This window comes from Diceros bicornis, chromosome 4, assembly GCF_020826845.1.
Source record: "Diceros bicornis minor isolate mBicDic1 chromosome 4, mDicBic1.mat.cur, whole genome shotgun sequence".
Lineage (NCBI taxonomy): Eukaryota > Metazoa > Chordata > Mammalia > Perissodactyla > Rhinocerotidae > Diceros > Diceros bicornis.
The window spans coordinates 67,563,709-67,629,109 of record NC_080743.1 but is presented as its reverse complement, the minus strand read 5'-3'; the positions used below and the strand labels follow the sequence as shown (position 1 = coordinate 67,629,109).

The window sequence follows — 65,401 nt, the reverse complement described above, 5'->3', positions numbered from 1 at the left end:
TGTGCCCTTCTGCCTTCCTTTCTATGCTACATTAGACTCTTCCTTCTCACCATACTTTACGTACCCTAAGTTTCTGTTGACCTCACATCTACTACACTGCATTTGTGTTGTTTATCTCTCCCAATTGATTGTGAGCTCCTCAAAGGCAGGAAATGGCTTTCATTTCCTTACCTCCAGTGCCTGGAATGAACATGAGTTCTCAGAAGGTGTTTGTTGAGCCTCACTAGCCTAGTGATTTTCAGAATCTTCTAATATCAGCCTTTCTGAAACATTGCTGCCTGAACAATCTTAAAATAACCTTTTTATCTTATCAGTCAGAGTAGATAATTTACAATAGGTCCTTGTTGCCCTAGTGGCTCAAGCACACGTGTTGGCCTGGCCTTTCAAGCAGTCTGTAGTCTGGATCTGGCGTCACCCTGCCTTTCCAAACATCTTTCAGTGCCTGCTCCCATCAGGCTGGTTTCTTTAGTGGCCTAAGTAGACCCTACTCCTTCCTGACCCTGGCCCTTACTCATCATTTCCCCTGTTTGGGAAACTTCCAGTCTCTTTTGTACCACTCTGAATTTCACAAGAATCACAAGAATGTATTTGGCAGTACACTTGCTGTTCTCATCCAGAGGGCTTTTAAACTGAAGGAGATGGGAGAAAAATAACCAGATAAAATTATATAACTGAATTCCGTGAAGGACACAAGAAACAGAGGATAGTGGATAAGGAATACACCTCTATTGTAGCACTTCTCACTGTATTATAACTTGCATGGCTCTTGGCCTTTTGACTAAGCTCTTAAGGGGAAGGACTGTTTATTTCATTTTTGTATGGCCAACAATTAAACCACAACCTGGCATATAGGAGTTACTCAATAAATGTTGAATGTTTAGTAATTCCCAGGGGGAAAAATGCAAGAGGAGAAAGTTGGGAATAATACTCACGAATGGTAGCATGTTATTATATAAAGAGCAAAGGCTGTGAATCAGAGTTCTGAGTTCCAGTTCTGACTTAGTGTGACTTAGTGGTCACTGCAAGTTACTTTTTAACTATTCCAACTCTCATTTTCCTTATCTATAAATAGGGGTTAAAAGGCTTATCTCTTTAGATAGTTGTGAAAGTTTACTAGGACAATAAATATAAAGTGCTGGCCACATAGAACGAATGTGTGGATTGGTGGCGTAGGGTTTAAGTTCGCGTGCTCAGCGGCCTGGGGATTGCAGGTTCGGATTCTGGGCACGGACCTATGCACCACTCATCAAGCCATGCTATGGCAGCATCCCATGTACAAAATAGAGGAAGATGGGCACAGGTGTTAGCCCAGGGCTAATCTTCCTCAGCAAAAAGAGGAAGATTGGCAGCGGATGTTAGCTCAGAGCTGATCTCCCTCACCAAAAAAAAAAAAAAAAGAACATGTGGATTTAGAGATGTATATGCGAGTATGAATAATAAACACAAGGTAAATAAAATAGCATAGATATTATAGAAACTTGATGGAGGGAACTTATGACTGGCAGTGGAAGGTTATGTCATATTAAAAAGAAAATATATTTAATAGAAGACTCAGACATCATAAGTGTACAGCTTGATGAATTTTTACAAAGTGGACACACTTATTTAACCACCACTGTGGTCGGAAAATGTACGCTGTATGATTTGAATTATTTAAACTGTGTTGAGACTTGGTTTATGGCCAAGTGTATGGTCAATTTCTATAAATGTTCCATGAACACTTGAAAAGAGGATATATTCTACAGTTTTTGGGTACAGTGTTCTATATATGTCAATTAGGTCCAGTTTATTAATTAGGTTCAAATCTATATCTCTACTAATTTTCTTGTCTGTTTTTCTATCAGCTACTTAGAGAGGTAGTTTTAAATCTCTCACTATGATTTGGATTTGTCTTTTCTCCTTTTAGTTCTGGCATTTTTACTTTATATATTTGGAGACTAAGTTATTAGAGTGTACAAATTTAGACTTGTTATGCTTCCTCGTGAATGGATCCTTTTCTCATTATGTTCCTCTCTACCTCTGATGATGCTTCCTACCTTAAAGTCAATTTTGTCTGCTATTAGTACAACTATACCAGCTTCATTTTGGTTAGTATTTACATGAGAATAATAGAGCAGGTCTCCTGGAATTAATATTAACCAAAGAAGAAAACACTAAGCAAGGTAGATATAAGAAGTGGACTACAGGAAAGCAGATTTTTAAAATTAAAAGAAAATATAGGTTAAGCTCATAGCAGAGACTCAAGAGTCTCAAAGAAAGTTGAAAGTACTCAGAAACTAGACTTGATAGTATTTCTCAATGTGAAATCCTTCTAGCTCATTCATTCTACTAGTATTCCCATTCCTAATCATATTCATCAGCCTATCAAGTCCTCCAATTAATTGAGCTTTCCAAAATTTAGCTATTTATTATTTTCCTCCTAATCCAGTAGATGCCAAGCATGGTTCATCATTATCATCATTCCTTTGCATAACTAGGAATAAACTTATCAAGAAAGTTTAAGACCTATATGAAGAAAATATTAAAACACAATGAAAAGACCTTAAAAAAAGACTTGTACAAAAGAAAAGAAAAGACTTAGGAGATTCTTGGAGAGGAAGACTCAACTTCATAAATATATCAGTTTAGTTGAAATTAAGAATAGCCAGAAAAGCTAGAAAAGAACATCAATGAGGGGGAGGAAGTCCTGTATAATAAATTGTTAGTAATTAAAACAATGTGCATGGATAGATAGATGGGTTCCATATCCCACACCATAAACCAAAATCAGTTTCAAATGGATCAAAGATTTAAAGTAAAAATGGAAACTATCAAGAAGAATTCTTTCATTATCTTAAAGTGGGGAAGATATTTCTAACTTTGAGTCAAAATTTAGAGCCATAAAAGAAAAGATTGATAAATTAAAGTACAAAAAAGCAATCGAAAGCCTTCTGCATGGCAAAAACAAAGAAACAAACACCACACAAGTCAAGTCAAAAGACAAACAGCAAACTGGGGGACAAATTCAACTCATAGCATACATAAAGGGCTAATTCCTGGAATATATAAAGAGCCCTTACAATAGATAAGAAAAAGACAACTATCTCAATTAAAAAATGAGCAATACATATGAAGAGACAGTTCACAGAATACACCTAACTTTTAAATCGACGGAGATGCTCAGTTTACTCATAATAAGAGATATGCAAATTAAAACTAAACTGAGGTTTCAATTTACATTTATCAGATAAGCAAAAATTCAAATGTTTCAGAAAACACTCTTTTGGCAAGACAGGGAAAAATAGATATGCTAATAGATTATGTAAATATAAATTGGTACAAACTCAAGGAGGACAATTTGCCAATATCAATCAAAATAATAACTGCATATATCCTTTGACCCAGCATTCACATTTCTCGAGATTTATCCTACAAATAAGCTTGCATCCACATGAAATGATATATGTATGAGTTTATTCATTACCTTATTTATATTAGCAAAAGACTGGAACTAATCCAGGTATAAGTATCCAGGAAGTAATCCATCTATAAATTAAAACTGGCTAAATAAACATCATAAACATACAATAGAATATTATGTAGCTGTAAAAAATAATGAGGAAACTCTCAGTGTACTCACAAAGGGTCTCCAAGATACGTTGTTAGGTGAAAAAAATAGTACGCTGTCTTTTGCGTGAAAAAAAAAAAAGTGAGGTAATATGGATATATATTTATAGTTGCTCCTATTAGCAAAAAGAAACTCTGGAAGGACACAGAGAGAATTAGTAAAAAGTAACTCCCTTGCAGACCTCTTTAACATTCTTGCTGCTCTCTCTATCCACTTGCTTAGGAAAAGCCCAGCTATGGTCAAATCCACTAACCACTTACTCTTTCCCTGCATTCAAACAGCTGGAGTAAAATTCACACCAGTTTGACTGGTCTCTCTTTAAATTATGTCCAAAATATCTAGTAGGCACTTAACATGCTCACCAGTCCTAAAACACTTCCCTAGTGTGTTCAGTTTCTATCTCCACTTCTCCCCACTCTTTAGATCTCTTAAACTTTCTTTTTCCTCTGCTAATGACTTTACCTCATACTACATTGAGAACAGAAGAAATCAGACTGAATTTCCATCATCTTCCCACCAACAAATGTACCAACTATACCATATGCTTCCCTCTTGTTATGGTGGATGGTTGTCTCTGCTCCCTTTTAACCCTCACCTTGAGCTCTGGATCCCATCTCCTCTCCTCAAGAACTTGGTACTGCAACTGTCCCCTCTTTTTCATACATCATTCATTTTTTTTCTTTCTACTGGATCATTGCCATTAGCATACAAGCATTTCCATGTAAACACAATACGTACTCTGCCTTCATCCAACACCCCTCTAGCTGCTGCTCCTTTTCTCTGCTGCCCGCCTCAGCAAAATCTCTATTGAACTGTCTATAGCCACAGTCGTTATTTCTGCAATTTACATTCTCTCCTCAGCCTACTCCATACAGTTTTTTTTTTTTTTTTTTTGTGAGGAGATCAGCCCTGAGCTAACATCCGCCAATTCTCCTCTTTTTTTGCTGAGGAAGACGGCCCTGGGCTAACATCTGTGCCTATCTTCCTCCACTTTATATGGGACGCCGCCACAGCATGGCTTACCAAGCAGTGCGTCGGTGCGCGCCCGGGATCCGAACCAGCGAACCCCGGGCCGCCGCAGCGGAGCGCGCGCACTTAACCGCTTGCGCCACCGGGCCGGCCCCTCCATACAGTTTTTTTTTAATTGAGGTATAATTGACATACCACACAGGTTTTATTGCCCATCCCACTAGTCCAATGAAACTTCTGTCAGAGTGACCCTTGAACAACACACACTGATTAGTCATTAGATATAGGTGACCCTTGGAAGGGATTGTGCCCTTGACCTAGGTACCTGTCTTCAGTGGAGGCCATTTCCAAAGAGGCCAACAGCTGGTGGAACAAGTCCTTCATTCCTGAAGGGGACTCTGGGTAGCACATCATGGTACTCACTCAGTATGTTTGTATGTGCACAAAACCCTACATTCCAAAAAGGATAAAAAGAATTAAAAAAAATATGTCAGGGCTAAGGGAAAATTGAATAGCACAGTCAGATGAAGTCAGGATAAAGAGAGATGAAGTTAGGAATGCACGTCAATTTTTGGACTTGGATTGCAGATTTGGATTTGGTCTTCTTAGAGACCAAAGCAAAATGACTAACAGGGCGATTATAAAATTCAGGGTATCCATAAGACAAATATATGACAGAAGCACAGCATCTCTCAACAGGAACATCTGAAACTATCAACACCTAGAGTGGTATTAGTGTACCATGCCAGCTTGGACAGAGGTCACGTCAGGATTCTGTTTTCAATTCCATGCTTGTTCAATATTTTTATTAACCTATTGGATTAGGTCATAGAAAGCATGTTTATGAAACTTGCATATAATACAAATTCAGGTGTGACTGCTAATATATTGGATGACAGAATCAAGATTTATGTTTAATAATCCCTTCCAGAATTTTCTACCTTGCAGACAAACTCACCCAGCCTGAAGTTTACAAAATCTGCTTTTTTTTGAAAGGCTACAGAAAACAAATGACATTGCAATTTAAAAATTTATCATTCATTTAAGCAACTTTATGGGAAAAGGAACTTGGTGAATACAAAATTATTTGCATACTCTAAAATTACTTTCATGCTTTGTAAATGTATACATAAATGTTTTACATAAAAATAACTGGGATACATACTATTTGTAATTACTTTTTCATTTAATATTAATTAACATTATTTCATGTACATTTCTACACATTAATATTTCATTTTCAAAACAAAAAGATATAAAATGAGATAGGGATAAATGCAAAATGTACTTTGGTTAAGAAACAACTGGACAAGTATAGGATGTGAGAGGCCTGATTTAATAGTAGTCCAAGTGAAAATAAAAGGCTTATGGGTTTTAGTTTGCTACAAATTGACTATAACTCAATAGTATAATATGGCTATTATAGTTGCAAATGCATTCTTAGACTGTAAATAAGGGTGATGGAAGTAGATACCATTTCAGTACGTAAAATGTACCATGCCCTGTGCTAAGCATATAATGTCTATTATATTATTTAATCCTTATTTGCCATAAGGTAAATGATATTACCATTATCATAACTACCTTCTGGATGCAGAAAGTTTCAGAGATGTGAACTGGCCAAAGACAGATAGCTAGACATTGGGGAACTGGGTCTGAACTGAGATCTGCCCATCCCATAGAGGGATGGTTTCTCCAGTGCCTGGTTCATGAACAAACAAGGGACTATCCAAAGGAGGGAGATTAATTATGCGGTGGGAGGCTTGTGAAACCGTGCCATATGAAGACTATTTGAATGATATAAAGATGTTTAGCTTGGAGAAGGAAAGACTCAGAAGGCTCATAATAAGTATCTTAAAATACTTGAAGGAAGGGCTGTCATTGGCAAAGAATAATGAGATACTTTGTGTAACTCCAGAGAACAGTGGCTGGAAGTTACCAGGAGGCAGATTTCAATTTGTTGAAAAGATATTTTAACGATTAAGAGTTGTACAAAAAGCAGCATGGTCTGCCTTGAGAATTTTTAGAAGAGTTTAAGTAGAGGATGTCTAAACTCTGGGTGGTTGTATGGGCCTTCCTGTGAAGGGTGAAACGATCAGTCTTAGAGTTCCTTTAAACCCCTGCTCAAGTTCCTCCATCTTCAAGTTTTCTCTGACAATCACAGTCCACAGTGATTGGTCCCTTCTCCAAGCTCCTCCCTCCACCCCCTTTACTCTCATACTTAACTTCCTGTATATGGCTCTTTCTCCAAGACTTTAAATTCCTTTGAAGGTAAAGAACGGATCATTGCACATGGCACACACCCAAATATTTGTTTCGATTTAGTAATATGAAGTTTCTCTTTTGGTTACACATTGTCTTGTTTCCTGCATTAGTCTGGGAAGTAGATTGTAAGTCATCTGAAGTCAGGGATTGTGGTTTATATTTGTTTGTATTGCCCTTCAGCACCCAGTAGGTGCTTGATAAATGTTGCTTGATAAACTGTGTTTCTGGTGGAACGGGAAGTAGACCTTTGGCCCAAGAGATGTGGACAAAAGTAATGAGACCAAAGGTGAAAGAAGCAAAAAGTCAAAGAACACCGTTTTGGATAAAAGTGTGGATTTTTTTACTTACAGTGAGATAATGTTCTGAAAGTTTTCCCATAGGCAACCTGGATATACTAAGATCAGTTAAAATTAATCATCGTAAAATGGAAGCTAGACATAGTAAAGGTGTTAGGCATGAGTTTCAACTAAAAATGATGTAACAATATAAATATTAACAGAAAGCTTGAGTATCAACATAGTCTATAGAAAGAGAGTCTTAGTCATCACCCCACTATTAGTCACAGTGAGAAGAAAAAAATAATTCTGGAATGTAGGGCCCTGCTGACAGATCAAACGTGTTAAGGACATATCCGCAGTCACTCACAATGATGTTTATAAAGCATCTGTAGGTCAGTTTGTATTATCTGGGCGTGTTTGGTGCACATGTGTTTAAAGTTCTTCCTGAGATAATGTAATTCTGCTTTTCCCATTTTTGAGTTGACCGCTCCCTTCCCCTCTCTTTTCCCTCTCCTTTTCTTTTCCTCCTTTCTGCGCTGCCCAATTCTCAAAGCCTGTGTATGCTGCTAATGGGGTCGACAGAGGAACACAGTTTGGGGGTTGTGTTAAGGTATCATTCCACTTCTCTCCTGGTCCTTTCCCCCAACCCTCGCATATTAATATGTGATTTTCACTTGCCAAAGGGACCAAGTTTTCTGCAGCACCCAGCAATTTACATACAAACAAACAAACAAACAAAAAAACAAAATCAGGCCCGTCTCCGCGAGCCCCGCAGTACGACTCTCTTCCATACCTCCTCCTTTTAGGTATTCCTCTAGTCCTCCAGCCCCAACTCAGAACCCAGCCAGTCAGAAAATCCCTACTTCAGGAACGCCGCCCAATCCGGATGTCCTCACCTGCAGAAGGTGAGGAATTGGCTCCTTACGCGACAGTGTTCTGGGCCAATCAGAGGCGGCTCTGGCTTGGAAAGGCGCCAATCCGCCCCAGTGGGGAGTAGTGGGCGGAGTCCCACCTGGCGACGGTGAATCACTCAACCGAGCGGCGGCTGCCTCCACCAATCGGAATGTGCAGGGGCGGGGCGCCGACCAATCGGGCGTGGAGGGAAGGGCCGGGCGAGGCTCAACCTGGCGGCTGGAGTTTAGTCCTCGCGCTGCAGTGGGTGAAGCTGTGTCTGTCCCAGGGCTCTGGCGGCCGCTGTCGTTTCGGGATCCTGATCGTGATGGGGACAAAGGCGAAAGCCGGGAAGAAACAGTTGCTTCTCTTCACATCAGTGATTCTGTGTAAGTTCCCGGAGTTTCGGGAGGAATCGGTGGGTCGGGTCAGAGGTTGGAGGGAGGCACTCCCCACGCTCTTTGCCCACGGGAGGGGAGGAGTTCAGAAACTTGCCAGCCTCCTAGTCCTGTTTTCCACCTCTGGCTCCTTTCTCTTCTTTCCCCTCCCCCTCCCCCTAGTGAGTGGCTGGCTCCCCTCCCCCATATCAGTGAGTTGTGACCTCTCCCCTTACATCCACCCGGAGAGAGCTGCCCCTTCCGCACTTACACCAAAAATAACGGGGAGGGGTTGGTTCCACTTTCCCCCATCCTCACATACTGGTGAGGGCCGATGGGCGCGAGGGCCCTGCCCACGTACGTCTCCCCAGCCATCCCCCTCCACACGCACCTGGGAAGGGCATTCTGCCTCTCCAATACGCCTCCAACGTCTGCGAGCAACCCAAGAGAAGTCATGGGCCTCTCACCCCCTGACTTCCTTGGCCCTGGATGCTCTGCTCCTGGAGGGTCCTCAGAGAAAATCTAGTGGAGGTGGGGTGAGGTGGAAGTCTCTTTCCCTGGCTGCTCCTGAAGGGGTCTCTTTAGCTCCCCCTGATCTTTGGTTTGCCGTGGTTGCTCTGGAAAAGTGTCTGGGTGCAAACTCTGAAGAGGAAATAAGACTGAAATCTGAAATTTCTCAGAGCACAGCATTCAAAGTTTCTTTCTGGAATAACTGCCTTAAGAGTCCTTAATAAATATTGTTGACTGAGTGACTATTCCCAGGAGGAGGAGGACCTGTCTGTTGGTTGGCTGGATCCTTCTCACAGTGAGAACTCTGCCCTACCCCTGGCCGTGTATGAGAGTGTTTGTTTCTTTTGTAAACTCCCTTTTCTGTGGAACAATGAGGCTGGCTTGCTGGGTCATGCCTCTGACTATAGATGTGTTTGTACCGGGCTGAGTGAAAGGTTTATGCCTTGGTCAGTCAACCTGTGTCAGCACCTGTACAGGTGTCCGTCTGCTTCTTGAGTGTCTGTGCGTGTGCTTATGTGGATAGTTGTGTCAGTATGTCTTCTGTAGGAATCGCTGTTTTTTCCTCAGGGTCCATATTTTAGGAAGTGTAAAAGAAATGAACATTTACAATCAATATCGGTGATTATAAGGCATTTCATTTTGCTCAGTTTTGAAGGGTGGAAATAGATTCCCTGCCCTGAAACAGATGGATTGACTAGTCCTTTGTCCCTTATCACAAAGACGTAAACCCTTTGGGTGGAGTGGACCAGAGGCAAGTCTAATCCTCTCTATTGTACAGATAAGGAAACAGGTCCTAAGAGAGGAGATGACTTTTCCAGATTGACAAAAGGTCCCGGGAATGGAACCAAAGTCTCCTGACTCCATTATCCTTTTTCCACTCCTGGATCCAGCATCTTAGGGACCCTATGGCACAGGAACCATGATATCAAACATCAGTTTGGAATACTGTCCACTATCTTACTTACTTTTTTCCATTTTTCTTTCCCACTAGATTCTTTATTCTCCCACTTCTCCCTTTCATTCTACTCCTTCATCCCCCGCCCCCTTGTTTTTGATTTCCTTTCTTTTCCTACCCCCACCCTTACTTCTGCCTGTATCTTAGAACTGCAAGTGACACCCATGGTCATTTTTTGGTTCTGTGTGGCTCAGCACTAAAGACTTTGCCAACCCTTGTACTGTGCTAGTACTTTTCCCCCACAAACCTAGAAGTTTCTGAGTCAGAGACTCTATTTGTGACAGTACTTGTCAGGCTTGTAAGCTTCCTGGAGCTGCATCTTGCTCCCCTTCCCTCTTCTTTTCTTTCCCTCTAATTTTCTATATTGTGATAATCACACAATAATCACATACTGGCACTGATGGCACCATTCTGAGCTTGGGGATGTCCTCTAGTCTGTTCAGGGAATCAAGAAACAGTGGTTCAGAGGGAGCCTAAGATGATGTTTTGTAAGCATGGCAAGACAGTGGGTCCTGGGAAGGGGTGGAGGAACTGATCTTGTCACATTTAAATCAGGATAGAGCTGGGGGGAAGTGATTTGATTAGTATAATGAAGATGGGACTAGGAGCAAGGTCACCCCACTAGGGTTCTAGCTTGGCTTTCTGCTTTCTTTGTGATCTTCGGCAAAGTAGCTCAGTCTTTTCATCTGTAAAAAAGAGTAATAATACTTGTTCTAAACCTGTCCTGAGGACGAACCGGGCTAATAGCCACATTACGTATACATGAAGGGATTATTTATTATTAGGCAGCTGTTATCCCCTTTGAATTTTGTGAGGATGAAAGAATACTGTGTCTGGTAGAGTAGGTCAGAGAAAGAAGAGAGAGACCCTGATAGATCCCAAATGGCAAGAGTCAAAAAGCAGAGGCTTGCTCTTGAGCATCTAGTCTGTCCTCTGCCTTTGGGATATTGAAAGTATATACAGAATGCCCATGTGCTCTCCCTCCTCCCTCCAGGGCTCCTCCTCATTGTGGGCTCTGCCATCAAGGAGGAAGAAGAAAGAGTAAGATATGATCAACAAGTCAAGCAGAGGCCCAGCCGCAGCCTGGGGATGCTAGTGGAAAGGAAGGCCTGAGCCTGCTGAGGCAGGGATCCGAGGTGCAACACTGGGAGAACTGGGCTTGGGAAAAGCAAAACTGGTGACAGAGAGTACCAGTCTCCCTCTCCCTAGAGAGCCTGTACTTAGAAAAGTTTCCAGCTACCTCCCAGGTAGGGAGAGGCATTTCCGCTTAGCAGGGTGCCGTGTGAACAGGATGACTTTTGTGTAAGCCACGGGGGAGAGAGGGGAACCTAGGTTGGAACCCTGGTTTTTGCCCCCCACCCCTTACTCGAGTGTGGTGTCTCAACTGAGGCATTCCAGGAGGGAGGAACTGCTGCCCTGTGCCTGGGTCAGTCTGTGAGGCCTGGTGTTTCCTACTGATGTTTCAGACTCCAGCCCTTCTAGCTTTGCTGTTCAGGGTTAGACACACCGCAGAACTGTAGATGGGTGAGTCACTCCTCCCCTCCTCTCCCAACTGAATTTACTCCCAGGAAAGAATTGTTCCCTCGAAGCCAGACTAGAAACTAGTGACTGGCAACAGCCGGAACTAGGAAATGCATGGTGGTGGAATTCCAGAACCTTAGTCTTTTCCTAGCTCCGGAACACTTTCACTTCGGGCTGTTTCTCTTCAGTTTCTTTGTGATCTGCGCTTGTCTGGGGTCTCCAGCCTCATTTTGATTTGGAGTACAGCTGCTGTAGTTAAAAAAAAAGGTTTATTTATTTAGAATAGGTTAACACATTGATGTGGTTCAAGAATCAAGATGATATTAAAGGAGTGGGGGGATCTCACTCCCACCTTGTTCCTGTTCCCACCATACCTCCCCATCCCTTTTCTTATACAAAAAGAGACACACTATATACATTCTGCTGCATCCTGCATCTTGTTTATTTCACTTCCTATACCCTGGAGATCTTTCCATATTGGTGTTACAGGTGTCGTGGCTTTGGCCGTTAGGATCCGCCTCCCCTCAACACCTCCTCACAAGTCATTTGGCTCACGCCTGTTCTATGGACACAGAAATGGCTGACACCTCTGCTTAAAGATAGATTTAAAAGCTACACACATTTTATGTGATAGATCAGGAAATAATGGAGCTTGTTTTTCACATCTGTTAGCGTTGAGGACCTTGGGGATCTCTACACTCAGACCTGTTTCCTTTTCAGAGGTTCAGGAAAGACCTGGATAACCACTTGCCAAATGTAATTGTGGAAGAGGATTCAGTGTTGTGAGGGGGTTGTGGAAAGCGGTGTGAGTGGACGCATACTGGGGGTTTCCAGGCACTGAAAACTCAGAGTTCATCTGCCTGGGACTCCCTGATAAGCAGGGTTTCTGTCTAAAGTCCAGCTTGTGTCATTTATTTCACAATGTAGAGGCAGGACAGGAGGAAGCGGCTGGTTGGCAGGAAGTTTGATGCCAGGCCCCTGGAGTGAGCCCTGGGCAGGCAGGCGCAACCCTCCCTTGTAATGGGGAGATGGTGGGGGGAGGGGTGGAGCTGAGCAGGTAGAACTGGAAATTCTGCTGTGAGAAGGCAGGAGGGAGTGATGGAGCGAAAACTCCTGTCCTACATTGCCGGGACCACTTTCTCCCATCCGCAGAGGGCCATGCCACCTGACCGACGTCACAGAAAGTGCAGCCAAGGGTGGTGTTTAGGTTTAGCCCAGCCTGTTGTTGGGCTCGCAAAGCCTTCCTCTTGCCCACACATTCCTTCTCTGTCCCACCCCAACCTCCAGGAGTGAGTTCAGTCTCTACAGGGTGAGTGGTGGGGAGGAAAGGGCAAACCAGGGATGGAAGCCCTAGGTCCAGGGTCTAATTGTATTGCAATGTCAAATTCATTTGTTAATCCAATAAACATTGGTGTTTACCATGTCCTGAGCACTGTGCTAGAGATAAGGGATAAAAAAATGAGTAACACCGCTATCAGGAAGCTCCGAGGGAACCGGAGGTGTTGGTAACAATTAGCCTACATTCAGTGAGCTGTGAGTGCACTGTAGGTGGTGGCTTTTGGAGGCTCTGGCTCATCCTGCCTGTCCAGCAGCTCTAGCTCCCGTAGAGCTGGAGGGTCCTATGAAGCTCATGTGCCTAAAGGGGAAGTTTGGTTGAATTCTTAGAGAAAACCAGAGATGCTGGCCGGCTGGCTGGCTGGCTTCCCTCTTCTTCTTTCCTTTTTTAGAAAAACGAATTCAGGGCCGGCCCCGTGGCTTAGCGGTTAAGTGCGTGCGTTCCGATGCAGGCTGCCCGGGTTCGGATCCCGGGCGCGCACAGACGCACTGCTTCTCTGGCCATGCTGAGGCCGCGTCCCACATACAGCAACTAGAAGGATGTGCAGCTATGACATACAACTATCGCCTGGGGCTTTAGGGGAAAAATAAATAAATAAATAAAATTTAAAAAAAAAAAGAAAAGAAAAATGAATTCAAACAAACTCATGGCACGAAAGGAAGTTAAGGAAAATTCTAACTGATGCACCGCTTGTCAAGCCATGCTGTGGCGGCATCCCACATAAAGTAGAGGAAGAGGGGCACAGATGTTAGCTCAGGGCTGATCTTCTTCACAAAAAAAAAAAAAGGAAAATTCTAATAATTAACAGAACATATAGAGAAAACAAAGTTTTCTTAATAAAGCAGTCGAAGGAAGTAGCTTTTCTGTTGTGGGTTTGACTTGCATGTATAAGGAGTGATTGGTGGCGGTTCTGTTAAGTGTCTGGATGCCTCCACCCTCTGTGACCCCTTCCCATTGTAGCATTGCTTCCATGTGGCTCATGGAGCACCTTCTCTAGGCAAAGCCCAGCGCTAGGAGCTGGGAGGATACGAACATAACTTGGTCTCTCTTCCCAAGGAGCTACAGATATATTGACTGAGTAGAATACAGAGCAGAGTGTGCCAGGGCCTGTCATCGAAGTACAAAATGTTTTGGGGGCATAGAAGGGAAGACAGTTGCTATTTAAAAAGATACATTTTTTATTAAGAAATGATACATGCTCGATGTAGAAAAATGGGAAAACAGGAATATAGAGAAGATAAAATCACACATAATCCTGTTATATAGAGATAAACACATTGCTGGTGTTTCATTCTAGTCTTTCCTCTATGAATAAATGTGTGAGATGTATGTGTGTGTGTGTATTTTTTTTTTTTTAAGCAAAATATGCTCTAAACAAAATCCATTCTATAATATTCTACTGTATGGCTATACCATAATTTACCTAACTGTTCACTTTTTTTTGGGCATTTAGGTTGTTTTCTTTTTCTTTGCTGTACTAAATAATATTAAATTGTCCTTGTACATCAATCTTTAAGCTTACCTTTGATTGTTTTCCTAGGCTACATTTCTAGAAGTTGGGGAGAGATTAGTTTTGATTAGAGAAGGCATAATGGATCAAGGGACATTTGATCAGGGCCTTGAAGGATGGGTGGGAATTACTTGCTTGTCCAATGAAGATGCTGTGTAGCATAATAGTTTTGGAGCCTCAGAATTGGGCAGACTTGGGTTAAGATTCCCACCTTGCTGCATGTAGCTGTGTGATTTGGGGCAACTGTTTTAAGCCTCAGTGTTCTCATCTGTAAAATGGGATAATAACAATAGTACTTGTTTCATAGGGTTTTGGGGAGAATTTAATGAGAATATGTGTATAAGATGCTAACCTTAATGTGAGGGCTTAATATGTCCCTTCTGCCGTGACTCCGTTGGTCAAGGCAGTCACAAGACCTTACCTTGCCCTCATTCAAAAAGAGGGAACTTAGACTCTACTTCAGTCACAATGTAAGAAAAGCATGTGGATGAGAGAAGTATATAGATAAGTGTGTCCATTTGGGAAACTACAATTTGCCACAGTTGTTTTATTATTCAGATACATAGTAGATTTTCAGGAATTATATCCTCGGTCTTATAGATTTATACACCACTAACTCTCTTCTGAAGTGTATGAAAATGTGTGGGGATTGATTTAGGTATTAATGCCTGAATCAGCACCTCCTCTTCTCTACCTCACTCACCTCCTCATCCGATTCCTACCCCCTGTGCCGTTCCACCTGCCTCCTTTCCTCTTCCCCATCCACTACAGTGTCCCCACGTTACCCCTGCTCTCGTTTCCTCCTGCCCCTTTCCTCTCCTCGAAATTTATCAGACTCACATATGCTCTCCAGGGTCTTGATGGTGTAGTAATCTCATATTTCGTATTTTTTACTCATCTGTTACCTCATTTCACCTTTAAAGTTTTTCTTTTTTTTTTTGGTGAGGAAGATCAGCCCTGAGCTAACATGCATGCCAATCCTCCTCTTTTTTTTTTTGCTGAGGAAGACTTGCTCTGAGCTAACAACCGTGCCAATCTTCCTCCACTTTATGTGGGACACCGCCACGGCATGGCCTGACAAGTGGTGCGTTGGTGCATCTGTGCGCACCCGGGATCCGAACCCGGGCCGCCAGCAGTGGAGTGCGAGCACTTAACCGCTATGCCACTGGGCCGGCCCCTCACCTTTAAAGTTTTGTTTAATCATCTGTGCTTCCTGGTGTGTCACTATTTGGGTATTTCCTGTTATTCTTTATCATCTTGCGTTTTTGTGTGTGTGTGTGTGACTTTGTTTTGCCTCTCCTTTCTGGCTTAGTTTTATTTTTCTTTCCTTGTGATCTGTCTGGATTTTTTTTGCCTTTTTTATTCCCCTTTCGCACTCCCTTTTCTCTATTTTTTAAAAAAATTTTTTGTTTATTGCAGTAACATTGGTTTATAACATTGTATAAATTTCAGGTGTACATCATTATACTTCTATTTCTGCATAGATTACATCATGTTCACCACCCAAATACTAATTACAACCCATCACCACACACATGTGCCGAATTATCCCTTTCGCCTTCCTCCCTCCCCCCTTCCCCTCTGGTAACCACCAATCCAATCTCTGTCTCTATGTGTTTGTTTATTGTTGTTATTATCTACTACTTAATGAAGGAAATCATACAGTATTTGACCTTCTCCCTCTGACTTATTTCACTTTGCATAATGCCCTCAATGTCCATCCATGTTGTCACAAATGGCTGAATTTCATCGTTTCTTATGGCTGAGTAGTATTCCATTGTGTATATACACCACATCTTCTTTATCCATTCGTCCCTTGATGGGCACTTAGGTTGCTTCCAAGTCTTGGCTATTGTGAATAACGCTGCAATGAACACAGGGGTGCGTGTATCTTTATGCATTGATGTTTTCAAGTTCTTTGGATAAATACCCAGCAGTGGAATAGCTGGATCATATGGTAGTTCTATCCTTGATTTTTTGAGGAATCTCCATACTGTTTTCCATAGTGGCTGCACCAGTTTGCACTCCCACCAGCAGTGTATGAGAGTTCCCTTCTCTCCACATCCTCTCCAACACATGTTGTTTCCTGTCTTGTTAATTATAGCCATTCTGACGGGCGTGAGGTGATATCTCGTAGTTTTAATTTGCATTTCCCTGATAGTTAATGATTTTGAACATCTTTTCATGTGTCTGTTGGCCATTTGTATATCTTCTTTGGAGAAATGTATGTTCAGGTCTTTTGCCCATTTTTTAATTGGGTTGTTAGTTGTTTTGTTGTTGAGATCCTTTTCTCTAAATTAAAACACTTAACACATACTTGCATATTACAGAAATGCAGAACAGAGAGAAGAAAAACTCCCTGTGGTCTCATCTCTCAGATACTATGTACTATCAAGTGTTTGGAGTCTATTCTTAGAGATCTTTTTATACATATACTCAGGTTATTTTATTTGTTTTCATTACTTATTTTATTTTTGGTGAGAAAAATTAGCCCTGAGCTAACATTCATTGCCAATCCTCCTCTTTTTCTTGAGGAAGATTGGCCCTGGGCTAACATCCGTGCCCATCTTCCTCTACTGTATATGTGGGACGCCGCCACAGCATGGCTTGATAAGTGGTGTGTAGGTCTGCGCCCGGGATCTGAACCTGTGAACCCCAGGCCGCCGAAGCGGAAAGTGTGAACTTAACCACTGAGCCACTGGGCCAACCCTCAGGTTATTTTTATAGTTTATAAAACTAGAATCACATTCTCCATATTGTTTATGCATTTTGGGCATTTTTTTATGCCTGTACAAGCTGATCTACCTTGACCTTTGAGGTGGCAATATGCATTTTTTACATAGCTGTGTGATGTGCTAGAGCCAGATTACCTGGGTTAGAATCCTAGCTCTGCCATCTACTAGCTTTGTGACCTTGAGCAAATTACTTAATTTATGTGCCCCAATTAACTCATGTGTAAGATGGGAGCAACAATAATATTTATCTCATAGCATTATTGCAAGGATTAAATGAATTAAACCTGTCAAGGGCTCAGAACAACTACTATGCACATAGTAGGTATTCAGGAAATGTTAACTGCTATTATTATTTTATTCATGCTATTATGTTTTTCATTTGATCATGCTCAGTAATATGTGTCTAGAATTCAGATATGATTAATTAAAAGTATAGGACACACCTTGTAAAGGTCTTCAAGAGTTCTGTTGATTCCTTCATTGTACCTAAATGTCATCATGCTCACTTAAGTCAAGGCTGCAGTCGCTGGGGATTCGACCAGGATGCCCACTGCTGATGCCCAGCTTAGACCTTTGTGTTAGTCTGTGTGGGCTGCCATAACAAAATCCCACAGACTGGGGGTCTTAAATAACAATAATTTATTTTCTCACAGTTCTGGAGGCTGGAAGTCCAAAATCACGGTGTTGGTTTGGTTAGTTTCCTCTGCAGCCTCTCTTCTTGGCTTGCAGATGCCCACCTGCCCTCTTGCTGCCTTTTCACATGGTTGTCCCCTCTGGGGTGAGCAGCCCTGCTGTCTCTTTGTATGAGGACACCAGTCAGGATTGGATTAAGGCACGTCCTAAGGGCCTCATTTTAACTTAATCGTCTCTTTAAAGACCCTGTCTCCAAATAGAGTCACATTTTGATGTACTGGGGATTAGGGCTTCAACATATGAATTTTGAAGGAACACAATTCAGTCTATAACAACCATAAACCATTTTGAGGATTTTGTTCTCCAAAAAGAGCAATGCTGTGGCCAGGGGTCTCCTCCTCAGCTGACTTGGGCCTCCTTGCAGTTTCTTGGTTGCTTTTGTGGTCATGAAGACAATGGTGATCTTTTAAATGGATTCATGTCTTTCTCCCACTTTCTGCTGCTATTTTAGACCTTGCATTAGAAGACTTCCTGGCAGTTCTTCCACTCTTGGCTCCACACGCTTCCCCTGGATGCAGGAAACCAGCCTCTGTCATTGTGCGTGCAGATACATACAGACATACTGCAGCCCAGATGCAGAGCAGTCCCTTTGCAAAACAGCAGGTAGAAATTGCCCATGTGCAGAGAACTTTAATTCTATTTCAATACTATGAAGCAAATTCAAAAAACACTTAATTTTTAAGTTATGAAGCTAAGTTTTAAAGCTAAGATTAGGGGCCGGCCTGGTGGTGTAGTGTTAAGTAAACGCGCTCCACTTCAGCAGCCCAGGGTTTGCAGGTTCGGATCCTGGGTGCGCACCGACGCACCACTTGTCAAGCCATGCTGTGGCAGCGTCCCGTAGAAAGTAGAGGAAGATGGGCACGGATGTTAGCCCCAGGGCCAATCTTCCTCAGCAAAAAAAAATGAGGAGGATTGGCATCAGATGTTAGCTCAGGGCTGATCTTCCTCACAAAAATAAATAAATAATAAAGCTAAGATGAATAGAGCACTGGTTTTTTCCTAAGAAATGAACAGTTAAAAAAAAATACCTTTGCTAGTATTAAAATTTTTAAAAGGTTGGGCTTTAAATCAAGTTTGTTTTTCCTTCATTTAGGCATGCCCCCATCTACCAGTTTGAAAAGTATGTCTTATTTTGTAGATAAAACTTAACACGTAGTTGTTTTGGTGTATGGTCTGCTATGACCTAATTTGTGAAGGCTCTATGTTATTCACTGTCAACTGGTACCAGGCATTATGCTAAGTGCTGAGTACTTAGAATAATAAATAACACATGGTCCCTGCTCCCTGAGGGTTTACTGTCTGGTAGGGGAGACATACACGTGCACAGATGATGTCATTATAACAGATGATGTCATTGTAACGTGGGAAGTGCTTTGATGGTGTTTTGCTGTAGGGGTAGTGGAAGCCTAGGAAAGATGCCTTAACCTGGCTCTGGTGAGGCCTGGGGGTGGGGTAGGTCATTTCCCAGAAAATAGTGTGGATGAATAGCTGCAGGCCAGATGAAGAAAGAAGGGAAAGGGTGTTTCCTGGAGCAGGAATAGCCTGCCCAGAGGCAGACGTTGTGAAACCGCCTGTCTTTGCAGGGAATTGTGAGTAGTTTCATACTGTTAGAGGGTGATTGCAAGAGTAGAGAGGGTAATGAAGATGGTAAGCTTATCACGAAGGCAGGTAGTGCTGGAGCTTTTTTGCCTTGCTGAAGAATTTAGATTTTACCTTTTTTTTTCGGTGAGCAAGATTGTCCCTGAGCTAACAGCTGCGCCAATCTTCCTCTGTTTTGTATGTGGGATGCCGCCACAGTACGGCTTGATGAGCGGTGTGTAGGTCCGTGCCCGGGATCTGAACCCGCGAACCCTGGGCTGCTAAAACAGAGCACGTGAACTTAACCACTATGCCACCTAGCCGACCCCTGGATTTTATCTTATAGGCAATGAGGAATCATTGAAAGCTTGAAGCAAGTGTCAGATTTGCGTTTTTAGGAAGGCCGTATAGTACAGTGCAGCACAGCCTCTGGAACTGCCTTGATTTGAATCTGCACCACCCCTTAACTGCTCTGGGCCTCAGTTTCCCCATCTAGGAAATAGAGGTGATAATGACAGTATGACCCACCTCCTAAGGTTGTTGTAGGGATTGAATGATGGTCCATGTAATGTGCTTATAGCAGTGCCTGGCATATAGTAAGTGCTCAATAAATGTTGGCTCTTCCTCCAGCAGGAGGATAGAGGATGGATTTGGGTGGGTAAAGATTAAACAAGGCAGGGAGACTAACTGCAATTCTTCAGATGATGATAGTACTAAATAGTGGCAGTGGGTATGGAGAGGAGGGGCCAAAGCTGAGGGAGATTTGGGAGATGACATGGTATTTGATTAGAGTGAAGGAGAGGCGGTGATGGCTTGAAGGCTTCTGGTTTGAGTGACCGAGTAAATGGTGATACCAGCTAGCTGGAGAGAGAAGCAGCGAGAGAGAGGCTGTGGGAGATCACGAGCAGGGTGAGATGGCAGGAGGCAGGTGTGTGACGTCCACGTGGAGATGGCAGGAAGCACAGCGATAGGCAACAGGCTTCTGCAGCTCAGGTGAGAAGCAGTGGCTGGAGCTGGCTGTACATGGGGGTAGATGAATTTTGGGCTGTGTTTAAGATTTCCTAGAGAGAATATGGGGAGAAGAAAAGGCCCAGGATGGAATGCTGGGGATCACTAATATTAAGGGATGGACAGAGGAAGCAAAGTTCGAAAAGGAGAATAAGATAAAACTCTGAGGTAGGAGGAGGACCAGAAGGACTGTACAGGGAAACCAAGGGAGCAGAGTGACTTCTGAGGAGGGGAGGGATCAGCAGGGTCAAACGTCTTACAGAGGCCACAGAAGGTAACTGGAAAGGCACATGCTGGCTATCCTTAATCCTAAGACTACTGGAATGTTTTGGAAATTGGAATATGACTTATAGCCTATGTATCCATATAATATAATTTTCCCCCAAGAAGCTATTATTAAATCGATGTTATGTCTTATAATCAGGGCATCTTAGAATTGAGGGATACGATGATTGGTGACTTAGTAAAAGCAATTTTAATTCCAAGGTGAGAGCCACAGCCATCCTGCAGTAGGTTGAGGGGTGAATGGGTGTGTTGGGCTGGAAACAGTGTGTGTAGACTACTTCTTGGAGAAGTTTGGAGAGGAAGGGAGGAGAGGATTCCAGCTAGAGAGGTGAGCAAGACTAAGGAAAGGTTTTCTGTTCAGAAAAGGACCAAAAATCTATTGATGCCTTTGACTGTGTGGGTTTTTTTTTTTTTGTTGTTATGAACTTAGAATAAATTAAAATTTGCAACGGAAAGGATGAAATTTCCTTCTGTTTTGGTTTGCCAATGTGCGTTAGTAGGACGTTTGTATGTGGGTACAGTATGCCAAGTTTAGGTCCAAGGTTAAGTGCAAAGGGGGGCGATGATGAGGCAAGGAAAATAGGAAATTGATGAGGAGAAGGGGAGGGAAAACTGGGGGTGTCCTGGTGTAGATGGTAGATGGGGTGTGGTGAGGGTAAACCCTCAGCTCTGCTGGTCTCTCCGTGAAGGTTCTAGAAATGAGTTAGCCTTTCTAAGGCAGTTATGATGATAGAGAGAGATGGTTTGGTGGGCTGGAGTGTAAGCATTTTTCAGGCAATATTTATACTCATTTACATGTCTTACTGAAGAAAATTTTGAAGTCGGAAAAAGAAGTGTGTGTAGAAGGGCCTAGGGGCAGATGAGGAAGATAATAAGATATAATACTTATTTGGTACTTTCTGATCAGACACGATTGTAAGCACGTTATTTGTATTAGCTTGTCTAACTCGCAACAACAGCCCTTTGATGTAGAAACTATTATCCTGGTTTTACAAATGGGCAAACTGAGGTTCAAAGGGACTAAGTGGCTTGCCTGGGTTGCACAGCCTAGTAAGTAACAGAGCTGGGGTCTGAATGCAGGCTGTCTGGTTCCAGAGGCTTGTTCAGGAATGAGAAGGGGAATGTGGACCAGGGTGGCTGAAGTGTCCTGTGGTGACTAGGGAGGGCTTGGTGGTCAGGCTGGCCTTGGCTCATGGTGTGATATGTGGCCCCAGTAGAGTTTTGAGTATTGGCAGTCAGACCACAGGCAGACATCAGCAGTCCTGCATTAGAGGGAGGTGAGAAGGTATTGAGGTGAAGGGCTCTGTATTTGAAACAGAAGAGAAGCCTGGACTAGATAATGGCAGTCAGGATTAATGAGGAGAAGGGGAAGATGCCTGTAGCCCAATATGTTTGTGTATATATGGGGGTGGAATTCCTGAATGTGTTGTAGATCTGGTGATCTGAGAGGGCTCAAGAAAGAACTTGAGCTAAAGTCAGAAGTAATGCAGAAATAATCACCAAATTCATATACTGTGATTTTTTTTTTTTTGGTTGCCCTTTATTTCAAAGACTAGTTTTTAGTTTAATTAGAAGCTGTTCTTTATTTGGGTGGTGTCGTAGGTTGGGTTCTTGGGAAGCTGACTCTGAGGTGTCAATTATTGTACCAAGACATTTATTAGGGAGTGCTCTTGGGATCCACACCTAATGGAAAGGAGGGGAAGGATGCAGCATCGGGCAGAGGGAGAAGCTGAGTTGCACTGTAGTCCCAACAAGGCCTCAGCCTGCTCCAGAAGGAGCTTTGGAGCAGGAATAGCCCTTCAGTGTTGTCCGGAGTTGGGGTGATGGAGCTGGGGCTTTGTACTCCCTCCTCCTCTTGTTGATCAGGCATACAATGCTGGTTGCCCCTGCCCCTGGGCTAGGCGGTTGGTTTTCTGGCTCTCCTCAAAGAGGGCTGATAGCTGAAGGCCTTCCTCTGGCAGCACTCCCAGCAGCTGGGACAACGCGTCCTTCATTCCTGAAGAGAGATCTGTTTCGAGCATCACAGTTCGCATCATAGGTAGCAAACTATAAAATTTGAGAATCTTAAAAGAACAAAATTCCCATCATCAAAGCAGAGCAAGCTGACTTGGGCAAAAAGCAAAGCATTTCATTAGCAGGATTCCTGATGAGAGCTGAGTAAGGGACTTCCGTGTCCTCAGTTTTTAATTTACTAAAGGCTATTTAATTTAATTTCTGCATCTGTTATTATTTTTGATTACACATTTGATGTTAAAGTATAATGCCAAATATACCGATACAGGTAATATTATTAGAAATAATTTATAGATAAAATGGACCTGACTTCTAAAAGAATGACATTTTATTACATACTTTGCCTCCATTAAAATGACGGCTTTTCTGAGAAACTGTGTGGTTTATAAAAGTATGGTGTAATAAGGAAAAAAAGGGGAGTCTAGGAGTAACCTGTGTGCTCATCGCAGCTCTGCCATGTTCTACCTATGAAAACGTAGGCCAGCCACTTAACCTTTTCGACACTTAATTTTCTCATGTGTCAAATGGGGGAGAGAATACTTATCTGGATTAATTCACAGTGGTGTTGTGTCAAGTCAAAATAAATGTATATAAAAGTACTCTCTAGGGCTGGCTCCGTGGCTTAGCGGTTGAGTGCGCGCGCTCTGATGCTGGCGGCCCGGGTTCGGATCCCGGGCGCACCCCAAGGCACCACTTCTCCGTCCAACGCGAGGCCGAGTCCCACGTACAGCAACTAGAAGGATGTGAACCTATGACATACAACTATCTACTGGGGCTTTGGGGGGAAAAAAATGAATAAATAAAATCTTTAAATAAAAAAAAAAAAAAAAGTACTCTCTAGACATTAATGCCAAAACAAAAAAACAAAGTACCTAAAGGACTTTAGAGAACATCTAGTTCAAACCTTTCCTGTTTCAGATGAGGAAAGGGAGCCTTTGAGGTCAAGAGACCATATTCAGTTAAGTGAGTAATTAAATAAAGGAAAAATGTACTTGCATGTATCTAAGGAAGACTGGACTCTGACTTAAAGCTATAAATAAAGCATACTTCATGAGTTTGAGCTTTGAAAACATGCATGAAAGTAATTGTGTGAGTGCGAGATTGTAAGAGTATCATGCTATTCCAGAATCCTCTGTCACTGGTGCTTACTTTGGAATGTTTGAGCCCCTCTTGTGAACCTTGCTGCCTCCCTCCCACCATGTTATTTAATTAGCCTTGTCTCTGCTCTCCTCCTCTCTCCACCCCGACCACACACCACCTTTTCTTTTCCTTCTCCATTGGGCAGGAGGAGATTCTAATGAGATGATCTGAGCCCATTTCTGATCCTGACTCCATCTCAGAACCAGCTCTGTGATCTTAGGCACGTTTCTTTACTTCTCGTCATCTCATGTAAAATTGGGATAATAATACTTGCCCTGCTGACCTGTCATGCTTGTTTCAAGGATCAAATGATATAATGTGTGTGAAAACACTTTAAAAAGCACAAAATGCCCTACAAATGTCGAGTGTTATTATTGTCCTCATTATTGCTCCTCCTTTCCCTTCCCTCCTTTGCCTCCAGCTTTGCTAGCTTCCTGCCGGGATTGTCTGACAAGTGGCTGCAATTATTTGTTGAGAAGCTTTCTCTGAACCATGAAAGGTCATTTGGGAAGCTGCTGTTGGACCAGCAGGAATCTAATTAGATTATTGGGAGTTATAGAGGGAAAAAACATGGAAGAAATTGTACTTGAAGGACGTATTTTATTTCCATTGATAAAAGAAGCATTGGCTTGTAATTGTAGCAAAAAGCATTTAAAGAAAGTATTTAGGGGGCCGGCCTGGTGGCCCAAGCGGTTAAGTGCGCACTCCGCTGCGGTGGCCCGGGGTTCGCTGGTTCGGATCCTGGGCGCACACTGACACACCGCTTGTCGAGCCATGCTGTGGCTGCGTCCCATATAAAGTGGAGGAAGATGGGCATGGATGTGAGCCCAAGGCCAGTCTTCCTCAGCAAAAAGAGGAGGATTGGCAGATGTTAGCACAGGGCTGATCTTCCTCAGGAAAAAAAAAAAAACAGAAAGTATTTAGGATATTGGTGAGAGGGTGTGAGACCCGGGAGGGGCTTGAATCTCTTGAATCCCCTCACCTTGGGATCTCAGCATGGAGAAGCCGCTGGAGAGTCCCAGCCTTAGATGCCCCTTAGATGTCAGCTGGGAGCGCCCTTCCCTCTCCAGGGCGTTTCTCTGTCTGCTCCTGATGGGCCCACCTCTCTCCTTCTCCTCAGGCTCCCTGGCATTGGGCAGGGGCGCAGTGTACACTTCTGAACCTGAAGTCAAAATTGCTGAGAATAAGTGTGAGTTGGGAGGGGCTGTGGAGGGTGGCAGGGGTGGGTGAACAGGTGCAGACCCCTGGGTACCTGGAGAACATCCAGCCCTGACTGTGGTTCGGGGCCATTTCCCCATCTTCTCCATTTGCCGCTGCTCCTTCCTCCTGCTCATGTGGATCCTGTCTGCAGCCGCCAAGTTGCCCTGCTCCTACTCGGGCTTCTCTTCTCCCCGTGTGGAGTGGAAGTTTGCCCAAGGTGACACCACCAGCCTTGTTTGCTATAACAACAAGATCACAGGTGAGTGGCTCCGCCTCCTTCCTGATTGCCTGGGTTGTGGAGGGATTGCCTGGATTCCAGGGCAGAGGCACACCCTGGGGCTCAAGTCCCCGTGGGCTTCCTATTGCCCTTCCTGGGGGAAGAAGAGGGCCCCTCGTGCCTTGAGTGCCACCGTCACCAGCTTCTCTTAGCTTTCCAGCTCACTCTGCCCCCGTCTCCTCTCTCCTGGTAGGTTCCTATGAGGACCGAGTTACTTTCTCACCTAGCGGCATCAGCTTCCAATCTGTGACCCGGAAAGACACGGGGACATATACTTGTATGGTCTCTGATGAGGGCGGCAACACCTACGGGGAGGTCAGCATCCAGCTCACTGTGCTTGGTACGTGCCACGTGTCTTCTGTGTGGGCTTAGAATCCATTGCTTCCCTAAACCCTTAGCAGGCTCTGCTAAGCTTTGCAGCTCATTAATGGTAAGAATGCTCGCAGGTGGGGGGATTCAGAGTCACGGTGTTGCCAGAGAGGGGATGAGCCCCTGGTTAGGGGGAAACTAAGGGCTTGGTAAGGGAGGGAGGCTGGAGCTGATGGATGGGGGTGTCATCCTAGTTGGCTGCTTAGCCTCCAGGCAGCCCTCCCTGCCCTTGTGATCAGCCCTTTCTCTCCCTTCCCAGTGCCTCCATCCAAGCCTACAGTCAGCATCCCCTCCTCTGCCACCATCGGGAACCGGGCAGTGCTGACCTGCTCAGAGACTGATGGTTCTCCACCCTCTGAATACACCTGGTACAGGGATGGGGTACAGATGCCTACGGAGCCCAAGAACAACCGTGCCTTCATCAACTCTTCCTATACCCTGAATCAGAAGACAGGGGAGCTGGTATGGATGGAGTGGGAGTGAAAGGTGGTGGGGCATGGTTATAGAACCCCTGAAGGTGGGGAGGAAGAACAAGCAACAAGGTGAACTTGGCATTAGAGTCAGGAGATGTAAAAGATACGTAGTTGGCTTCTTTAAGCAGGAAGCCAGTTTGTCTTCTGCCCTCCAGGTCTTTGACCCCGTGTCGGCCTCTGATACTGGAGAATATTCTTGTCAGGCGCAGAATGGGTATGGGACACCCATGAGGTCAGATGCTGTGCGCATGGACGCTGGTGAGCCAGGGTGTGGCGGGGGCTTGAGCTTGGACGTAGGGTGGGGGTAGGATCTGCTTTTCATCCTGGCTTTGGCGGTGTTGTCAGTACCGTGAGTGAGCATCCAGGTGCCTGCCCTCTCATTTGTGTCTCGTAGTGGAGTTGAATGTGGGGGGCATCGTGGCAGCTGTCCTCGTAACACTCATTCTCCTCGGATTCTTGATTTTCGGCATCTGGTTCGCCTATAGCCGAGGCTACTTTAACAGTAAGTATTTGCCCTTAAAGACTCTCCTTTGTATCGTCCCCATTTCAGGGCACATTTCTTGGGTGCTGAGTACTGACCCTGATGCTGAGCCCACGTGTGTGGGGTTTATTTGCCAGGGAGCACCAGCTACCCACATCTCAGTGCTGCATGTAGTGCCCCCATCTCCCTGCACCATGCTGTCTTCTATCTGTTGACACTCATGGTCCCATTTCTTCTCTTTCAGGAGCAAAGAAAGGGTGAGTGAGGTGTTGTCCTGGGGCTCTCTGAAGTTGAGAACATGGATGCATGTGGTTTGAAGCTGAGATGGGCCCAGGGGTAGGGGTTGGAGGTGAAGGCAACCAGCATGGTAGGGAAGACATCTGGATTTCTACCCCTATTCACTGTGACTCTGTGCCTGTCCTGTGTCCCTCCACCCATGCCTCCCTACTGAGAACTCTGTGCTTCTATAAAGTTCTCAATTCTGGCCTCTAAAGTTGGCAAGCAGAGGTTAAGGAGAGGTTAGGAGACTGAGCGTCTCCGTCTTCTGGCTTGTCTACAGGACCTCGAGTTCAAGTAAGAAGGTGATTTACAGCCAGCCCACTGCTCGAAGTGAAGTGAGTCTGCCTATCCTGGGATGGGGAGGGCCTTCCTCATGGAGGGAGGGGTTTCTAGCCTGTGTTTGTGTTTGGGGGATTATCAGCTAAAGAAGACTCTGGAGAGCTGACTTGGACATTTTATTTCCCAGGGGGAATTCAGACAGACTTCGTCATTCCTGGTGTGACCTGGTCCACCTCATCTCCTGTCCTCTGTGCTTGCCTTGCTCAGGTGCTACCAGACTCTGGCCCCTGATGTCTGTAGTTTCACAGGATGCCTTATTTGTCTTCTAGCCCCACAGGGGCCCCCACTTTTATCTTAGTTAGGATGTGTTTTTTAATAATGTCAGCTACGTGCCCCTTCCTTCTTCATCTCTCCCTTCCTTTCCCACCACTGCGGAGTGTCCTGGGACTTGTTTAAAGCTTTCATTCCCCATCCCTACGTGGGATCAGGCAGGACTCCTGAGTGATGTCTGTGGACTTCCAGCTAGACAGCAAGAATGACAAGCAGTCCCTCCCCTCCTACGTGTAGTGGCCCTCCAGTAGGGATCTTGAGCCCTGTTCCTTGGCTCTTTCCTCCCATACTGTGGACTGGTACCAGCTGTTCTGGAGACCACAGCAGCTGAAATGGTTGTTTGGTGACAACGTCAAGTCTCTTCCGCCTCTGCAGCCCACTTTCTTCTGTCTTCCCATGGGAAGTGCCACTGGGATCCTCCTGCACCGTTTTCCCATCCTTCTCCTGAACAGAAGCAGACTGACACCTACTGTGTCTGTAGGAAAATGGGGGCTTTTGTTGTGGAGAGCACAGTGAGCCTTCAGGGGACATGGAGCAGAATAGTTTTAAAACCGCTGATCTAAAGAAAAGAAAGCTGGAGCTGGTAGCTCAAGCCATCACCCTTCCCTTGGCTGGAACAACCAGATGGAGCCTTAGAAGATGTGTCTGCAAGGCTGTGGGGATGTGTGTGGCAGTCTTAGCTCTTTGCTGAGTGTGTGTGTGTGTGTGTGTGTGTGTGTGTGTGTGTGTGTGGTCTTAGCTCTATGCTGAAACCTAATGTGTGCTGGAGGGCTTCTTAGCTCTTTGGTGAGATTGTGTGTGTGTGTGTGTTTCTATGTAGCTGGATGTTGCTGGAAATAAAAACATGATTTGTCAAAGCTTCTTGTTGTGGGGGGTGGAGGGAATAGGTTCCTTGGCTCCTTCTTTGTGCGAACATAAAAATGCCTAAAGCCTGCTTCCCCGCAACCTGGGCTGCCCCCCGGCTCCCTGTCTCACCCCTTCCTGGTTCCTGTCTCATGGTGGAGCTTCTGAACATTGGACTCTCATTCCAGAGCCCTCTTGTGGCAGGCCTTCCTCTGCAGGAGGAGGGCACCCTGGGCAAAGCTGTGCTCTGGAATTCTACTTGGTCTGTTCCACCATGTCAGAGAGAAATTGCCCACCCTCCCACCTCTGCCAACCAGATGCATTAAAAGACTTCTCTAAAGCTAAGGGAAATCTGCTCCCGAGCCTGAAGGAAGGAGGAGTTCTTGAATGTTTTGGAGAACTCCTTTATAGTGGTGTAAAGTAGTAGCTACTACTTTATTTAGTGGGGTGGGTGTTTAAGGAGAATATAATTTGAGACCAGGTCATGAAGTGATCTGCATTTGAGACCAGGAGTCAGCAGGGTAGGCCTGCCTGTCATAGCTCTCCTCTTCCCATTTGGACCCTTCTTTGCCCTTAAATTCCTGTTTCCTCATCTACCACAGTCCCCCAGTCTATTTATTAACTAGCAAGAGGGCAAATAAGGAGTCTTCTAGGGTTGATTTTGCTTATTTCTTTCTGTGGAGGATACTAAATGCCATGTTGCTATATTGTGTTCCCTTATCTGGAAATTCCTCACAGAACTGAGTTTTCTTTTCTATCAAGGATCCAAAAAGAAAAACAAAAAACAAATCAAACCATCAGTTAAGGGTCATGCACCAATAAAAAATAAATTTTCCAGATGGAAATAAAATCTAATTAGACAATAAAAGTAGAGATGAAATGGTTCAGTAAGAATGAGATTTTGAAAGTATGTTTCAGTTCTGTATCATGGTTGGGAGACAGGGTAGGAGGGATATGGAGAAAAGGCCACAGAGGAGCAGAGGTGATTCATTGCTCCTGTAGGTCTGAGGTGAATGGTTCCTCCCTCCTGAGGTCACTCAAGATAACTATGAGTCAGTCCTTACCAGCCTTGGAATTTACCTCTCCAGTTTATACAGCCCCTGTGAGTTGGAAAACACCTTGTCTGCTTTCATTTTAGAATGTCAAAACTAATTTTTGTAATAAATGTTTATTTTTCACATTGAGTTTGTTTACATCCTGAAGTTCTACATTAAAAGAATTGGGACTCCCAGAGTGACTTGGATGTTCAAAATCTTGCTGATAGTCTTATTGATTAAGAGATTAGGGATATCCTTCCACAAAGTCTGATAGTTACATTTTAATTTAACTTGGCCTGTGCTTGAATGAGAATGCCTCCGATGAACATTTCCCACGTTAAACGGAGACTGGGGGGTAGGGAATGGGGCAAGTCCATGGAGGTTGGTGATCAGGGATGAAATGAGTGTTAAGGGTGTGTTAGTGCCTGTCTTTAGGGATCAAGGCCAGGGCAAGGGAAGTGGAGGGAAATGGGGTTGGTCCATTTCTCAACGAGGGGACAGTATGTTCTATGGGACACAGAGATAGCTTAGTAAGGGGGATAAATGGAGGAAAAGTACAACTTACATTAAAAAACTATCTCTCTTTAATTCTGTAGATCCTTCAATTTATTATCCCTTTTCTGGTACTAGCTATAAAAATCTAATATGAAACGGAACTTTTTCCTTTTCTTGGATAACTTGTTGAATGATTGCTGTCATCCATTAACTTATTTACTAGATATTATTACTATTCTATTTCACAGATGGAGAAAAGAGGCACATAAATGCTAAGGGACTTGCCCAAGTTCACACAACCCACAGAAGTGGTAAATTGGATTCAAGACAGCTGGGGATGGGAGGTTGGGTAGCCTGTCATGCTCATGGTGACCCTGGAAGGGAAAGAATCAGGAGCAGGAGCTGAAAACAGAAGTTAACTCTCTGTAGAGGTGGATATGTGGGTGTTAGGAGAGAGGATATTGAAAGTAATAATGTCCACCTGGAGTTTCCTCTGCACTGTGACTATCACTTGAGTCTGCCAACCCAACAGGATCTACAGGACAGAGTGAGACAACTTATGAAGTTCTTGATAAATGGAGGGCCTGTGAGTGCCACCTGCTGGAATGAAAGACATACCTCACTGCATTTTTTTGCCAGTGACCCAAATGAAAAACAAGGCATGCATACCATATTTGTGGATGGAAAGGAGTTAGATGGAACAGCAACTTCATCAGCTTGCAGAATGAGAATTCAAAAAGGCAGGGATGATAAACTCCATCTTACAAAGTGAAATTCAATAGTAATAAGTGTAAGATTTTGCCTTTGGGTCCCAAAACTCAACTCTTCATGTATAATTTGGAAAGGGGCAGTCCCCGTGCCATAGCAGTTAAGTGCAGGCGCTCCGCTGCTGGCGGCCTGGGTTCGGATCCCGCGCGCGCACCGATGCACCGCTTGTCAGACCGTGCTGTGGCGGCATCCCATATAAAGTGGAGGAAGATGGGCACAGATGTTAGCCCAGGGCCAGTCTTCCTCAGCAAAAGAAGAGGAGGATTGGCAGGGATGTTAGCTCAGGGCTGATCTCCCTCATACACACACAAAAATAAATAAAAAATAAAGTTGGAAAGATGTAGACTATCTAGAACTAGAGAGGCACTCTTTGCTGATTGCTCTATACCCCTCTATCCAGTTCTATTTTAGGTTCCTCACTTTAAGATGATAGTAGACAAACTGGAATATGTTCACAGAAAGTGATCTGTATGGTGAAGGGACTTAAAACTATGCCATATAGAACCTTCTAAAAGAATCAATGTCAAGCCCAGAGAATCAAAGACTCAGGCAAGACAAAATTACAGTCTTTAGATATTTGAAGATTGCTGTATGAATGGCCTCAACGGAGAAAATTAGGACCAACGGATGGATGTCCAAAGAAGACCAGTTATAATTCAGAACGTGTCCTTTAGAGCTTTATGGAGGGGGTGTTGTATAGTGGAAAGAATATCAGTTTTGGAATCAGGCCTTGTTTTATTCCAGCCTCTTCTGTGACATTGCCAAAGTTTTCTTTCTCAGTCTCAGTTTTGTCATCTAAAAAATGGTAATAATGCCTACCCTAAGAATTTTTCAGAAGCAAATGAGGCAAGATCTGTAAAGTACTTTACAGTACCTCACATAATAGCTGTCCACGGTCACTTTCAAACTGGATATTTTAGGCCAGGGGTTGGCAAACTTTCAGAAAATGGCCAGGGAGTATATATTTTTTTACTGTTACAAAAGTTTATTTCACAAAAATTTCATTAAGAAAATGTATACCACTCGATTCTTATATTGTAGTAAAATAGATGCTGTGGAGAGGGAACATGTGGAAGCAATTGAGTTCTATGGTCAATGCAACTGTTGTTTATACTCGTTCGAAGGCTTCTAACATGATAATATTTCCTCTTGTTACCACCGGTCCAATATTGTTCTGTTGCCCACTAGTTGCCATCTCCACACATTCATCTCTCACAAGATTCATAAAGAGATCAAATCTCCATAATATTCCTTGAACATGTCTGCCACCATTTAATTTCAGTGATAACTTCTTGTCCATAAATTTTTTCAACTTTATGAGCTTTGCTCATGGTGGCTACTCAGCAAACTCAAAGATGCCTGCAGAGAATATATTTTTTAGACTTTGCAGTTGTAGCAAGAAAGCATCCATAGACAAAGAATGAGCATGGCTGTGTTCCAATAAAACTTCATTTATGGACACTTGAAATATGAATATCATAATTTTCACGTCATGAAATAATTAACTTTTGATTTTTTTAAAAATCATTTAAAAATATAAAAACCGTTCTTAGATCCCAGGCTGCACAAAAACAGGTGATGGGTTGGCAGTTGGTATTTTAATCATAGTTGAAGTTAAAAGAAAGCAGCTAACACAATTTGTTTTTTTTGTGAGGAAGACCAGCCCTGAGCTAACATCTATTGCCAATCCTCCTCCTTTTTTCCCCAAAGCCCCAGTAGATAGTTGTATGTCATAGTTGCACATCCTTCTAGTTGCTGTATGTGGGACACGGCCTCAGCATGGCCGGAGAAGCGGTGCGTCGGTGCGCGCCCTGGATCCGAACCCGGGCCGCCAGTAGTCGAGCACGCGCACTTAACCGCTAAGCCACGGGGCCGGCCCCCACAATTTGTTTTTGAATGCAGAATCTAAGATTCCTTTGGTCCAAGTCTCTAACATCCCGAGGGAGAAAGGAACTGAGAAAGGAACTCAGAAGACAGCGTGGATGGGAGCAGCTGGACAAGAATGAGGGCTAAATCCTCAGAGCCTACAGGAGAGAAAGGAGTAAATGGAAAACCAGCATGTCAATGAGAAGTGATGGGGATGAAGGTATAACTGGTAGGAAGACCCATACCCATCGAATCATCTTATTTTATTTTTTTAAATTTATTTTTATTTTATTTTTTTGTGTGTGAGGAAGATCAGCCCTGAACTAACATCCACGCCAATCTTCCTCTTTTTGCTGAGGAAGACTGGCCCTGGGCTAACATCTGTGCCTATCTTCCTCCACTTTATATGGGATGCCTCCACAGCATGGCCTGACAAGCGGTGTATCAGGGCACACCGGGGATCCGAACCCAGGCCGCTAGCAGCGGAGTGCGCACATTTAACCACTACGCTACAGGGCCGGCCCCTATCGAGTCATTTTAGAGCAACACTTAAATCCAGTTTCTGTTTCTAGTTGATGCTTAGAGTAAACTATGTGGAATAATAATACAATAGCTTTCAGTGATAAATCTATTATTATTTATAGCTCCTTAACTGGTGTCACCAACTTCCTTGAGGATGGAGAGCGTGTGTTCATTGTAAGTGCCCGATGTCTGGCACATCGTACCAATCAATAAATGGTGAATGAATAAATGTCAAGTTTCAAAATCTGAATGAGAGAAGTCGAGATAACTGAGGAGCTGCTATGTTAGCTGTCGCCAGCATTATCACCTCTTGTTATCTGTGTGCAAGCCAAATGAAAATAAGCAGAAGGGAGAGGGGGGCCAGAGGATCCCAGGCCTTGAATTGTTGGCACCACAAACATTTTGTTCTTGGTGTGTGGGCAGTAGAGTCAGTGGAGCAGGCTGTGGGGCCAAGAAGAGATGAAGTGGTCTCATTTACTTGTTTCTGATATGCTGAGTCCTTTCCAGCGGGCCGGGCTCCAGGGTTCAACGCCAACCTACCTCTGAGCCCAGCTCAAGGTTTAAGGTATTGAGATAGCCAATAGGGACCACATTTGAAACCTTCCCCAGGGAGACATCAACCTATAAAAAAAGGCTAAATGCGGAGAACGAGGTCCCTTTATCCCCACTGGGAAGGAGACTGGCTAGGGCAGTGTAGCTAGGGGGATAAATGAGGGGCAAGGACAACTCTCAGGGCCCCAGGCCTTTCTCTCTCACCCTTTTTCACCAATGCTTTAGCAACATTCCTAACAAGCTTGTGACCTCTAATTCTGTTTGCACACAGGACACCTAAAGTCAGTGTCTATATTGTAGGGGAAAAAAATCTTTTCCCCTCTGCCCTCCTAAACTCTCCACTCAGGACCCTGTAAACAAGACTGACAAAAGACAGATTAACAAGAGACAAACAGAAGTTTATTAACATGTGCATCACGCATACATGAGGGAGATCTCAGAGATGAGTAACTCAAAGGAGTGGTTGGAACATGGGCTTATATAGCATCTTAACAAAAAAATAATAAATTTTTAGAGAAGTGATGAGACAACGGAAAAGAGCTTTGAGTGTCTAGGGTGGAAAATTTGGGAAAGTAAATATATGGGGAAAACTAAAGGAAGAGGAGGGCTAGTTAGTAAGGTTTGTTATGTACATTCTTCTGGTGCCATCTCTGGGCTAAGAGTCTGGAGTTGTTGTCTCTAGTGGTTAATTAACTTCTTTCCTTTCTAGTAGAGAGCGAGACCTTTACAAATTTATGTCCCGCTTTTAGGCAAATAGGGGAAGAGAAGAGAGCTTTTCCTGTATCTGCTTCTTCTCAATTGCTTTCAGCTCAAAATAATCAATATGCCAAAGTGGCATATTTTGGAGTGGCATATTCTGCTACCCTTCAAGTGTCTTTTTTTGGAGAAAGTCCCCCATGAAGTACAGGTTGAAATCCTTAAAGATGTCCAGACTGAGAAGGGGTGGCATTAATGTTGGGTAAAACTATCACAGATAAAGAAAGTGTGAGAAAGCTGGACACTCTTTAGAGCTTGAGATAAGCAAATTTAGGTGAAAAACAGCCTTGTATTTTCCCTCATGGAGCTACAAATTTAGGAACCACAGAAGAGCTGACATAGCTGAAGTTGCTCCATAGGGAGCAACAATCTGGTTGGAGGGCAGGAGCTTGAAGCTGTTTTTTGCATAGTGCTTTACATAATAATTGTTAACCTAGGTACTCATTAGTGCTAGGCATTGTTCTAAAGGCTTTAAATGCATTAACTCATTTAATTCTCACACCTAAGAGGAAGGTACCGTTATTATCCCCATTTTGAGATGAGGAATTGAGACATGAAGAGGTTAAGTGCCTTGCCTAAGGTTGTATAGCTGTGAGTACTGGAGCCAGAATGCCAACCCAGACAGACACAGCTTGAATCCTAAAGACCATTCACTATACTGCCTCTACCACATTGCAGAAACATAATTATCCGTATGCAAACGTGCTATTGGAAAGCTTCCCTAAAACACCCCAGCACTGTCACTCTGTACAAAACTCCAGAAGGCTATTTGGTCAATTCATGAATAAGAGACCCCATGTTGGTGAAGCCGGGTACCTGAGTGTTACTGTAGATATTCAATAAGAACAGGATTGCTTTTCCCAATCAGCTGTTTTCTTGTTTAACGTGAGGGGTGACTCAAAGTCGGGAGGATTTGTGAGCTTGTTTTGCAGAAGAAAGAGAATGCCTTTGGGGTTGTTGTGATCACGGGAATGACCGGCCCCCAGCTGCCCTTGATGCCCAGAAGTCAGATTGCCCAAAGGCTTCTCTGGAGTGGAAGACCACCTCTTTGTTTCTCCAAAACTCCTCCTGCCAAGCCCCTTAGCTCTATAAAACCCACTGCTTTCTTCTCTTGTTAAGGTAGATTCAGGAGAACCCACCCTCCCGCCTTCTTGTTTTGGCCGGTTTGAATAAAACCTTTCTCTATCTCCAAGCACTGATGGCTCAGTGACTGGTTTACTGCGCATGGGGCATATGAACTTGAGATTCAGAGATTCAGTATCATTGGGAGGCATAGCAGACCAGTGCACAAACTCACCTGAGGCCCGAGGTGCTTTTCTCACGGAATTCAATGTAAGTCATGAGGAGTGCAACTTGGGGCTCCTGCCTCTGGCTCCCTGTGGTACCTTCAGAATCCTGGGTTAGACCTGAGGTCAGTTTCCAGAAAGCATTTCTTATGGATGCAGGGGAAATTTCCCTATTTACTGAAAACTTTTTTAGTTCTGAGACGAGGCCTGATGGTGTTATCTTTAGGCCTTGGGCATGTGGAAGAGAGAAACAAAAAGGGAAAAGAAGAAATAAAGGGAAAATAGGATGAGGATAAAGAACCTGGCTAGTGGGGGAAGCAGGTGCTGACAACCTCTAGCCCCCAACATTAGAATGGAGTCTAGGGCCGGCCCCGTGGCTTAGCGGTTAAGTGTGTGCACTCCGCTGCTGGTGGCTGGGGTTCGGATCCCGGGAGCGCACCAACGCACTGCTTCTCTGGCCATGCTGGGGCCTCATCCCACATACAGCAGCTAGAAGGATGTGCAGCTATGACATACAACTATCTACTGGGGCTTTGGGGGAAAAAATAAATAAAATTAAAAAAAAAAAAAGAATGGAGTCTAAGTTCCAGGTGGTCAATAGGTTGTCCTCTGAATGTCTGTGTTCCCCTCAAATAGATATGGTGAAATCCTAACCCCCAAAGATGATGGTATTAGGAGGTGGGGCCTTTGGGAGCTTAAGTCATGAGGGTGGAATCCTGATGATGGGATCAGTGCTTTATAAAAGAGGTTCCAGAGAGCTCCCTAGCCCCTTTGGCCATATGAGGACACAACAAGAAGTCTGCCACCCAGAAGAGAGCCCTCACCCAACCACTCTGCACCCTGATCTCAGAATTCTAGCCTCTAGAACTTTGAGAAATACACTTCTGTTGTTTGTAAGCCACCCAGTCTGTGGCATTTTGTTATAACAGCCCAAGTGGACTAAGACATCCTCCAACATTTTAAAGAGTCTCAAGGGGCAAAAGGACTAAACTCCAGGAGAAACCGTGAAATAAGGTTGCTAAGACGGTGCAGCCCAATACCTTGTATGTGGTGACAGAGGCACTGCTCTCTGTCTTCTGTGGAATGGGGCTCCCCCAAAATACCACCAAAATAACCTGTTGGTAAGGCAAAACTGAGCTTATTGCTTACAGTAGGAAGGGAGGGAACAACACTGACAAAGTCTTACTAGAGTCTCAGAATGGGGAGGGCAAAGGCAGGGTACTGATGAGTTTTTCTTTTTCTTTTTGTGAGAAAGATCGGCCCTTAGCTAACATATGCCAATCCTCCTCTTTTTTGCTGAGGAAGACTGGCCCTGGGCTAACATCCATGCCCATCTTCCTCCACTTTATATGGGACGCCGCCACAGCATGGCTTGCCAAGCGGTGTGTCGGTGCGGGCCCGGGATCGAACTGGCGAACTCCAGGCCACCGCAGCAGAGTGCACGCACTTAACCTCTTTCACCACTGGGCCGGCCCCCTGATGAGTTTTTCTGAGTTGGGTTTAAGGTAGGTCTTTCAAAGTGGGGGGAGGCAGGGGATGCTGATTGAGATTACACATACTTTATGGCAAAATAATTTAGGGTTGGTGGGAAACAGCTAGGGGAGGGTTTCCTAGCTACTCCTGTTTGATGAGCCATTTTACTCCAACGACACTTAGGTGGGATGTGTAGTTACCTGCAGTCATCTTCCTGGGCAATAGATTCCTGGAATACCAAGGTCGTCTTAATGCAGACCTTCAAATACTGCAGTAAAGTCGCATTAATGCAGACAGTAAACTATGAGTGTGGATTGTTTTAGTACTCACTTCACTCAAAAGATTTGGAGTGTGGCATGTGCTACAGCCCAAAGGAAAGGGGTTAGGATGCAGGTTTTTTTCATTAGGGAGGAAGGGGCAGGAAATCTAATAGGTAAGGAAAAGTCAGTGCCAAGGTGCAAATCGCTGTGAAAAAGAGGTACTTTTCCTGCCACTAGATATGCTACCACCAGGTGGAGCTAGACACTTCTGGCATGGAGCTTCCAAACGTGGTGCTGTGTTACAGACATGATTTGCTGGAGGTAGAGTCAAGTATGAGGGGTTAAAAATAGTTAACCTCACCTATCAGACTGGCAAAAATTAAAAAGCTTGTATAGGGGAGGAAAAATAATTTTCCCTCAACCATTCTAGGTTCTTGGCTGAGACCCCTCTGTAATAAAAGACAGATTAATGGGAGAAAAACAAACAGAAGTTTAATAACATGTATACCTCCGGTGTGCATGAGAGAGACCTGGAAAAACTGAGTAACTCTCCGAAATGGTCCAAGCCATCACCTTATATATTGAAGGGGAGGAAGACTATCCTCTACTCACTCTGGGTCCTTTCTGTCTGGGCTACAAATTAAATTGACATGAGACCGAATAGCAGGAGAAAGTCAAACAAAGCTTTATAACATGTATACACGGCAGGGACCAGGGAAACTGAGTTTCTCGACAAGATGGCGGAGGTTCTCTTCTTAAATAGATTTAGGTAAAGACAAGAGGATGTTAGGGGTGGGGGAGTCATTTATAGGAGATTACCAGAAAAGCAGAGTAAGGTTATTACGCAGCCTCGCCTTTTGCATTGGTAAGTTTCTAGAGATGAGGTCATCCCCCCCTCTTCCCAGTACAGAGAGGGAGATACCTTTACAAATGGAGATTTCCCTTACAAACTTAAACGTTTGGTAAACAGAACTTTGATAAGAATGGGCTTAGCAAGGACCATCCCAGTCTATCCATCAGTTAGTAGCAGGGAGAGGTCAAATTGTCTTTAAGAAAATAATCAAGGTACAGAGACATATTTTGGGGTGGCCAATTCCGATCCCCCACAATATCATCTCCAGCTAAAGACAGAAGAAGATGTTGTGGGTAGGGGGAGCTGGTTATGGGAGGTTACCAGGAAAAGCACAAGGGTAAGGTTGTTATGCAGATTTTTTTTTTTTTTTTGTGAGGAAGATTGGCTCTGAGCTAACATTCCTTGCCCATCTTTCTCTTTTTTCTCAGGAAGATTAGCCCTGAGCTAACATCTGTGCCCATCTACCTCTATTTTTTATATGGGATGCTGCCACAGCATGGCTTGATGAGCGGTGTGTAGGTCCATGCTGCCAAAGCGGAGTGCACAAATTTAACCACTACGCCACTGCGCCAGCCCCTAGGGTAAGGTTGTTATGCAAGTTTAAGTCCATGCCTTCTCCATTGATAAGAGTTTCTAGAGATTTGGTCATCCTCCTCTTCCTGGTAGAGAGGGAGACACTTTGCAAACGGAGATTTCTCCTATAAATGTAAATTGCTTTTACAAAAGGGTAGCTTCTACTCAGTTTTCATAGCTTTTCCTGTGTCTATTCTTTCTTAAAAATAATCAGCTCAAGGTTTCTACAAGACAAACGAAACCAGAATCAAGATGAACAGACAACTCACCAGCCAGGAGAAAATATTTGCAAAACATATATCTGACAAGGGGTTAATCTCCATAATATATAAAGAACTCATACAACTGAACAACAAAAAAACAAACAACCCGGTCAAAAAATGGGCAGAGGAAATGAACAGACACTTCTCCAAAGAAGATATACAGATGGCCAACAGGCACATGAAAAGATGTTCAACATCACTAATCATCAGGGAAACGCAAATCAAAACAACACTAAGATATCACCTCACACCTGTTAGAATGGCTACAATCAACAAGACAAAAAACAACAAATGTTGGAGAGGGTGTGGAGAAACAGGAACCCTCATCACAGCTGGTGGGAATGCAGACTGGTGCAGCCTCTATGGAAAACAGTATGGAGATTCCTCTGTCGGGGGAAGAGGGAGAATCTCCCTCTGCCCTTTCCCTTAAGGTTCTTCTGGCTGGCCAAATAATCAACAAGACAGGTTAGCAGGAGAAAATAATACCAAGTTTAATAACATGTATACATGGGAGAAAGCAGGGACACTGCGTTTCTCAACACAATAGCAGAAATTCTCATCTTAAATACCATCTTCTTCTAAAGACAAAGGAGGATGTTGGGGGTGGGGGGTGTCAGTTACAGGAGATTACCACTAAAGCACTGTAAACAAGGGTAAGGTTATTATGCAGATTTAAGACCTCACCTTCCACATTGATAAGTTTCTAGAAATGAGGTCATCCCCCCTCTTCCCAAGACAGAGAGGGAGATACCTTTACAAATGGAGATTTCCCTTATAAATGTAAATGTCTGTCTGGCAACTCCTTGCAGGGCCATCCAAAGAATGTGGCCAGAGACAGAACTTCTGATAAGAAGGGCTTGTTGGTGCTTTTTCTATTCTAACATCTATTTTACATTATATTACAGCCATCAGATGGAAGATCTGTTCCAGGAAGGAGCCACCATGTCAAATTCTTTAGGCAGTTAGTGGGGGAGGTCAAATGTCCTTCAGAGAAATCAAGGTAAAGAGATATATTTCAGGGTGGCCAAATTTTGATCTCCCACACCTCAAAGAATTAAAAATAGAGATGCCCTATGATCCAGCTATCCCACTACTGGGAATCTATCCAACAAACCTGAAATCAACAATCCAAAGAGGCTTATGCACCCCTATGTTCATTGCAGCATTATTCACTATAGCCAAGAAGTGGAAGCAACACAAGTGTCCCTCAACTGATGATTGGATCAAGAAGATGTGGTATATATATACAATGGAATACTACTCAGCCATAAAAAAAGGCAAAATCGTCCCATTTGCAACAACATGGATGGGCCTGGAGGGTATTATGTTAAGTGAAATAAGCCAGAAAGAGAAAGACAAACTCTGCATGATCTCACTCATATGTGGAATATAAACCAACACACGGACAGAGAAAACTGTATTGTGGTTACCAGGGGCAATGGGGGTGGAGGATGGGCACAAGGGGTGAAGGGAGACATATATATGGTGATGGACAAACAAAATGTACAACAAAAAATTTCACAATGCTATAAACCATTAAAACATCAATAAAAAAATAATCAGCTCAAGAATGCTTATGCCAAAGAGGCATATTTTGGGGTGGCACATTCTGCTTGCCTTCACTTGGTAATACACTGATGGGCCAGGCTGTGGGGAGACAAGCACTCATACATTGTTGGTGGGGATACAAAAAGGTGTAACTCTGAAGGAGGCAATTGGGCAACATGTAACAAAACTACATATACATTTAACATCTGACCTGCAATCCATGTCAAGGAATTTACTCCAAAGATATACTTCTAACAATATGAAAATACATGTACACCAAGTTATTTGATTGCAGCATTACTTGTAATTGCAATATTTTGGAAACTACCCCTACATGCCCAAACATAGGAAATTGATTCAATAAACTATGGTATATTTACACAATGAAATTCTGTGCAACTGTAAAAAAAAATGAGGAAGATCTTTATAAGCTAATTTGAAGTATTTTCCAGTGTTAAAAAACAAAATTCAACTGAGTAAATTTGAAGATCTAATTGGCTTTATTGAACGATTCATGAATTGGACAACATCCCATCTAGCAAGTAGAGAGGAGCTCCAAGGAGCTGCACAAAATGGAAGGCTTTTATAGGCAGAAGTGGGTGGGACAAGGAAAAAAAGGAAAGAATTATTTCAGGCAAGGTCATCTTCCCTTAGGGGCAAGGGTCGGCAGGGTTTTTATCAGGCAGATTACCTCACTAGTGTTAAGAAATTCAAGACTGATTGGCTTAAAATTCCACTACTGGAAGAGACTGAAACTGCAATTAGGTTAGGTATTAAGTCTTGGTTTACTAGACATGGGGCTTAGTACAAGTGATTCCATTTTGGACTTCTTATCTTTTTTTTAACACCAGGATAAAAAAAGCAAGGCTACCTTTTTGGTAAGAAAGGAGGGGAAATAAGAAAGCATACTATGTTTACTTATTTTTGCAGAAACAAACACAGGAAGGAAAATAGAATTAATGAAATTAGTTAGCTACAAGAGGTGGGTAAGATCAGGGTAAATAAGAGAGATAGTGGAGTGTCATTTCTCTGAGTATACCATCTTGTTTAGTTTTGACTTTTGGAACCATGTTAATGTTTTGCACGTAAAAAAAAAAATAAAATAAATCAACAAGGAAAAATATGAATTACATAAGAATGCCTGCCAAAGAGACTCCCATAACAGTACAAAGGCATTGGGGGTTGATCATGCTTGAGCAGTGATAGTATTGCAATAGTACTAAAAAGGCAAAGAGAACATCGCATGGCAAAGGCTCTTGAGTCAGTGCCCCACATTTTGGGAGATGGTTTTTTTTTTTTTTTTTTTTTTTTGTGAGGAAGATCGGCCCTGAGCTAACATCTGCCAACCTCCTCTTTTTGTTGAGGAAGACTGGCCCTGGGCTAACATCCATGTCCATCTTCCTCCACTTTATATGGGACACCGCCACAGCATGGCTTGCCAAGCGGTGCATTGGTGCGCGCCCGCGATCCCAACCTGTGAACCCTGGGCCGCGGCAGCGGAGCGTGCACACTTAACCGCTTGCGCCACCAGGCCAGCCCCTGGGAGAAGGTTTTAAAGGGACTGTTGAATGTGCTAAGTGGAGAATCAAACCTAAGAACCACTAGGTGACTGACTAAAGGAAAAAGTCTCTCAAGGCAGTGAAGGGGAGCAGAATATGTCACCCCAAAATATGCCTCTTTGGCACAAGGATTATCTTGAGCTGCTTATTTTTAAAAACCAGCAGACACAGGAGAAGCTCTGAAAACCAAGTAGAAGTTAGCTTTTTGTAAAAGGAATTTACATTTATAGGGGAAATCTCCGCTTGCAAGGGTGTCTCCCTCTTTACTAGGAAGAGGAGGACGACTAAATCTCTAGAAACTCTTATCAATGGAGAAGGCATGGACTTAAATCTGCATCACAACCTTACCCTTGTTTACTGTGCTTTTCCTGGTAACCTCCCATAACTGGCTCCCCCTTCCCTCAACATTTTTCTTTTGTCCTTAGCTGGAGATGGTATTTAAGGTGATGGCTCCGGCCATTTCAGGGAGTTACTCAGTTTTGCTAGGTCTCTCCCATGTATACAGGAGGTATATGTGTTATTAAACTTCTGTTTGTTTTTTGCCTGTTAATCTGTCTTTTATTACAGGGGAGTCTCAGCCAAGAACTTAGAAGGGTAGAGGAAAATTATTTTTCCTCCTCTATAGCAGAAAACTAGGAAGTAAGGAGTGTCAAATAACAAAGATAATACAATTTAGTAATGAGTTTGATGTCTTTCATTCAAGGGAAACAATCCATGGATTGGGGGAGTACAATACCTCATAAACAGTGGAGCACTGTTCCCAAGGGATTTTGGGCAAGAGCAAGTTTTATAGAGTGTTAGAAGAGGCAATGCATGATTGGCTAGGAGGTTGGGGATTTCCTTATAAGGATAGCAGGTCCTATTTCCTAGGGAAAGGTAAGCTAGCTAAACTGAATTGAAGGACTGGGATTGGTGTATGTTAGGTTTCCTTGACAGGTGTTTCCTGTAAGTGCAAGCTGATTTAGGCTTTGTGGGGGATCAGAATTTGCCACCCCAAAATGTGTCTCTTTGGCTTGATTATATTTAAGAACAAAAGACTCAGAAAGAAACTTTGACCTTCTCCCAACTGCTTAAAAGAATTTAAGATAGAAGGCCTGTTTCAGGGCTGGCCCCGTGGCTTAGCGGTTGAGTGCGTGCGCTCCACTGCTGGCGGCCTGGGTTCGGATCCCGGGCGTGCACCAACGCACCGCTTCTCGGGCCATGCTGGGGCCGCATCCCGCATACAGCAACTAGAGGGATGTGCAGCTGTGACATACAACTATCTACTGGGGCTTTGGGGGGAAAAAAATAAATAAATAAAATCTTTGGAAAAAGAAAAAAAAAAAGAAGGCCTGTTTCAGGAAGGAACTATCACCATAGATAACTGTAGTATAACATGAACTAGGTGTGGTAGATAGGGAGGAAGGTAGCAAGGCCCATTTGATCAAAGTCCTCCCCATGTCCTATTGTCTTTGCAAAGTAGAGCAAACATTTCTTTACCAAACATTTGCTTTTTCATCTCCATGTGAATTTCCTTCCTCCTCTTTGAATTCCAAAACCACTACCTCCAACATCCTCCTTTGTCTTTAGCTAAAGATGGTATATAAGGTGGTGGCTTTGGCCATTTTGACAAGATGCTCAGTTTTCCTGGGTTTCTCCCATGTATACTTTTGTTATTCAACTTTGGTTGATTTTTCTCCTGTTATATTGTCTCATGTCAATTTAATTCTTAGACCAGCTAGAAGAACCTAGAGGGTAGAGGAATACTTCTTACTATCCTAAAGTTTATATTTGTGACATGCGTCAGGCCACTGGGACAGCCTCTGTTTTGTGATGAGCTGACTTTATCACGAGGCTTGGCACAGGCTGGGTGCCTCAGAAATCAATGGGAAGTAATGAGACAAGGCTGAAGCATCACTGAAGTGATCTTCAAGTAATTCACAGAAATGTTAGGGAGAAGTGAGTATGCCTTAGGTTAATTTAGAGGGCCCTGCCCTAAAGCTATTTGTGGACTCCATAAAACCCATGTCAAAGATAAACAAAGCCAACACTAGTTAAAGTGATAAGGGTAGATTTTATTCAGTTATAACTATCGAAATATAGAAAGGGGTCCCACGGAATTGAACTCAACTTAGTCCAAAATAAAAGGCTAGAGATTTTAAAGGCAGGGTGTGCTATGGGAAAGGCACTGAGGGATGTTAAGGGGGTCAGTCCATGTGACTAGGCCATCTGAATTTGTTAACTAGAACTTATCCAGAGGAGAAACAAACTTCTTATATATTTATGAATGGAAGCAGTGGTGTGAGTTAGAAGGACACCAAGAGTTATCTCCTGGAATGTATGCATTTCAGGTACTTGAGAAGGCAGTTCTGGATGGTAGAAGATTTACATCTCAAAGTGGTGGAGGAAGGATTTATAATTGCAAACTCTCCAAAGTAATTGCTCTAAGAGGGGGTGCAGGGGCCTGTGTCTTATTACCAGGTTTTGGCTGGAACAAACAGTACATTTTCCTGGCAGCATTAAGCTTTTTGTTTTTAAGGGAGGGGCTGGGGTCATCCTAGGGACAGGACCTTAAATTGCTAGAAGACCACATTAGAATTTGTTCAAGGAGAGAGTCTGTCACCTGGCTCTTCTTGGCAGTGCTGTCTCAATGCCCTAGAACAAGTGTGTGGTGGGTGGACAGTGATAGTGATAGTGATCTATGGGCCTGTAGAGGAGGAAGAAATATTCCTCTACCCTCTAGGTTTTTCTGGCTGGTTTAAGAATTAAATTGACAAGAGAAAGAATAACAGGAGAAAATAAAAGTTTAATAACATGTATACATGGGAGAAACCCAGGAAAACTGAGTAACTCATCAACATGACCAAAGCTACCACCTTAAACACCATCTTCAACTAAAGACAATGGAGGATGCTGGGGGTACTGGTTTTGGAATTCAAAGGCGAGGAAGGCAATTCACATGGAGAAGGAAAAGCAAATGTTTGGTAAACAAATGTTTGCCATACCTTGCAAAGACAATGGGACATGGGGAGGACTTTGATCAAATGGGCCTTGCTAGGTTCCTCACTGCTACCACCATAGTTATCTATGGTGATAGCTCCTTCCTGAAACAGACTTTCTATCTTAAATTCTTTTAGGTAGTTAGGGAGAAGGTCAAAGTTTCTTTCTGAGTCTTTTGTTCTTAAAAATAATCATGCCAAAGAGACACATTTGGGGTGGCAAATTCTGATCCCCCACAGGCCTAATTCATAACTTGCATCAGCAACCAGCCAAAAGCAAGCAACACTTTCGATGCCTTGGGCACAACGTACACAAGTCACCGGCCACCAGGAAACGGGAACAGGGCTTGGAGGGAGGCTCAGTGGGAAACAATACACGTAGGAAATAACAAACAACATGTGACTTTTTGCTACCTAAATTCCTGCTGTTAATTAAGGAAAAATTGTGAAATATTTTGAAATGGGCAAATACTGAGCATCACTTCAATAGAATACTAGGATTTGTCTAGACTAGAGGACCCTTCTGGAGTTCTGATTCTATAAGGGTCTGCATCTTTCACTGTCGTTGACTATTTTTTGACTCTGTAGAGAAAGAAGTTGACTCAGAAGCCTGATGCTGATGCAAATGATCCCTGTTCATAGAAATGCAAATGAATTTTATCTGCTAGAGATACAATTGATTTCCTCTCTGTAGAAAGGATAATTCCAGAAATTACATTTATGCTCCCCAAAGGATTAATTAATGAGCTAATTAATTGTTAACATGTGTTCATTTTCTATTTCTATGGGAGTCATGATTTTACCTTTAAAAAAAATCAGCTACCTACCTGCGGCTGAGGGAGCTGGCAGTCACCAGCAGGCGATATGGGTTTGGTGAGCCTGAAGTGCATACAGTTTGGGGGTCTCCTTAAGAAAAACAATTCAACATTATGTATTGGGGCTTGGAAGAGGCCCTGAAGCTTAAGTTTCTTTACTATTACAGTGAATCTGCCTCTAACCATTGTTAAAAGCTAATTTTTGGAAACAGGTAAAACCAGGAATTTCATCCAGATATAAAAATGATCTCAGGTTAAAGGTTTTATTTTACCCAAAGGGGAGAATCAGGTAGATGTTATAACTGGTTACAAACTTATATGGAGTGTAAAAGAATTTTGAAATGAACTGCAAATAGGGGCAAAACTGATTCTTTTGGGAGAGAAAGGAAGTCATAAAATTTACATAAGTCACAGAATTTACATGTCTGTTGATGGTGCTCAGGGCAAGCTGCCCCAGGAAGCACCACTCTGGTATGCGGATTATTTCGAGCTGAAGACAATAAGGATATTTGACCTCCCCCACTAACTGCCTAGAGAATCTGGCATGGTGGCTCATTCCTGGAACAGATCTTCTATCATGATGGCTATAAAGATAATGTAAAATAGATGTTGCAATGGGAGGGGCACCAAGCCCCTTTTATCAAAAAACTCTCTCTCTCCCTCTTCCCCCGACACTGTCAATTGCCTCCAACTTTAAATATCTCAAAGAAGGAAAGGCTAGAATCCGATAACATGGAAGAAGCAGACAACACAAAGTCTTTTCTACATCAGCTTGACACCACCCTCCTCCCCCGGGGTGTGTGTGTGTGTTTCTTTGGGGACCTGGGAGAGATGCAGGCCTGACTCCATCCCCCAAAAGACAAGCATCTGTACATGAGGTCCCTGCGGGTGGATTCAAGGGAGTTCTCCAGGTTCCGTTGGGGCCACTTCTCATGGGGCTAGCCGAAGGCTCGGGCTGGAGACCACATCCGTTAATTTGCTTCCACTGGGGCCGAGGGGGCCACGGAGGAATCGCTGTGGCCACGAAGGCCGTCGCCCCGAGCCCCAGTAGGGAAGGATGAATCCCGAGACTTCGGGGGCGAGCCGAGACCTGCACTGCTGTGGATGAGGCAAAGGGGGCCATCTAGTGGCTGCTCGTTCTCTCTTCCTCCCAGAACCGAAGACAGTAATCTTGGAGGGGATTAATTCACAGGCTGCGTGGATTCTAAGAAGGTGCAAGTTCCCAGCTCTGTGCTAAGAGAGCCTGCAAGTCATTGGCAGGAATCGCGCGCTCCGGGTAGAAAGGGTCGGCGGGGAAGCGGCCAGGAGCGCACTGGGATATTCAGGATCTCTTTGTAGGGCCCAAAAGCTCACGGAGGTGGAGGGGGGAGGTGAGCGCAAATGCGTAACTGTTAGTGACAACCCCAGTCACCTAGCCCGGCGGGAGAAGCCGGTCTTCGCAGCCAGATATACGCCCCTGTTTCTGACACCTGACCTTGCCCTCAATCCCGCCTCCGTCTGGGGAGTGTAGATCCCGGCCAGACCGGTTCTGAACTTCTGTGATGCAGAATTATAGACAGGGCTGAACTGGAAAGGCAGCGAGAGGCAGGATAAGCTCCTTACTGGGAAGTTTACTAAATCTACATTACAAAGCATCGGGGCGGGGAAGCAGTCCTGGGAACTTGGGTGCGCAGGTAGTTTTCTGTGGGCTGGGAGAGAGGGATGGGAGAAAGTAAGGGAGAAGAGAAAGGGGATTATGCAAAGTGTTCCTGAGATTAAGGATTTATTCTCTTTCTATGTCTTTTGGGGGACAATGTAGAGAGGGATTTTTTTTCTAATTATTTTGTGTCTGTTTGGATTGTAATTTTCTAAGTGTGATCCCTCCAGGGGCCTTAACCTTACCAATTTTTAAGCTTGTATGTCTACAAAATTGTAACAAATGTTATCGCTAAGGCTACTGTTATGGGCTGAACTGCCTTCCCCCCTCATCCAGTTCATAAATTGATATTCTAACCCCCTAGACTCTTAGAATATGACTGTATTTGGAGATAGGGCCTTAAAAGAGGTAATTCAGGTTAAATGAACTCATTAAGGTGGACTCTAATCCAATGTGACTGGTGTCCTTATAAGAAGAGGAGATAAGGACACAAATACAGACCCAGGGATGACCCTGTGAGGATGTAGAGAGATGGTGGCCATTTGCAAGCCAAGGAGCCAGGCCTCAGTAGTAATCAACCCTGCCAACACCTTGTGATCTTGGACTTCTAGCCTCCAGAACTGTGAGAAAATAAGTTTCTGTTGTTTAAGCGCCCCAGTCAGTGGTATTTTGTTATGGCAGCTCTAGCAAATGAATACAGTTGTATTTAAGGATGATGCCTACTGAGCACACTCTTAACTTCTATCGGAAAAATAATCTAGGCATTATTCCATGTTTCCATTCATCCTTGACAGTTTTACTCATAACTCAATCTGACTTTACCCACAGACTCTGGTGCCCCTTTTTATCTCGCCTCAATTCTCTTTGAGAGTCAGACTCTGCTGGGGCTCATACATTTCTCTACAACTATAAGGCTTTGTTTCCTGCCGAAATCTCCTGCAGCTCACTTCTCTGCTAGGTTGGTCTCACTAAGTTGAAGGCTATGTGACAGTTCCACCCTAGGGATCATTCTTGTGTTAGGTCCCCCAGAGTGCCTGTTTTTCTTTTGGCCAAAACAGAAAGAAAACAGGAAATTAAAAGCAGCATTAGATTGAGGACCCATTTTACATCTATTAATTTATAGCAAAAACAAAAAACCAAACAAAAATACACTGTTTCACCAAGGCAAGGATCTTTTGGGAAACAGGTACATTAATGGACTGTTGGTGGTAGTATAAATGCTTACAACCTTTTCTGGAAGCATTACAGCGGCTTATTTCAATGGCCATAAAATTGTTTACACCCTGAAATTCAGTAATTCCTCTCATGGGAAGCCACCCTAAGGAAATAATTAAACAGAAACAAAAGGTCGTATACAAACATATGTGAAAGAAGTTCATTGTAGCATGATTTGTATGAGTGAAAAATTGGAAAGAAATCAAATTCTCAACAATAAGCAAATTGTTAAGTTAGAGCACAAAGGCCAATGAAATATCAGGCAGCTATTAAAAATGATAATTATGACGCACATGTAGAAACATGAAAAATGTTTATGATTTTTCACATATACCTATTGAGAATGCAAAATAGCATCCATTTTATAATTACATCTATGTGAAAAAAGTCAAATAGGCAAAAATTGATAGAAAATAAGAATGAATAAAAAAATTTTCTTAGGGTAGAAAAGTTATGAATTGTTTTTTCTTTTAGAAATTTTATTTGAAGTACTATAGTCGTCCCTCAGTATCTGTGGGGTATTGGTTCCAGGATCCCATCGGATACCAAAATCTGAGGATGCTCAAGTCCCTTATATAAAATTGTGTAGTATTTGCATATAACCTATGCACACCCTCGCGTATACTTTAAATCATCTCTAGATTACTCATAATACCTAATACAATGTAAATGCTATGTAAATAGTTGTTATACTGTATCATTCAGGGAATAATGACAAGAAAAAAAAGTCTGTATGTGTTCAGTACAGATACAACCAATACAGGCCTTTCATCTGGGGTTGGTTGAATCTGAGGATGCAGAACCTCTGGGTGTGGAGAGCCCACTCCATATATTATATCATAATTTTTATATTAAAGAAGTGATCTGATTATGTAGGGCTGTGCCAGTGGGCTCTGTCAAAATATAATTTAAAACAAGTTAAAAACATGACTCATACACCTGTAAAGTGAGCATGTGTCAATGGTTTATTTAACTCATTAATGAGGGAATTCGTGGATAGTAAAGCTGATTCAAAGAGCATTTTCAGAATAGATTTATAGAGTCAGGAAGGGCATGCTGGAATAAGTCAACTAAGTTGGAGACAAACTGGGCAATAAAACTTTGGGGTGGTCTTCAATCCTCTGTGTTTCTACTGGGCAAAAATTTACAAGTTAACATATAACCTCAGAGTTTAGGCCTGAAGAGGAGAAGAATTTGTCACCCCAAAATATGCCACTTCGGCATGAGGATTATTTTGAGCTAAATGCAATCAAACTCCAGCAGATTCAGGAAAAGCTCTACCCCCTCAAATGCGTAAATTTACATTGGGGGCCTATACTAGGAAGAGAGCTATTACCAGAGATACGTTTTTACCTAAGAAAATTATCTGCACAACATGGCAACCTTTGTTTTCCAAACATCTCCTCCCCTTCCTGCGAATGGCCACCCTCCCCTTGGTATCTGCAGACTCCTACCCCTTTCCTTAGCTCAGCTTGCTATATAAGCCTCAATTACCTGGTTGCCCTTTGGGTCTCATATGTTTATGGGGCTCCTGTATATATAAAATTTATTTTTCTCCTGTCTTACATCAATTTAATTATTGGACCAGCTAAAGAACCTAGAAGGGAAGAAAGGAAAATTTTTCTGCCCCTTCAGGCCCTAATTAATAGTAAAGAGCAAATCAAACAAGTTATATACCTTAGAACAGCACTGTACAATAGAAGCATAATGCAAAACACATATGTAATTTAAAATTTTCTATTAATTCTATTAAAAAAATAAAAAAAAAACAGGTGAAATTAACTTTAATATGTGTGTGTGTGTGTAGCCAAAATATGATAATTTCAACATGTAGTCGATATAAAAAAATTTTTTTTTTCTTGCTAAGTCTTCAAAATTCAGTGTGTATTAAATAGTCACAGCTCAGCTCAATTTGCATGCTAAATTTTCATCAGAAATTGTTGATCTGGGGGCTGGCCTGGTGGCATGGTGGTTAAGTTTGTGTGCTCTGCTTTGGTGGCCCAGCGTTCGCAGGTTTGGATCCCAGGTGCGGACCTACGCACCGCTCATCAGGCCATGCTGTGGTGGCGTCCCACATACAGAAAATAGAGGAAAACTGGCACAGATGTTAGCTCAGTGATGGTCTTCCTCAAGCAAAAAGAGGAGGATTGGCAATAGATGTTACCTCAGAGCCCAATTTTCCTCACCAAAAAAAAAAAAAAAATCCGAAATTGTTGATCTGCATTTAGATTTCATAAAATTTACAGTTGAAAAAGGTGCTCCAAACATACTTAAAGACATACTTAAAACTGTCCCAGTAACTAAAGAGTATCAATTTTAAATTTAAATTAATTAAAATTAAACATTCATGTGTGCTAGCCACATTTCAGGTGCTCAGTAGACACCTGTGATTCATGGTTACAGTATTGGACAGCCCAGAACTAGAGAATTAGATAATTCTTGGGTGAGCATCTTAGACCATGTTTCTATGTGACATTGAAAGGACATGCAGTCATCTTTTTGCCTTATTTCCAAGTTTTGGATAATTTGTGTTAAGAGTTCTGAGGGTATATCAATTACCCAATTCATTTTTTATTTTTGTTGCTGAGGAAGATTCACCCTGTGCTAACATCTGTGCCAATCTTCCTCTTTTTGCTTGAGGAAGATTTGCCCGGAGCTAACATCTGTGCCAATCTTCCTCTATTTTGTATGTAGGTCGCTGCCACAGCATGGCCGCTGATGAGTGATGGAGGTCTGCACCTGGGACCTATACCACTGAAGCTGGGCTGCTGAAGCAGAGCATGCTGAACTTAACCACTGGGACATGGGGCTGGCCCCCTGGACGTTTTTAAACAGCTTTATTGGGATATAGTTCATATACCATACAATGCACTGATTTAAAGTGTACAATTGGATGGTCTTTAGTATAGTCACAGAGTTGTGTAACCATCACCACAATCCATTTTAGAACATTTTCATCACCCCCAAAGAAACTCCCTTTCTTTCTTTTTCTTTTTTTGTGAGGAAGATCAGCCCTGAGCTAACATTCATGCCAATCCTCCTCTTTTTGCTGAGGAAGACCAGCCCTGAGCTAACATCTATTGCCAATCCTCCTCCTTTTTTTCCCCCGCTTTTCTCCCCAAAGCCCCAGTAGATAGTTGTACGTCATAGTTGCACATTCTTCTAGTTGCTGTATGTGGGATGCCACCTCAACATGGCCGGACAAGTGGTGCATTGGTACGCGCCCAGATCCGAACCTGGGCTGCCAGTAGCGGAGTGCACGCACTTTACCGCTAAGCCACGGGGCTGGCCCTGAAGCCCCATTTCAATTGCAGTCACACCCCATTTCCCCGCAACCCCCTCAGCCCCAGGCAACCACTAATCTACTTTCTGTCTCTATAGATTTGTCTATTCTGGACATTTCATATAAATGGTTTGTCCATTTTGTAGCATGTTGTCAGTACTTAATTCCTTTTTATTGCCAAGTAATATTCCATTTTATGGATTTGCAATATTTTATTTATCCATTCATCAGTTGAGAGACATTTGGGTTATTTCTCTGGATTCTTTGTGTTGACTGAACAATGAATATTGTCAGCCTGGGTTACTTATGTGTCTGTGTTCAACTGGGAACTCTGCAGGGGCTCCTTAGTTCTCCTCCATGTGCCTCTCTCTCCATGTGGTATCTCACCCTCCAGAGCCTCATCACATGGCCCTTCTCTCTCCAGCAGGATAGCTTGGATCTCCTTATAGATGGAGGCTGGGTTTCAAGAAAGCAAAAACAGAAGGTGCCACTTCTTAAGGGCTAGGCTACACTCACATCATTTCTGCTACATTCTATTGGTCAAAGGAGGTCACAATGCCAGCCCAGATTTAGGGAGAGGGGAAATAGGCTGCATCTCTTGATGGGAGGAATGATATACGTGTATCAAGAGGGGAGGGATTGTGGGCACATCTTTGGGTTCTATCTACCACACCCACATTTACCAGTCCTTTTGCACTTAGGCAGGGCCATTTGACTAGTTATGGACAATGGGCTGTGAGCAAAAGTGACATGTTTCACTCTCAGGTAGAAGTAAAGAAAAGCCTGCACGATCCTCCAGATGTATCATCTCTTCTGCAGCCAAGAAGGCCTTATGGTGAAATTACCCATGGAAGATAATTACCTTGCAGAGTCATCCAGACCTGCAGCTGACTTTGCATTAGCAAGAGATAAACCTCTGTTGTGTTAAGCCACTGGAGTTTGGAAATTGTTTGTTAGGGCAACATAACCGAGCCCATCCTGATTAAAACACATGGCTTGCGAATTTCCCTTGCCTCTAAATTTGATACTGCTCCTGCTTCTGCAGTTCTGATTTCTGGCTCCCTGCCTCATCTGTTGAACTTGCCCCTTTGTGCTGTTGCTTCTGACTTCTGAGTAAACCTTTGCCTAATATAGCTTGATCCTGGAACCTTACACCCCTAGTGGCTGGTGTACCTGACAGATTGGCCTTGGAACCCCACCCCGTCTCCCCCCAACCCTGTCTGTCATAGGGTCCACGGAGAACAGAGGGAGTTGCAGCTAGGTGATTGAAGGTCCTTGTGGCTTGAGTTCAGACTTAACTGAGTAGGCAAAGGGGAGCTGCCAAAGGTTTTTAATATGGAGAATAACTTGAAAAAAACCAGGTGTTTGAAGAACAATTTGCTGATGAGAGCAGGGTATATGGCAGGGACATGAGGTTGAAGAAAGAGTGATCAGTTAGGGAGATGGTATTATAACGGTCAATGCCAAAGCTGGTAATAATTAAATTTGTATAATGTTTTATAGCTGAACGTTCACTTAGATCATTTCTTATTAATCTTCATAATCCTATAGGCATTGTTCTCTCTTTGCAGCTGGAAAATCAAAGCTTGGAGAGGCTGGTGATTTGCAGTTACTAAGAGGCAAAGCAAGTACTTTGATTTCATTTGTTAGTTCATTCATGCACTCTTATTTAATTCAAATCCCTTTTTTGAATCCTGCTAGGTAAATGTTTCCAAATCTTTGCATCCTGGCACACACAGAAAAGGATAATATTTTCATGGTATTCCTGCTGTATTGATCATTCCGTTTATTTTCTGATGCTTTGACTTCTTGGGGCCTTGCTGACCCTGGAGAAACTGCCCCTTTCAGGGTTAACTAATTCCTAGAGATAGCAAACAACTTGGTTGTCTTTTTTTGTTTGTTTGTTTGTTTGTTTTGAGGGGGACCAGCCCTGAGCTTACATCTAATGCCAATCCTCCTATTTTTTGCTGAGGAAGACTGGCCCTGTGCTAACATCCGTGCCCATCTTCCTTTACTTTATATGGGACGCCGCCACAGCATGGCTTAACAAGCGGTGCGTCGGTGCATGCCCGGGCCCGCTGCAGTGGAGCACACGCACTTAACTGCTTGCGCCACCAGGCGGCTGCAAACAACTTGGTTGTGAGTGTGCCTTTCACATGCAAACCAACCAATCCAGAGCCCGTACCCTCAACCACCTGTCTATTGGGCTGTCACTGTCTGGGCCACTATCCACCTGCCCTAATCACCCAGGACCAGGTACTGGACAAGTAGGGACAGACCTATGACCCTGGGCCTGCTAAAATAATTCAAACTAGCCAATCCTAAGCCTGCTTACCCTGCCTCACCTGTTCCTTCCTGTGGAAACCACGATAAAGGCTCTTGCCCACATTTATGTCTACTGGCCTTGCCATACCTAAATTATGATAAAACCTATATTTTAAAACAGGGGCCGGTGTTTCATGTTGGCTTCTCTGGTAGTAGACACTGAAAAGGAGTTTGGGGTTTAAGATTTTGATATTGTGATTTTTTTTTAAAGATTTTATTTATTTATTTTTTCCCCCCAAAGCCCCAGTAGATTGTTGTATGTCATAGCTGCACATCCTTCCAGTTGCTGTATGTGGGATGCGGCCCCAGCATGGCTGGAGAAGCGGTGCGTCGGTGCACGCCCGGGATCCGAACCCCGGCCGCCAACAGCGGTGCGCGCACACTTAACCGCCAAGCCACAGGGCCGGCCCAATATTGTGATTTATAATAAGAAATATATGTTTGTTCATTGTCCCCATTTCCTGCCTAAAACCACTGAACTTCCTAAGTGATGTCTTTTGTTATGTTAATTAGGAGACTTTTGGAATGCCCCTAGGTCACCTAAGGGTGGGGGCTGGTCACCAGAGGAACCAACCATATGATTAGAGGATTGGAACTTTTAGTCCCTCCTGCCCCTCTCCCCCGGGAGAAGAAAGGGGCTGGAGGTTGAATCAATTACCAATGGCCGGCCCGGTGGCGCAAGCGGTTAAGTGCGCACGCTCCGCTGTGGCGGCCCGGGGTTCCCCAGTTCGGATCCCGGGCGTGCACCAACGCACTGCTTGGCAAGCCATGCTGTGGTGGCGTCCCATATTATGTTAGCCCAGGGCCAGTCTTCCTCAGCAAAAATAAAAGAAGAGGATTGGCAGATGTTAGCACAGGGCTGATCTCCTCACACAGACACACGCAAAAATTACCAATGGCCAAAGATTTAATCAATCATGCCCATGTAATGAAGCCTCCATAAACCCAAAAGGATGGAGTTCAAAGAGCTTCTAGGTTGGTGAACACAATAAGAAACAGCAAGAAGCCAAGTTGGGTCATTGTTACCTAAGGAAAAATAAGAGGAGGTTAAGGTCTCCACCATCATTTTTCTCTCCATTCCTGTCCCAACCCTCACACCTGTCCAGTCCTACAAAAACTCCAAGGCCAAGGACTCCTTGCCCTAAACCCCACACATCTCTGAGCTGGAGTCAGGGCTCCCAATACCCACAGACCTGGTCTGAGTCTCAGCAGCACTTTCCTCCAGGACAGAGAGTCCCTCTTTCCCTCCACACTGGGGCCAGGAGCTGAGAACTGCTCGCTGGGTGGAGACTGGGAGCTTTCTCTGCAGAGGCTCCTGGCATGGGCTGAGGGCACTGAGCCCTTTATGGAGAAAGACCAGTGGGGCCCAGCCCAGGCTTTCATGGCACGATGCCCAGTGGAGGTGAGGCCTCTGGGTATCTAGGGCCAGGCTCTTTCTACAGGGATAATTCATGGAGCTGACAGGTTCTAAAAGACAAATCTGAAAGGTCATGTTACCAGACAAAATTGGGGTTCTCTGCCCGATGCGCATCAAAAAGTCAATTAATTATGGCATTAGCCTTCGGGAGAGAAATCAGCTTTTATTCTATGAGATCAATCTGCAGGGAGACAGGGGGCATGTGCCCTCAGATCTGTCTCCCTGATTCAGGATTTGGGGCAGAATTTAAGAGGTTAGGGAGAACAGGCTGGCATGCAGAAATGCTGGTGGGTCAGGCTTTGAATGGTGGGCTTCAAGCATTTCTAGTAAGGTTTTAAACATTTATGACAAGGTTCTAAACATTTATGATGGGGTTCTAAACATTTTTGATGAGGTGGGGAAGGAATTTTAACACTGGATCTTGCTGATTGAGGGACCCCTTGCTTCTGATAAGAGTCTGACTTTCAAGTTCCAGTCCTGTCCTGGTCCTTGGGTTCTGTTGGGAGGAGGATCTTTGGTTCCAAGGTCATTTCAGGTCATGAGTTCTTCTTTTGTGTATGCCCCAGCTATGTGACTTTGCAGTTTTTCTGAAAGACAAATCTTAATCACTCTGTTGATAAGAGATGGGGTCAGTTGAACTGGTCCTGGAGGACCTGTGGTTACAGTCATCTGCTAGCATTGTTTCCAGATTTGGGGATTTCATGGACCTGTGTATTTTCCAAAAACAAAATAGATGAGGATAAAACTAATAAGAGTTCATGTTGGTTTTCTTTTTTTGTGTGTGTGTCTTTTTTGCAAAGCAAAAATAAAAATTTTAAAAATTAAACATCTACCATCATTATCATTTCATAGAAAAAGGATATTATAGCAACAAAAGTTGAACTTGATCATCTCAGAATAAATATAAAGCTTCAGCTTAAATAAATTTAGTTTCATACAGAGACACTTCTTTGTCCTTAATTTTCTCATTTTGCCACAAACTACTGAAAATTTGTGACAGATAAGCACCCGTCCAGAGACTGCATTTGAGAAGAAGTCATTCCACACCGTCTCTGATGCTTCAAGCCTCTTCTACCATTTCTGTCCCTGTGTCACTCCTCGGTTCTCGGGTCCTCCTGCAGCTGTTGTAGAATTGATCAGTCTTCCATGGTGATGCCACATTGCTCACACATGACTTCATTACAGCACTGAGAAAATTGCAATTCTTAAAATACATTGTGAGTCTCTTTTTTGTTAAACTAATATTTTTTTATCTTTGTGGGTTGAAAATACTGATTTATACAAAATATTTAGATATATTGATAAAGGAAAATAAAACAGCACCCAAGAAGAAAAGCTCCCAAAGGAAATTATGTTTCTTTAGTACTTTCTTTTATTGATTCTAAGACACGTTTTTTTTATATTTTGACATCTTTAATATCATTATGCATCTCCCTTAGTGGTATATAAATCATGGAACAACTGACCATTGACAGCATCTAAAAGTCTAGGAAAATGGTAGATCTAACCTTAGGCACATCACCCCTCTAACCACGGTCATCCAATCATAACCGGTGACTGAGTCCCATTGATTTTACCTCCTACTCCCCCTTAAATCTGTTTCCCACATGACCTCCCCCAAGTCCCACTGCCCCTGACACTTAATTAGTTCAGGTCTTGATCAGGTAGGATGTTTTCAGCTGTGACTCATAGAAGCCCCATCTCAAAGTGGCTTAAAGAAAAAGTAAATGCATCCCCTCATGAAATTGGAAATCTAGAGGCAGGGCAGCTCCATGCTTGACTGACTCAGGAGCATCTCAATGTCTTCAGCATCCCGCTCCTTCAGTCTCTCCACCCCAGCTTCATCCTCTGGCTGAGAGTAAGATGTCTGTTGGTGTTCCATACACTACTTATGTATTAGTGTGCTAGGGCTGCCATAACAAAATACCACTGACTCGGGGGCTTCAACAACAGAAATGTATTTTCTCAAAGTTCTGGAGGCTACAAGTCCAAGATCAAGATGTTGGCAGGTCTGGTTTCTTCTGAGGCCTCTCTCCTTGCATTGCAGATGGCCACTTTCTTGCTGTATCCTCACGTGGTGTTTTCTCTGTGCATGCATCCCTAATGTCTCTTTGTGTGTCCCAATTCCCTCTTCTTATTGTCAGATTGGATTGTCAGATTGGATTAGGGCCCACTCTAACGGCCTCATTTTAAGTTCATCAGCTCTGTAAAGACCCTATCCTCAGATATAGCCACCTTCTGAAGTACTGGGGGTCAGGGCTCTGATTATGAATTTTGAGGGAACACAGTTCAACACATAACAATCTACAAGATAAAAGAATGTCAAGAGGTAGAATGGGGATCATCTTTCCTGTGGCTCCTTTTTAGAAGAGAGGAAGCTTTGCCCAGAAGCCCCCTGCACACTTTTCTTCCTATCTCAGTGGCCAGAGATAGGTGACAACTCATTCCTGAACGAATCTCTGGCCAGGAGGGTGCAACTACCCTGAGTACCTGAAACTAGTCATCTGGACGTGGGATTGATGTTGGTGAGCCATATAACAAGGCCCTCCTGTGGCCTCCATTGCTGAAATGGCCTCCTGACCATTCCTAGTCCTCGTCTGTGTCCAGTGTTGGCCCACTCCAATCCCTTCTCCATACTGCTGCCAACAAGGATTCTTATAAAGCACAAACCACTTCCACAAGCCCACTAAAAATATTCGTGTCATCAGCAAGAGCACCAAGCTGCAACTCTACATCATAGAGGTTGTATCAGTTATCTATTGGCAGAACAAACCACTCCAAAACTTAGTGACTTAAAAACTACAACAGTCATTTATTTTGCTCATGAGTCTTCCATTTAGGCAGAGCTTAGGGGGAATGGCTTGTTTCTGCTACACATGGCTTCAACGGGGACATTTGAATCCCGTCTCTCTTCTTCAATCACGTCTAACGGCCCTCCTTCCTCACCGACGCCTCTCCCCTCAGCACCTCCCCTTTGCCTTCTTTGCTCCTCTTCTCCCTTCCTCTTTTGCTCTTCAGTTTCTTTACCTCCTCATCCTTTCCTCTGTTCCCCCTTCCTCTCTCTGCCCACCCTTGTCCCTGTTCCTCATATTGCAACAGCTATCCTCGGCCATCCTCTCTCTCATACTGGAGAATGCACCACGGGACCTGGGACAGATTTGTTTTCAGGTCTCTGCCTCTTCCCTGTCTCTTAGAGAATCATTGTAAAGAGATAGGCAGGGTGATCACAAATCACGTAGTTTCTAACCTTTCTTGCTTCTCTTCCATTTTTTCCTAATCCTCACCTCCCTGAATTTGCACCTCCTAAATCAAGTGTTAGCACTTTAATCTTTGCCTCAGGCTTTCATTTGTAGAGGACTCAGGCTAAGAGAAATACTAACAGAAATGTTTCTGGAAATAGGCTGTCGAGATGGGATTTCAGAGTTCAATTGCTTACATCTCTGAAACAAATAGTGATCCCATTGCTGCTGGTCACTGGAACTGCATTAACGCTGGGCACTTGCCCTGTCCACCTTTCTCTTTCCCACTTTGGGCCTTTTCTACATCCCTGTCAAAGACATAACCCAGGGTTCACTGTTCTTAGTCACATTCTCTACCTCCTTTATGTTGGAATTCCTTCTGAAGCAGTCCTCTGAAAATCAATCCTAAACACCTCCACCATTCCCCTGCTTGCATGTTTCCCTGATGCCAGCCTATGCCTTGGCATTATCCCACCCCAGGAGTGGCCAGTGTTTCTGCCTAGCGTGAAAGATTCATTTGGATTCCAAGGCTTGTAGATCCCCTCCGTCACTCTACTCTCAGTGTAGGAATTCCACTAAACCCTCAACGACTAGTGTCTCTGGTGAGAGAAGGCTGAATAGTGCAATAATTCTCTGAGAATGCAGTTAAGCTTGTTCCCTAGAATATGTGAGGAAAAGATATCTAGAACTGTTGACACAGACCCGAGGGATGATGTTGTGATGAGGGCCTACCCGATCGGGGAGGTATTCCTGATGGCTCAGGAAAGCAAATCAGGCGGTTTCACAAGACCCCATCTGAGGTCTCCTGGAATATTGCTCTTACGATATCCTGTTGTCACACTGAGGATACTGATGTCCCTGTGCTAGGACTGGACACTGGATGCTAATGTTTTAAGTGGGTTCTGCTTAATGCGACTGATCCTTTCTGAATTTTTTTTTTTTTTTTGTGAGGAGGACTAGCCTTTAACTAACATCCGATGCCAATCCTCCCCTTTTTTCTTGAGAAAGATTGGCCCTGCGCTCACATCCGTGCCCATCTGCTTCTATTTTATATGGGACGCCACCACAGCATGGCTTGACAAGTGGTTCATTGGTGTGCGCCCAGGATCCGAACCTGTGAACCCTTGGCCGCCAAAGCAGAGCGCGCGCACTTAACCGCTTGTGCCACCGGGCCGGCCCCATGACCCTTTCTGAATTTCTTTGTAGAAAAACATACTGATCTTGGGGACGAAGAAGATGAAGACTGCATCTCTTCCAGGTAACTCTGAAGAATCACGGGACTTGATTTTAAGGGGACATCTGGTGATCTCAGATCCAGCATAATTAGCGAGTGCTGAATATACCCATTTCGCCCATTCAGACAACCTCAAAGTGCCCCCTTCCCAATGTTGTCTGTTTTCACTGTGGTCCTTCTATAGGCCAATTGATTGATCTCTCTCCAGTTCAGTCACCTGCAGTCAGTTGATGTAGGTGTACTAATAAGTCATAGGATTGCTTGCACTCTCCCGCTATCTCCTTTTGATGACAACCAGCAGAAGATGCATATCTGCCTCTGCTTCTATGGCATTACCAGGATGGTAGGTATTTCTCGGCAAAGAAAGCAACAGATAAAAAAAGTGCATAACATATTCCATTGTTAGAGAAATAGGCCTCGAAGACACAAGATTTCTCTGAGTCTACAATGCTACCAGAGCCAATGTTCACTTGGCAGCTGCATGTACATTTCAACAAAATTTATGCCAAAGTGTTGATGCCACCTTTATGGTTTTTCTGACTGCACTGTGTGTCATGACTGTTCTGTACTGGAGTAGTTCTGTCTCATTCATAGGAGCTTGTCTTCTAATCAGTACTCTGAGCAACCCCTGATTACTCTCTCTCTGTCTTCTCTCTTTCCCTCACCCTCTCTACCTCTTGATCTCTCTTTCTTTCCTATTCCCTTTGCAACCACACTCTGTTCCCAGACAGAGGAGGTTTGCTTTATCTCCCTTGATGGGGACTTCTCTTTTGTTTTCTGTGACAACACCTGTATGCTTTCCATCCAAACCAGCTCTAGGATTCTGTGTTTCCCATCCCTCTTGTTTAATCTTCAGTCATCCCTACCCCACCAGCCTCAGCAGGGATCTGCTGGTCATAAAGGAAAATGAAGTCCCACCAGACTCCCTGGATGAATGGTATTTCACTCGTTCAACTGCCTATGACCTGTCAGCCTTGTATAGGCCTTACAGAAGTTCCTCATTGGCACTTGATGGATAGGAAGTCTTCTCAGCCCTGGATATAGAGGGTGAGTATTCCCATTGTAAAGGGCATAGGGCACATAGTGGGTCCCCAGTAGCCTCTACGTTCTTTGAATCCACCAACTTGTATTGACTGAGAGATGCATTTCTGCAATCAGGTTCTGTAGACTGGTTCTGGTTTGAATCGTGTTCTTGGATTTAATTTTAAGAAGGCATCCTGTGGTCAGAGAACTTTCTTCTTGTCACAGTGTTACCTCCTGTTGCCTGGCATCTCTCACAGGTGCAGGCTGTTCCTATCAAGTCATGTTCGAGAGGGCAAATAGAAGGATAATGGAAAAATCTCTGCCATCATTTTGTCACGAGCAGAATTTGTGTAACAGACCTCTTTTTGTCAAGATAAGACTTCTCATACTCATGACATGATGTTGCTTCTTGTATTTCCTGAGTAGTTTCATAAAATCTCTATAGCTTTCCACACAAGTTTGCAGTCTGCTCCATATTTGCAACATCTTTTATTTTGTTTCAGAGCTCAAAGTTTTTCCCCTGGGGTGCCTACCTCCCTCTGAAGCATTTAGATACCAGATCCTGAATACCAAATCCTGCCTGTGTCTGTGGTTTTAATGAAGGCAACGCTCTCGTTCTGATTTTTCGTCCTCCACAAATGGCTATGGTTTTCATTCTTTGTGCAACACCATTCATTTCTTCCGTGTGTGGCTTGTAGTTTCTTTTTTTTTTAATTTTTTTTTTTTTTTGAGGAAGATCAGCCCTGAGCTAACATCCGTGCTAATCCTCCTCTTTTTGCTGAGGATGACCGGCTCTGAGCTAACATCTACTGCCAATCCTCCTCCTTTTTTTTCCCCAAAGCCCCAGTAGATAGCTGTATGTCATAGTTGCACATCCTTCTAGTTGCTCTATGTGGGACACGGCCTCAGCATGGCCGGAGATGCGGTGCGTCGGTGAGCGCCCGGGATCCGAACCCGGGCCGCCAGTAGCGCAGTGCGCGCACTTAACCGCTGAGCCATCGGGCCGGCCCCCGGCTTGTAGTTTCAATCATGTGTCTAGTCTCAGTGGTATCATCTCATGTAAACTGTCAGCAACCTGTGTACCTGATGGGGGTATTGTCTTAATTTATAAGCAAAGCAGAGTGGTTCCCCTCTCCGTAATCTCCAGAAAAGTCCTTCCTGGTGAGCACGATCTCGTTGAGGGCAAGAATTTCATAGAGTTTCTAGATGAAAACACAGTTTCCATTTCCTCTCATGGAGGCTATTTTTGGTCTTCTCATATGGGAGAAGCAGTTGGATTGTTAGGAGACTTTACTCTTCGAATCATCTTGTAGAAAGAGCAAGAAACTCTGTGATGCTCCTTACTCTCTCTGACTATTTTGTAGTGAAACTGACCATGAACAATTTTTCCCTCAACATTTTTGGGTCAGAAAGTGCCTTTTCACACTGGGACCATCCTCTTGCCTGCTTCCCATTCCTCCCCGAGGTGCAAAGGATAAAAGGCTTTCCAAGGATCACAGCAATTCACAAAACAAAAATGTAACACACAGTTCTTTTGCATCTGTTGTTTGTCATGCCCCTTAGCAAGCGAGCTCCATGGACGCTCTAATCCACTGGGTCCTCACAGGGACACTCTCAAGTAGGTGTGGGATCTCATGTTAGAGCCGAGGGCACTGAGGCTTGGCAAGGTCACTTTAGTAGCTCAATACACCCAGCCAGTGCACAGTGGGACATGGGCCCCTCATTGTCCTGACTCCCCTGCTCAGGCCCTGTCCCCTTCTCTCAGCAGTCAGACTGTCAGGGACTAAGCAGGGATGGTGTTCACCCTCTTCTTTTGGTTTGTACCAAATTATGTCAAACAATTTTAAACTTAAACAGAAAAGTTGGAAGACTGGTCCAAAGAACTCCTGTGGCCACTCATGTAGATCTGCTAACTCCTACTCTCTCAGTGCACTTTGTCCTGTGAGCAGAGCCAGAGTCTCATCCAGCCCCTCTAGGGGGAGCTGCAGCTCCATGAGACTCTCTCTCCATGGAAAATCAGTCAGGGCTGAGAGATCTCTGTCTCTCACCACCCCCTGTCCTCAGGGGTTTCCTGCTCTCACTCAGGTTTGTCCTGGTGCCCTTGTAAAGCTGCACAGCTCCATCTCAGTTACCCTGACAGCCAGGTCTGGGTTCCCATGAGGAGGAGGAGAAACATTCAGACACACCTCTCAGGAGTGTGATGTGTGTGACATGGCACGGCCTTGGCAGGCCATTATTCAAAACGTGCCAGGAGAGGACAAATTCCTCCACGCGGATGGGCTGAGATAAATGAAGGGAATGTCTTAATTCTACACGGATCTGTCCTGTGTGGGGGTTCACTAATGACAACACGTAAACAGTGTGTATAGCAGCAGTGGGGCCACAGGTGGTCTCCTCCGCCCCATCCTCTCTGTACAGGGAGAAACCCTGTAGAAACGGTACTAACACAACCTAAATCATAACTTGATCTTTTATTGAGGGCTTTTCCCACTTTTGAAACAAATAATATGGGACAGCCCTTCAGAAGTTTGATACAGTTTTCCCTTTTCTCCTGCAAATGCAAGGAATATTCAAAGCACAGGTTTAATAAAGCCCAGTAGTTTGGAAAAGAGAGATAAAACAATATGATGTGATTAAGCTGTGATAATTAAAACTAATTTAGACTTTGATTCAAAATAACATTTGAGAATGGGGATACCTGGTTTTGACAATTCTTTCATCAACCAGATTCATTAATGTAAGAGGGTTTACTCTTAGCTCAATACGTATTATCAAAAAATCTTATTAAATGTCCTAAATTATGATGATTAATAAGCTGCACCTTGAGGAAATATGGAGGGTATACCAGCCTGAGAGAAAGGCTTGTGGAAATAGTCCTGGAAGCTAGAAGAGGCACGTGGTGCAGGACTGGGGTTGGGGGTGATGGGCAGGATGACTCCAGAGGATTTGTAGAAGGGAGGTGTGGGAAGTGATGTTGGAGAAGAAAGAGGGACCAGAGGAAAGGAGGAGGGAGTGCAAAGGAAGGTGAGGAGTTGAGAGTGTGTGTAGCAGACAAGGGAGAGGAAGTTCTCACAGCAGAGCAGGCATGGGATGAAACTGGATTGGGAGTAATAAGATGAGTGACACATTGGATGGTGAGGAGAGGATAGAATCAGAGAAAGCAGTTAGAAGGAGGCTGGATGAATCAATGATGAGAGTCAGGTAGAGTATGGGATCTGGAAGACAAAATGGTAACAGATACACAAAGACACTTTTAAGAAACGGTTAAACAAACCTTGATGAGAATGGAGATGTGTAGAGGGCAGGAGAGAGGGGAGCCCACCTGTGTGGAGCAGGCCCTATGGGCCAGGTACCCCCCTGAGCTTGACCTGGATGGGCCTCAGCCTATCTGAAGTCTTTGGTTAGCCCACTTTCTGAGACTATGTATTCATTTCACAGTAGAATATACACATGGTTCAATAGGGAGAAGTGCCCAGATCCCACTGAGGGGTGTGTGACATTAGGATTGTCCACTCTCTTGCCTCACTGAAGAACCACAGAGTCTGATTCTATAGCACTTCTGGCCCCTAAGTTTCCCATAAGGGACTCATATCTCTACTGCATTTCCTACACCTGCAACTACCCCCGTGTGGCAATAGAATATCTAGATGTGTGGGTGGGTAAAGGGTAGTCAAAAGTCACAGAAAATGATGGTCAAAAGGCTGCAGAACTTGGCAAAAATTCTCGTAACTTGATCAATGTTCTACAGTTCCCAACACTCTTTTCTACCGGACCTGAAGCCTTGAGGCCATACTCTTTTTCCCTGTTCCTTTATTCTGGTGGGTACACGTCAACATCACTTTAGAACCTTCTCTCTAGGCTACAGGAGTAAGTTAATCAGAACAGATTAATAGTCATGACTTCGTCTGCTGGTCCAAAGTCTTCTGGACTCAGTGGGTGATTTTTCACTTCAGGGACACTGCAGCCTGGCATCTGCCATCTCAGCATCCCCAGGCACACACATAAAGGTGACATCTCCTTCCTAGACATGATATCTGCCTTTGTTGTCTGCGTCCCTGGGTAGTTTCACTGACAGGTGGGGACATAAGAAATTGGTGGTCTGAGAGGGCTTGATACCAAGCATGGGCTTGCTCTGCTCGCTGCAATCTGAGCCAATTAATCATAACAAGTTAGAAATCGAGAAACCAAGTTTAATTAGATTAGCCAGCAAATCGGAAGACAGG

General features: G+C 43.7%; 2 protein-coding genes across 3 annotated transcripts; one reads left to right on the top strand and one right to left on the bottom strand.

Moving 5' to 3' along the window:
* Positions 1-8,167: 8,167 nt before the first annotated feature.
* F11R (F11 receptor) lies at positions 8,168-29,386 on the top strand. 2 transcript variants are annotated; one of them, XM_058539603.1, is made up of 10 exons: positions 8,168-8,399; positions 24,792-24,860; positions 25,023-25,130; positions 25,342-25,488; positions 25,777-25,979; positions 26,146-26,248; positions 26,385-26,527; positions 26,646-26,728; positions 27,031-27,085; positions 27,217-29,386. In XM_058539603.1, exons 1-10 carry the CDS (start codon positions 8,183-8,185, stop codon positions 27,250-27,252), a joined length of 1,164 nt encoding a protein of 387 aa, XP_058395586.1. In that variant the 5' UTR covers positions 8,168-8,182; the 3' UTR covers positions 27,253-29,386. The 2 variants fall into 2 exon arrangements, 1 of the variants encoding a protein (XP_058395586.1); XR_009219825.1 differs by having other exon boundaries at positions 26,385-26,492; positions 26,716-27,085.
* Positions 29,387-31,610: 2,224 nt separating this feature from the next.
* On the bottom strand, positions 31,611-31,808 carry LOC131404664 (small nuclear ribonucleoprotein G-like). The gene has a single exon (XM_058539604.1). It carries the CDS (start codon positions 31,800-31,802, stop codon positions 31,611-31,613), a length of 192 nt encoding a protein of 63 aa, XP_058395587.1. The 5' UTR covers positions 31,803-31,808.
* Positions 31,809-65,401: the final 33,593 nt, after the last annotated feature.

Excerpts from the sequence above, each read along its gene's own strand:
- F11R (XM_058539603.1), top strand. The coding sequence starts at position 8,183 with ATGTGCAGGGGCGGGGCGCCGACCAATCGGGCGTGGAGGGAAGGGCCG. Across the intron at positions 8,400-24,791 it reads CTTCACATCAGTGATTCTGT|GCTCCCTGGCATTGGGCAGG; the intron begins GTAAGTTCCCGG and ends CCTTCTCCTCAG. Across the intron at positions 26,528-26,645 it reads TAAAGACTCTCCTTTGTATC|TGCCCCCATCTCCCTGCACC; the intron begins GTCCCCATTTCA and ends TGCTGCATGTAG.
- LOC131404664 (XM_058539604.1), bottom strand. The coding sequence starts at position 31,802 with ATGGACAAGAAGTTATCACTGAAATTAAATGGTGGCAGACATGTTCAA.